General features: G+C 38.2%; 1 protein-coding gene across 2 annotated transcripts; it reads left to right on the top strand.

Moving 5' to 3' along the window:
- The first annotated feature begins 30127 nt into the window (after positions 1 to 30127).
- CTDP1 (CTD phosphatase subunit 1) lies at positions 30128 to 68388 on the top strand. 2 transcript variants are annotated; one of them, XM_081951906.1, is made up of 13 exons: positions 30128 to 30908; positions 35103 to 35186; positions 36078 to 36171; positions 37063 to 37191; positions 37691 to 37841; positions 49912 to 50002; positions 51070 to 51236; positions 52894 to 53967; positions 55136 to 55277; positions 56815 to 57039; positions 57906 to 58065; positions 59413 to 59585; positions 67807 to 68388. In XM_081951906.1, exons 1-13 carry the CDS (start codon positions 30226 to 30228, stop codon positions 67946 to 67948), a joined length of 3315 nt encoding a protein of 1104 aa, XP_081808032.1. In that variant the 5' UTR covers positions 30128 to 30225; the 3' UTR covers positions 67949 to 68388. The 2 variants fall into 2 exon arrangements, with proteins under 2 accessions (XP_081808032.1, XP_081808033.1); XM_081951907.1 differs by lacking the exon at positions 30128 to 30908 and adding an exon at positions 31564 to 31599.
- Positions 68389 to 72089: the final 3701 nt, after the last annotated feature.

Genomic DNA, 72089 nt, shown 5'->3' with positions numbered 1-72089 from the left:
CTAGAACTAATGCAGCAGTTGAAAGAGTTTTTTTCAATTGCCAATGATTTTTCGACAAGTGAGAAATCGAGATTGAATGTTGATACTCTAGCTGCAGCACTTGCCGTAAAATTCAATATGAAGGATATTTCTTGTTCAGATATTTCCAATATATTGTTAGAAGATGATACATTGACAAAAAATATTAATTCAATGGAAAAGTACTCATTTAAATAATAATTAACAGGCATGTAAGCATAATTACAATATAAAATGTTGCAAATGTTTTTATTATGCATATATCATATTTTAATGTATTATTGTTGCAATGAATAAAATATTTCTTTTATTTACGATATATTTTTTCCAATTTATTTGTCCTCCTTTTCATTGTAAAAAAGTTGATCACCTTAGCATTTTGGACAATACAACGTGTTTTGTCCTCCTTTTCATTGTAAAAAAGTTGGTCACCTTAACCTATGGGCAAACCGGAAGTTCGGGAACGGACTTCCGGTTTGCTCATAGGGCTGGTTTTAGCCCTCCGGAGCATTCAGGAGCTCTCAGGCGGCTTCCCTGAAGGCTCTGGAGGGCAAAAAATGACACTACAAGCAAACCAGAAGTGACTTCTGGGTTGCTTGAAGGGCTGGTTTTAGCCCTCCGGAGCTGTCAGGGAAGCCTCCTGAGGGCTAAAACCAGCCCTATGAGCAAACCGGAAGTCCGTTCCCGAACTTCCGGTTTGCCCATAGGGTCAGTTTTTCACACTCCAGAGGCTTCAGGGAAGCTCCTGAAGCCTCCAGAGGGTGAAAAATGGCCTCAAAAGAAGGCTGAAGTCAGCAGGCCAGCAGGAGCATAGGCACTGACCAGCTGACAGGGCAAGCCTAACATGCCCTGACAAATGGCTCCTCGTGCCCTACGAGCCGATTTTAGAACTTCCGGTTTGCCCATAGAGCTGGTTTTTCGTGTTCCAGAGGCTTCTGGAGCTTTCCAGAAGCCTCCGGAGGGCTTCCGGGGGGGGAGGCTGTTTTTGCCCTCCCCAGGCTCCTATAAAGCCTCTGGAGCCTGGGGAGGGCAAAAAAAGCACGCCAAAAATGGGGGGAGCGCTGGTCATGTGCGCATGCGCACTGGGGTCGTGCACAAAGCATTATGGGTGTGGCACGCCCACGCACAACCCCCCCTGCGCTCCCTCCGCTTTTGGCACGCGAGCCAAAAATGGTTCCCCATCACTGCACTGATCAAACTGGCTCCTATCAATAGAAGGCTCCGTGTTTGTTTTTTAAAATAGCTCGTGGATTATATTAACAGCCTAATCTGATACCACACGTATACTTTATTTATCTCTCTCCATATATATGTACACATGAGCCTATATACTGTATCACTTTATATGCAAATTACTTTTATTAATAGGCCATCAGTTGTTGGTGAAGAAGCTACATGGAAAACTTTTGTGTTTACTTTGTTCATTTTTCATTGAGACTTGCAAATTCTCCCTGCTAATAGCCCTTAAGACACAAAAGGCAATAAATCCACAGATAAAATCCATAACAGTTTGAAAAACAGATAATGGAGCCATGAATTAACAGCAAAAACAAAAGAAAAGCCACAGACCCTTGTAAAAAAAAAAACCCACAAAATCCACAAATGCAGTGGATAAAATGACTTAAAAATTACAGTATAAAGCGGAAATATATAGAAAATCCAAAGTCGTCGTGTGTCACAGAAAGTATAATGAAATAGACACGTGTTAATTTCCTTGGAAAGCATACATTCTATTATCACCGGTTGCTCTTGAAAAGGCTAATTTCTAAGCAGTCAACTATCATGTTGTATGAATATAAGCATGTTGTAAGACTGCTCCAGTGCTCAAGGTATTTATGCCAAGCAATCATTTTTGCTTCCTCAACACACAAAGTGGTAAAAGAGGAAGTAAAGGAGACGAATCATTTGTTCTGTAGCTTTTATCTGCCAGTGATCAGTGAAATAGGAAACTGTGTCATAGTTAACTCAGTATTTTTAAGGCACAACCTGAAATCCCCTAGATATTTTTGCTTTCCCATATCCCTCACTTTTATGCCAGGGGTTGGCAAATTACATCCAAGTTGCCACCTGTTTTTATACCGCCCACAAGCTAAAAATGAATAAGCATGTGGGTAATTGGCAGTTCGTTGGGCCTGAGCCTCAGATGAGCTCCCAGGGTGAGGGGCAGGACCAAGGGGCATGAGCCTTGGAGATCTCCTTGTTGGGCCAGCTCAGTCCAAGGACTAATGCAGCCCTTGGCCTACAGACTTTTCAGATGAACCAGTGGAAGCAGAGCAGGAGGCAAGGTCTGGCCCTTTACTAAAAATAAAAATGGCTGAATCTTAAGTTATGCTATCTCTTTCAGAACATCTGGTAGGCTACATATTTCTTTCTGATCATGGATGACATAGTCTACCACCTGAGATTCTAAACTGGCTGGTAACAATTGATTAAGCTTCAAAGAGTCCCTCCTAAATAGAAATAGAAATACCACTAGCCGCCCTTGCTAATCTTTGGAGTTTGCCACTGATGTGAGGCTGGCTGGTCCACCTGCCTCCCACCATCCCAAACTTAACATGGCCTGAAAGGATAACCTACAGCAGGCATGTCCAAAGTCCAGTCCGCAGGCCATTTGCGGCCCGGGGGGCAGTTTAATACGGCCCTTTAACAGCCCTCCCTGCTCTGTGTAAATGCAGCCTACAGGAATGCCAGCATTCCAAATACATATATCTCAGTGATGGCGAAACTTTTAGGCACCGAGTGCCCAAATTACACACGCACACAGGCTCAAACTGAAAGGTGTGCGTGCATGCACAAACATGTGTGAACATGCACAGGTGTGTGTATGCACACACGTATGCATGGACATGCGCACATGTGCAGCAGAGACCCAAAGACCATCTGGCTGGCGGGAGGCGGGGCATCCCAACACTGCCAGCATGGCAAGAGGTAAGACCTTTTTCTTTCGTGAGCTTCTGTTTCGTCATTTGCAAGGAAACAGAAGCTCACAAAAGAAACACCACGAATATCTGACCTGGGGTAACAGCGTGCATGCCAGCAGAGAGGGCTCTGAATGCCACCGCTGGCATGCGTGCCATAGGTTCACATCACGGGTATATCTTGTCTCAGAGAAACGAAAACAGGTAAATTAAACATGATTTCTACAGTATGGACAGTCTGACTTTGAATGCTGATGGATTTGGCGTTTAGGGATCAAGAATAGATATCTGTTTTGGAGATGAATTTTACTACTGTGTAAAACCTGACTTCAGAGTCTTGCAGGATTGAAAAATTAGTCTTTTGATTTAATTAACATATACATCCTTTTTTACCAGAAAGCTTCATGTATCTCTTTCTTTAAATAAAAGTATATTGCAAAAGGCAAGTGAAGTAAAAAAGAGAAATATTAAGAAGTTAGTTTTTTTCACTTTTTAATAATTAGGGCTGCTGTTTTTATAAATTAAAAAGAAATGTTCTTTCCCCGTCAGTTTTTTAAAAAGAAGTGTATTATAAACTTGTTTGGGGGAATTCTGGGAGTTGAAATCCACACATCTTAAAGTTGCCAATTTGAAAAAAACACTGTTTTACAGGCACTTCAACTCATTCCAATTCCTGAGTTAATGTGGCTAAATGTGCCTAAGAGAATATCAAGTCAGGGTCTGACTTCAAAAACTTTTGTTCTCAAGAATCATATTAGGTGATTTTATAATAAAACAACATATTCAGGTGTCACCTCCAATTCTTGGCTGTTTAATAAAGAAAGTTTTGTGGCTGCAAAATCAAATAATCTTTTGTTAAAGATGGAAAAGTTGTTTCTCATGTTTTCTTCCTGCAGATTAAAACTTAAGGGAGGAAACAGGGAGTTCTTCTTATCCCCCGTGTGCCATGGCCCAATTCCAAATAAAAATTACCTTTTTTGCTTTGAGGAATGGAAAATTACATAGATCCACCCACAGGCTTCTCTTATAATCTTCAATTAAATGTTTAGAGTCATTTAAAGTCACTACAGTATTACAGATAATTTCTCCTCTACTATATAGTGAACACTGATATACGGTATGTGCATATTTCCCACAAGAGATTGTTGTGGTTTGCTGGGCAATATTTTAAGATGAATTATTAGCCCATCCTATTAGCACAAAGAAAGTACAAATGTAGATTGCTACAATGCTTGTGGTTGTTGCAGCCATCTAGGTATTAGTCATAAATTGTCTGATAGTTATATATTGCCTGGGTTATAATAAACACAGCTGCCACACTTGTTGGCTGTGTTGTTTTAAAAAATAAGAAGGGCAGCAGAGCCAGCAAAACACACCTATTTTCCAGATAATAATAAAAATTAGAAATAGGAATACAAAACTGCAGCTATATTAACTATTAGTTTGCCATATGTAATAATTTCCTCGAGTGTATGATCATTATTGTTGAGAGCCAGCCTCTCAGAGTTGTTAAGATGAATGGTCATGCAAACCTTTTAAATAAATAAATTAAATCAAATAAATTATTTTAAGGATAATACTAGAGCTTATCAAACACTGCACTGTGGCACAGTGGTAAGAATGCAGTACTGCAGGCTACTTCGGCAGACTGTCGGCTGACTGCAATTTGGCAGTTCGAAACTTACTAGACTCAGCCTTCCATCCTTCCAAGGTGGATAAAATGATCCGGGAGGATCCAGATTGTTGGGGGCAATATGCTGACTCTGCAAACCGCTTAGAGAGGGCTGTAAAGCACTGTGAAGTGGTATATAAGTCTAAGTGCTAGTGCTGTTTAATGGTTTATTTCCTAGATTTCAAGTCCCTGTAGAATTATAGGGTCTAGCAAAAGTTTTCAAGGAAAATATTTGGCAAGCATCAAAAAAAAAAAAAAAAGAGAGAGAGAAGGAGAGATCTGATGTGATATCAGCCACAATATGATTGATTGATGGACTATGACAGTATTGCCTTTATCCAGCTGACATTACTTTGAGAAGAAAATCTGGAGCATCCTTAGAAGCAGTTTGGTCTAGGAATACTGAGGCTGATCAAAACATACTAACTGCTTGAATAAGATGTCTATATTTTTTTAAAGGTATTAAAACATGGGTATAAAATATATAAAATACAGACAATGTGCAGCACCAACATAAACATTTATTTTATGCTGTTGAAAACACCATGTTTTCTTAATTTCCAATAGAGATGGATCTGATTTACACAATCATCAAATTTGGGGCAGAAAATCATGTTGAATATGGAATTTTGGGTGTCCTGGGGCACTTATTAATTCAAAATGTACAAATTAAGCTTTGCTTTTCCTTTTATTCCAAACATAATAACTTCCTATGAGTGGGCAGGTGTAGTTTCCCTCTCTAATAGAGCAGCAATTCCTAAGCCTTTCTATTAAGGGGATACAGAATTGCGGAAAAATCTACCTACCTTCTTTGCCTGCTGCAATGCAGTGCCAATGGCCTATTTACAATTGATCATCCATGAACTAAGATTTTGATATTGATCTAGTTCTTGGTTTCTAGATCTGCTTGCTTGCCTCTCTGATTACTCTATATGCCAAGAAAGGATTCTGCAAATTATTTGCTGGGCACAGGTATTACTAGGTTCCAATAAATTTCAAATCCTGGTCTTATCAGGTGTAACTACTATACAGTATTTATTAGAAGCATCTTAACACTGCTGAAACAGAGTGAAGATATTTAATCCTTTGAAACAAGTCTTGGAATAAGAGACAGAAAAATGTTTTGCATTGAACTAGATTATTCTATTAGAAGAGGGATGTGTGACTTGGGGAAGGAGGATCCCCCTTGGTTGCTTTGCTGGGGTGAGCATGTAATTAAATTATCCTAATTAAAATATGGTTGATATGACTACTTCTATCAAGTTATCAAGTTAAAAATGTACAATTAAAAAAAGTTTTGGAAGAGTCCTGGTAATTTCCCTAAACTGCACAAAACTAAGATGGTACTATGAATTCATTTAAAACCTAAGACCAATGAATAAATCAGAATTCCTACCTAATTGTATTTTTGAGCCAAAATTAGCAGTTTGCCATATTGTTCCTGTTGTCTTCAAGAAGATATTTTGGATAAGTAAGATATACCATACAAAAAAATCCCCACACTCAAATGACACTGTGATATCACATTCCCTCATTTTTAGTTTTCTTGGAAAAATTAGCTTTTTTGCTGAATGTTACTTAATAAACATTTTGTAAAACCGCTTTGAGTTGCATAGGCTATTAAGCAATATACATTCTAATCTAAAACAATGTTTCTCAACCTTGGTAATTTTAAAATGCATGGACTTCAATCCCTAGAATTTCCCCAAACTGCATCCTGCCGAGGGAATTCTGGGAGTTGAAGTCCAGGCATCTTAAAGTTGCCAAGGTTGAGAAACATCGTTCTAAAACATTTTCTTTTATTTAGTTCAGAAACATCACAAGACTATTTTATTTTTGCAGCAAGAAACCCCTTAACCTAGCTATATATTTATATATAATTACAAACAAATATGTTTAAATATTGTAATGTATATGTAATATCAACATCAATACTCTTTTTCAATATAAAAACACTGTCTAGCACCTTCTTTTTTTAATCACTGCTTCAGCTGCATGTTTTTAAAACTGTGAATATAATTTCCAAACCAGGACTTTGGGGGACTTTCCTCCAATGGGTTCACAATATATCTCTTCGAAAGCCAGACATCATACAGTGCTTTTAAGGAGGAAATAGCATGTTTAAAAGTAGATACAAATAAACACGGCTGACCCAAACTTCCCTTTTTGTTAAACTCAGGGAAAAGCCCTTTTATAGTTGGAAGGAAAATATGCCTGAGTGCAGAATCAGTCCTGCTTATATGGTCTTTGACAAGGCAGACTCATATACAGAAGCAAAGTGGTGAAGAACCATGAGCAATTTCTCCCATTAATCATGGAGATGAACTTCTCGTTTCTTGTCAAGAAGAGAACATAGATTCTGAGATTTCAGACCTAAGCTGGCAAAACAGTATTTCCAGTGTGTGACTAGTTCAAAAACCTAATTTAGTTTCTTGTGTGTCGATGACAAATTCATCAAACAAATATACACTTATTCTTAGGCAGAAACATATACTATAATTCAGGATTTTAAAATGTTTTCTTAGACATAGCTATTCTTTATTGATTTTCTTCCTTTGAGTTATGTCTGATTCTGGGGGGCTGCCTGGGCAAGTCCCTGCAATTTCCTTGTCAAGGTTTTTTTAAAAGGTTTGCCTTTGCCTCTTACCTAGAGCTGAGAGAAAAAGAACTAGCCCAAGGTCACTCAGCTGGTTTGATCCCCAGATGGAACCCCAATTCATGGTCTGCTTGTTTCTAGCTTGATGCCTTAACTATTACACCAATCTGGTTGCCATTCTCCTTGCCACTACACCAAACTGGCTGTCAATCAAGCTCAGCAAGCACCAAGGACCTCTCATTTCAACCCTAACCTACAAATATTCTCCTTTATTGACGCTTATTCATTCTCTGATTAGGGGTCCTTGGTGCTCTCTGAACTTGCTTGTTTTCTTGCAGACATTTAATTCCCTAACTACTGTAGGTAACATCATCCGTGTCAGTGATTCTCTGATTACGACTGTATAAAATCTATAATCTGTGATCTATATTTGCAAAGATTTGTGTTTGTGCAAGGAGAGAGACAGTGCTTTAGTTCATTTTCTCCTTGGTAATTGCCCACAATTTAAACAAAAACACATTAAATTCAACATAAATACTTGCCTGCTAAAGTGAGTGGGAGCTGATTCACCGGAATCAATATATCATACCTTAGCTATGTTCAGAATTTCTAGTGCAATTGATAAAGGGGGGGGGGAAGCTGAATTAGAGCTGTTCACCTACAGATTGTTTATGTATCATTTATGCTACCACCTCCTTGCATTGACAATTTAGCCTCTTTTATTTCTCTGTACTTCATCTGGTGATGGGCACATATATACCGTAATCTCATTTTGGTTTATGAAAGAGTGTATTAACAACAAAGAATCATTGGATTAGCAGAACTAGTTAGGTTACTCTGCTGCTTCACTTCATATGGCCAGGGCATATAGTCCAACCAGAGGTGGGCATCATATAATGTAACAACCAGTTCACCCAACACCAGAAATATGAGTGTGTGCACGCATGCACCATCCCTGCACACTCACGGCTCCAAAACCACAGTAATATAGGATGAAATAGCACCAGGGTGTGCTGGTCAGGACTACCGGTTTGCCCAAACTGGTCCGAACCGGCATCCCACCACTGAATCCAACCTTTTCCTTCTTATGATTTCCATTTCCATTTCCAGCATTCTAATCTCCAATCACTATTAGCACATCTTGCTTGCATGTACTTTCAGTTCTATCTAGGAATGTGCAATCCCATCCAGATGAATCATAGAAGGGCTAAAGGTAGCGGGATGGGGAATGAAACCCGTAACTATTCACTAGAGTTGAATCTAAGTTGGTTCCTCCCCATCCAGGCCTTCATAGCTTTCAGCTGGAATGGGACAATTTGGCGCAGCCACCTCGCCGTGTCCAATTTACCACAGAAGTAAAAACCGGACACAATTGGGCTTTTACTCTTCCTTGTTTAAAAACCTGCTGCCTATTTACTAGAGCTGCTATATAAACTTGCTTCAATGTTCCTCATCCAGACATGTGTAAAACAGCAAACATTTCCTCATCTATATTCTTAATGGGAATATCTTATGCCGCACAAGAAACGGCATTCATTTTATGGATGACTAGCTCTTAGCCATGCTGATTCAGGCACTATTAGGATGTGATTTTGCCAGGGAACAAAGATTTAGAATACCCTCTGCTCAACAGCAGCAACAAAAATGCATCCCTCTTATCTATTGCTGTATGAGCTGATGTACGTATTGTGATATTCATTGGAATAAATATTGTTCCTCTGGAGACACCTAGGCATACCTGTGAAATCCCTGCATCCCTCACATTGCTTGAAAAAGCTGTTAACTTAATCAAAATTCTACCTAAACCACATTTCTCTATCTGTTTCTTCTTAAATGCTAATTGTTTGATATTATGGGGAAAAACCAAGAGCTTTGCAATCTTGTTTCTGCCCAATCACATTTATTTATGCATTTACTTACCTACTTACTTAATTCAATTGATTTGGAGGCCACTTCCTCATTCCACACAACTCTGGGTGCTCAAAACTAAAGAATAAGAAACAATATACTGGTACCTAGAAACAAAAAGACCACACAACCATCCAACCAACACTCAAATATCCCGCTGCCCCAAAGGCTGCAAGAATAGTCATATCATTATTGATGAACAGGTGATCAGAATGGCAGCTACCCAGACCTCTGGAGGGATATTATACTGGGGGTTAAGAACCATGGCAGAGAAGACAAGCTTCCTGACTCAAATTAGCTGAAACTGTTATGTTGTTGGTTTGCGCTCGGAGCTTGGTTTCTGGGCTACTGAGGTTGGTTTTTGGGCTACTGTGAGGTTGTGTAGGTGCAGCTATCTTTCAAGGGGACCCAAAACATGTCTATTATACCCAATATCCACCAGACAGACAAAAGCAACCAGGTGTGTGTGTGTGTGTGTGTGTGTGTGTGTGTGTGTGTCTTCACTAGGTTCATGTCTACTTATTTCCAAGCCTAGACAAGTTCATGCCAGTAACTGTTGAACTATCTACTGTTAAGGATTCAGGAATTATGTGTGATGTAGCCTTTCTTGTATTAGCATCTAATGAACATATGTATTGTGGCAAGATGCTTTGCTGATTGTTTGATTCATTTGCTAGAACATGTTAAATCTTCTAATGAAGTCTAGTTTTATTATTTCACAAGGATCCTTTCCCCAAGATTTATCAACTAGAGGATAGTGAGAGTGTCCTGGAGAATTAAATGTCTTCCCAATAGGTATTGTCATTTCTGCTGCCAGATTTATATCTAATTATTATTTTACATCAGGCTAAGCCTCTTCACTCAGACAGCATAGTGGTTGATAGTTTACGGTATGCATTGATAGTTTATGGTATACATTAGATTGGTACATGATCATTGTTTTGCTTATTGAAACATAAACATCAAGTATTTGACATAAAAAGAGGAGCACAATCATGGGGCATTTAGCTTTACATCAAAAATAATAGAAAAAACAATGCAGCCTTAAATTATTCGATATCTCCAGTAATTGTAGCACATTCATTTAAATAATTGAGAATAATTTTGATACATGTTATAGTCCTACTCAAATGCCAAAGCAGAAAATTCAAATCTTACACTGCCATCATGTGGAGAAAATAGAAACAACAGGCTAGTAGACAGTTGCAATCCACGGCAGAGAGACTACGATGGATCTAGAAAAAATATTAAAGTTCAGAGACATCACACTGACAACATTGATACATTCTGTCAATGCTATGGTTTCTATGTGTAGGATATGGCTATAAGAGCTCATCAGCAAAACTAAGCAAAGAAAAAATTAAACCATTAAATTGTGAAGTTGAAAATTACTGACAACTCCTCGGACCAAAAGAAGAACAAATATTTCAATGTTCCTCATTGAAACCACTAATAATGTTTCAGCTGAAATATTTTGAACATATAATTGTGAAGACTAAAGTCATTAGAGAAGACCTTTAACTTGGTAAACCAATAGGCAATAGAAAGAGAGTCTAATAGAAAATAAGGTTGTTAGATACCATCTCTGAGAATATGAGTATAAATTTACAAAAAAGAAACGCCTGCTAGGTTACAGCAGTGGTGGGCAACCCGCGGCTCGGGAGCCACATGCGGCTCTTTACACCCCTTAATGCGGCTCTTCTGTGTGCCGGGTGCCCGCTCCCCTCCCTCCTCTCGGGCTTCGGAGGGAAGCTTCTGCAAAAGCCCGGGCAAGTGACAACCAATTTTGGTCCTATGACTGCAGAATGCTGCAAAATGCCATAAATGCAGGCCAGTTGTTGAGTGTTTCAAATGTGATTGGAACACTCAACAAGGTGACCACAGTGTGTGTGTGTGTGTGTGTGAGAGTGAGAAAGACAGACAGAGAGAGGAACAGAGAGAGGGAGTGAGGGAGGGAATCAGAGAGAGACTGACAGACACACACACACAGACAGAGAGAGACAGAGAGGGGGAGGGAGGGAGAGAAAGATAGACAGACAGAGAGACACACACAGAGTGAGTGATTAAGTGAATGAGTGAGAGACAGACATACCCACATACACAGAGTGACAGAGAGAGAGGAAGGGAGGGGAGAGAGACAGAGGGAGAGACAGAGACAGACACACACACACACAGAGTGAGTGAGAGACAGACAGACACACACACACACAGAGTGACAGAGATGGGGGAGGGAGGGAGAGAGAGACAAAGAGCCAGAGAGAGAGAGAGAAAGAAAAAGAAAAAAAGAAAGAAAGTGGGAGAGAGAGATGAAATTAAAAACAACAACATACAAACCTGACTTACTCAAACTATCCAAGGAAATGCAAGGCCAATGTTCACATTAGTGGTGGTGACTTTGTCAGTCAATGTCAGGATGTAATTTTCTCTACATTGTAAGGCAAATTTTACGGAATTTAACGTTATCGATAAATAATATCGTTCTAAAGTTTTTGTTTTATTAGTTGTGTTATTTGTATCCTCCCGACCTATGTGGATACTTGCATGCAGAATATTCTCAATAAAAACTTATTGAAACTAAAAACAGTGTACCATCCTATGTATTTTCGGTTTTAAAAATGTGGCTCTCAAAGTAAATTTCAATCATGGTTTTGGCGAGATTTGGCTCAGTTGAAAAAAAAGGTTGCCCACCACTGGGTTACAGAATTGAAAGCATCCAAACAACCAAACCAAAGTTGCAGAAGAGATTCCGGAGGAATTTTACGGTCAAATTAAACAACATATATCTGCATTTTACATTAATGTAAACAACTTTGGATGATGGTCTGATCGGCAACTGTTTTGAATGGGGGATTAGCTCATTCAGCTAATGCCATGACAATGATAAAAAAATAACTCTCTCTAAAATCCTTATTTATCAAGTGAGAGAATCAGCTACAAGGGAGAGAAGGAGCTATTAGTGCCATCTATCAAAACCCACAGCGCTTCTTCTCTTGCAAAGATTTTGATAGGAGGGAAAGATTGTTTTGAAATCATATTGTGAGTTAACGTTGCATGATTCTAATCTGGATTCCCATCCTCTGGTGCTACTGCAAAATTATGTTTGTGTGGTTTTGTATTTCATGTTATAATTAGCAGATATTTATTATAAACCAGTTGGAATTCTCTAGAAAACTAACTAGCAGATTTTTTTTAACGCTGGCTGGCTCCTGTACAAAGGAGGAAGCCATCCAGAGAGTGCAGCCCTAGATTCAGGGCCATGAGTCCTCCACCCCAGAGGTGATCTTGCTGCTGAGCAGTGAGGCAAGGATGATTCTATGATAGGCTGCTGAAGCAGGGCAGGCCGATTAGGAAGTCCAGCTACCATGGAGGTGGCATTGAATGGTGAGAGCACTTGCACAATATGGCCAACATACCCCCCCACTGTGTTGCTTAAGGCTGGCCAGCAGAGGGGAGGGGAGGCAAAAAATACGATGAAGGACAGCTGGTGGTGGCAGCAACAGAGGGATGGCAGGAGATGAGAGGTGAAATACAGTGGCCTCTTCATGTCAGCCATGCTTTGCAAAGTGGCCAAAAGGACAGAGATGGTAGGAGATAGGAAAGTGGGGGGAATTGAAGCAGACACAATTTGTGCAGAGGCAGGAAAATATGACTGTGAGATGCTGCTGAAATTTTGATCCTATGACAGCAGGGACACTACGATAGTCATAAGAGAAAGAACCAATCATAAGTTCATTCTTTTCAGTCTTGTCGTAACTTTGAACAGTCACTGAACAAATGGACATAGCCCAAGGACTAGTTGTAATTTGTCCTGATAAAACTCACTATTGTAGGAAGTTAAAACCCAGCCCTCTTCTAGAAAAATGAAATATGCTGGGAAATATTGAAAAGGCAGAATATTATATTTCCCTGGATAAGAAATGGAGAAACATGTTTTAGGCAGGAAACAGACTCACTCTTAATAGGTTCTTTAATGGCTCATTAACCTTTGTCAATGAGCCATTAAAGCATGAGTTAGTCTACTCTACATAACAAAGGTAGGATTAGCCATCTACAGAAACTCACCACAAGGCACCTGGGAAAATTACATCAGCCAGCGAGGCAACCAAACTTGGACTCAAAACACAGCCTAAAGAGTTGCCCCTGCATGGCCCCATGTGAGTCTGACAACCAATCAGAATACAAGATCAAGATCAAAGGCCAGAGAGGGCATAAAGCCAGGAACTTTAAGCATCTCAGTCTCTTTTTCTTCTTCACCCAATATCTTAAAGCATGTGATCCCCTTTTCTGTTCAGGAGCTCAAGCCATGAGATCCTGTCCACCATTAAACTATCTTTCCAAGCAGCCTCCATGTTTCCAGTGCCTTTTTCCTCACTTGGAACTGAGCCCAGAAAGACATTTCTTCCAACACTATCACATGAGCTTTGACAAATAAGAATTTATGTCCTGAGATACATAAAATACTGAGAACTCAGTAGGTAGACAGAGTGTAAAACAAATGAATAAGGTGTTAAAACACAGCAACATTATAGAGAATATCCTGCTAAGGTGATGAAAAATAATGACGATAATACATGGTTGCAACTTATTTTCTTTATATAATACTGAGATAATGAGAACTCAAGATTATCTTAATTAAACAACTATTTAATAAGGGTTGAAGCTTCAGAGCCTAGGTACATAAAATGCTGAAATGAATGTTAACCCTTATTCTTCATCATTAGTCTAGTCTAGCCATTGTCTGTTCACTGCAGGATGAAGGCCTCTTCTGCACATTTCCAACCAGTAGAGTCTTGAGCTTTCCTTTGCCAATTGGGCCCACAATACTTGCTGATGACATCGCTCGATTCTGTTTTAGGTCTTTCATGGATGCGCAGGTCTTTCTATCTTGTCTTGCAATGCCGAGCATGTATCATTCCATGGCTCTTTGCACCACTCGTTGCTTTTGTATTGATTGTGAGGTTAGTGATCCCATTTCGCTGGCATATGTTATTCCCCTATCTTCATTTATCTGCATGTAACCAAGTAATTTTAAACTTGTGACTGGTTGATATCCAATGGGGGTTTACCAATTCCCTGTTTGTGCAGACATCTGGTAGCATTCTGCCTAACCATGACTGCAAACTAGAGAAAGAATTTGTCCTGATATTTTGGATTTTGTTGTGAGTTTTCTTCCTATCATATAACCAGGCCTTTATGTAGGCATACAGAATAGTCCTTTTTAGTGAATTAGGTACTTAGTAGAAGAAAGCAAGCAGCGTTTCTAGTTCCTGTAAAACCACAAGTGTTAAAATTCTGCCCGCCCTTTTTAATGTAGGCTTTCATCCTCCCTAACCCATTTAATCTTTGTGAAAAATGAAGCTTATGTTTTCATCAATCTGGTTTCCCTTTAAGAACAGATGTGGAGAGGCAAAGAAGTATTGGACAAAAATTATGATTGGAAGAGATGATACAACAACGTATTGAGCTGAAGCCAGAAACATTTCTGTTAGGAATTCTACCTGAAATTTATAATAAAGAGAATGTATATTTAATCATTCATGTATTAACCGCAGCTAGAATTGTATTTGCATCACATTGGAAAAGTGTAGATTCCTATTGTTGAGAAGGTGATAAGGAAAATATTAGAATGTGCAGAAATGAACAGATTACCATTAGCAATTAGGGAGAAAGAGCAAACTGAATATTATATGATTTGGGAAGTACCGGTATTTTACCAATGGTTGGATTAAAAAAAAAAGAATTTGGAAATGAAGAAAGCTAAAAAATAAGTAGATAATACACTTAGATGGATATATAAATAAGATGAAAACAGTTAGTATGTTTATGATGAGAATAATGGTGTTTAATGTTGATATATTATTACCAGAAGATATTAAGAAAAAAATTGAGAGTTCCATAACGTTTAAATGCTCAATATACTATAATGCTAAACTTAGGGAAATAATGCTAATATGAAAGTGAAAGATGTGGCAAAAGTGGAACGATGTTGCACAGAGATGTTTGTACCCAGACAACACACTGCATAAAGAAAGATGGAATGTTTACTTTTGTAACTCAAAAATAATAAAACTCTTTTTAAAAAAGAACAGATGTGTTTATTGATTCGTTTTCACCAGTGGTAGTCAACCTTTTTCTACCTACCGCCCACTAATGGATCTTTCTTGATGGAAAAATTTCCTTACTGCCCACCAGTTTTTGCGCAAGTGCGGAATATTTTTTAGAAAGGAGGGTGTTTTTTTTAAAAAAGAAATGTACATACATTTATCTTTTTATTTCTAAATAACCACGAGCATATTTCTTTTTTTCAGACATGGATTCTAAATTTGTTTCACAATTTAGCAACTACTTTTACTCTCACGTTTTGATCCTCACTCCACACAGTGCTTTTCCTTTTTATCTCCTTTTTTAAAATCTTCCTTATGTACAAAAGTAAGGCTGAGCTAGTTAGCCCACTTATTATTATTAGCCAACAACAATTCTCTCCTGCCTTTTCTTTCTCCTATTTTGCAACTGCTCTGCTCCGCTTCTGCCTGTCCCTGCTAACAGTTTCTACTCCTCCCCTTCCTCTTCCCACGTGTTTGCTTGTGCACGCACTTGCGCTCGCCTGCCCACTCGCACAAAAGGAGGTTTTAACCTCCGAAATCCCCACCACCCACCTGGAATCCCAAAACTCCCACTAGTGGGTGGTAGGGACCAGGTTGACCACCCATGGTTTACACATTTGTGTTCCATCTTATTTTTATAAATAACTCAAAGTGGCAAACAAACCTACCGTAATACTGCTTCTTCCTATTTTCCCCACAACAGCCCTGTGAGATAGGCTGGGCTGAGAGAGTGACTAGCCCAAAGTCATTCAGCCAGCTTTTGTTAGCTATTCCTATTTATTTATTGTTATTTATTTATCAAATTTAGAGACTACCCATCTCACTCTCAGGGCAACCCATACTCTTTTTTTGTTTCCATAGCTGCCCTGACCAAAATTGGTCTGGCTTTTTGCATTTACAGAAAGGCATTTTGCTGGGCCCAAAGGCCTTTTCCTAGCTCAAACTATAAAGCTTTCTCCTTTGTTGCACTCCACTCTACCCCTTCCCCTTCCTTTAACTTTACGTTGGTCCTTCCCTCCCCATTTCAGGCATCTTAAGCAAAATTCCAAACTGTTCATTTTCTTTTGATGCCAGTTATGATTTTATCTACCCTTTTGACTAGCTTTTTATCATTTTAGAATTCAATATTACATCATTTGTGCTCATACAAACCTACCAATCTTGAATGCATTGTGTGTGTTACACTCCTCTATTTTCCATTCTAGGTGGCTATATACAGCATATATGCAATTGACTTTTTTTCATGTTAAGACATCTTTTATGGCCAGTACATCAGTAAGCATGCGAAGAAGAGACTTCTTAAGGGTTTTTTACAGGGGCTTTTAAACCAAATTTTAAGGGGGGTTGATTTGGATGGCTCAGACAGGCTTGGGGGGGAGTCTGCCAGGGCACAGGCCAGAGCTAACTAATGGGCGCGGCTTGGGAGGGTAGGAAGGGTTGGGATTCCGGGGGAGACATTAAGCCATTCCATTGGGGGGTTCACCATCTCTACTGTTTGTGGGAGAGGCAGATATGGTGGGGGCCGAGGGCCAAATGATGTTCAGAGGACGTGGGTTTGCTGTTTAAGAGCGATCGCACGTTCTGACCCTCATCGCCCTTCTCGCACCCCCGGGTGCTCGGGATTACAGGACCCTGGTCTCCGGCTGGTGTCACTTAATGCCAGGTCCGTAGTACATAAGGCTCCCCTCATTTACGACCTCATACAAGAGGGTAGAGCGGACCTGGCGTGCATTACGGAGACCTGGTTGGGCCATGAGGGGTGTGTGCCCCTTAGCGAACTATGCCCACCAGGCTTCCGGGCGTTTCACCAGCCAAGAGCCCAGGGCAGGGGCGGTGGCGGGGGTGGCGGGGGTTATTAGGGAAAGTCTCAGACCTCAGGAGGTCACTGTGCCTCAGATAGGTGGGTGTGAGTCCCTCTTTGTGAAGTGGGGCCTTGGAGGTCAGGTGGGCCTTTTTGTTACGTACCTGTCTCCCTGCTACGTTTCATTGGCCCTGCCGGAGCTGCTGGATGTGTTAGCTGGATTGGTGGTTGATTTCCCCAGACTCATGGTCCTGGGGGATTTCAATCTGCCTTCCATTGGTGAGACATCCGAGTCAGCTCGGGAGTTCATGGCTTCCATGACAGCTATGGACCTAACTCAGTTAATTCAAGACCCCACCCATAATGGGGGACACACGCTCGACCTGATTTTTGTCTCTGGACAGCGGATGAATGATCTAGATTTAGGGGATATTTCTATTCAACCCTTGTCATGGTCTGATCATTTCCTCATCAGGCTTGACTTCCATACTGCTACTCCTCGCCGCAGGGAGGCGGAACCGACTAGATGGTTCCACCCCAGGCACCTGATGGACCCCGAAAGGTTCCTGATGGAGCTTGGGACTTTTCCTGAATCCCTTGCTCACAACTCGACCGAAGCCCTAGTGGAAGCCTGGGATAGGGCGGCCGCTGGGGCCTTGGATCGCGTTGTGCCTTTGCGGCCTCTGACCCGGTGTCGATCCCGGGTGGCTCCCTGGTTTACCGAGGAGCTCCGGGAGATGAAACGCTGGAAAAGACGCCTAGAGAGTGGCTGGAGGGCCAGCCAGTCCAAATCTGATCGAACACTAGTAAGAATTTATATTAAATCCTACTTAATGGCGCTAGAAGCGACAAAACGGCAACATTTTTCCGCTCTTATCGCATCCGCAGATAACCGCCCAGCCGCCCTGTTTAGGGTGACCCGCTCCTTACTTAACCAAGGAACTGGGGAAGACCCCTTGCAGGGTAGGGCTGAAGAATTTGTTCAGCATCTGCAGGATAAAATCGCTCAGATCCGGACAAGCTTGGACTCTGACTGGGTAGATTCGGGCGAGCCAACGGGGATGAATCTTGAAGAGACAATCTGGGATGGGTTTGACCCTGTGACCCCCAAAGGCAGGGACAGGATTATGGGGAGACTCAGTGCTGCCACTTGTGTGCTGGACCCGTGTCCCTCTTGGTTAGTTTCCCGGGAGGTGACACGAGGCTGGCTCCAGGCGATTACCAATGGTTCATTGAGAGAGGGGTTTGTTCCCACTGCCTTGAAGGAGGTGGTGGTGAGGCCCCTCCTTAAGAAGCCTTCCCTGGACCCAGCTTCTTTAGCCAACTATCGTCTGGTCTCCAACCTTCACTTTGTAGCAAAGGTTGTCGAGAGTGTGGTAGCACGTCAGCTTCCCCATGAAGCTGTCTACCTGGATCAGTTTCAGTCGGGTTTCAAGCCCGGGTACAGCACGGAGACGGCATTGGTCGCGTTGGTCAATGATCTCTGGCGGGCCCAGGACAGGGGCTGCTCCTCTGTCCTGGTCCTATTAGACCTCTCGGCGGCTTTTGATACCATCAACCATGGTATCCTACTGCGACGACTCAGGGGGGGCACCGTTTTACGGTGGTTCTCCTCCTACCTGTCGGATCGGTCGCAGTTTGTGTTGACTGGAGGGAAGAGATCGACCCCCAGGCGCGTCACTTGTGGGGTGCCCCAGGTGTCGGTTCTCTCACCCCTCCTGTTCAACATACATGAAACCGCTGGGCAAGATCATCCGTGGTTTTGGGGTACGGTATCATCAATATGCTGATGATACCCAACTTTTCATCTCTACCCCAAACCACCCAAACAATGCCCTCGACGTGATGTCCCGATACCTGGAGGCTGTGCGGATCTGGATGGGGAGGAACAGGCTCAAGCTCAATCCCTCCAAGACTAAGTGGCTGTGGTTTCCGTCATCCCAATTTGTACATCTTGTTCCATCTTTGACGATAGGGGGAGAAATTTTAGCCCCCTCAGAGAAGGCTCGCAATCTGGGAATCTTCCTGGATACGTGGCTTAGTTTAGAAGAATACCTGACGGCCGTGACCAGGGGGGGCTTTTACCAGGTTCACCTGGTACGCCAGTTGCGCCCCTTCTTGGATCGGGATGCTCTGTGCACAGTCACTCATGCCCTCGTCCTTTCTCACCTGGACTACTGCAATGCTCTCTACATGGGGCTGCCCTTGAAGAGCACCCAGAGGCTTCAGCTGGTCCAGAATGCGGCCGCGCGGGTTGTCATGGGGGTACCTAGGTGCTCCCATGTCACACCCCTTTTAGCAGGCCTGTACTGGTTGCCGGTTGTTTTCCGGGTGCGATTCAAGGTATTAATTATGACCTTTAAAGTGCTCCATGGCTTAGGCCCAGGGTACCTGCGAGACCACCTACTGCCACCAGTAGCCTCCCACCGTCCAGTACGATCCCACAGAGTTGGCCTCCTCAGGGTGCCGTCGGCCAAGCAGTGTTGGCTGGTGACCCCCAGGGGGAGAGCTTTCTCTGTGGGAGCGCCTTCCCTCTGGAATGAGCTGCCCCCGGAGCTTCGCATAATCCCTGACCTCCGGTCCTTCCGACGCACCCTAAAAAGTTGGCTTTTCCAGCAAGCCGGCCTGGCCTGTTAATTTTAACTCATTTTTAAATGTATTGTCCTATAAATTCGGGTTTTTTGGGGGGGATATGTATTTAATTTCTTTTTAACTTTTGGGATGTGTGTTCTTTAATGTTGTACGCCGCCCTGAGTCCTTTGGGAGAAGGGCGGCATATAAATCCAATTAAAAAAAACAAAAAAAGAGGGGGAGAAAAACTCTCACAACAATTTTACCATGCAAACTGTCTTAAAGTTTCTGCCTTATTCTTTTAATACTTTCTCATTCATTTGTAAAAACTTGTTCGGCCTTCCCTAACAGGTTGCCCCACAACTGCTAACCTTGCTAGACGACTCTATGGTGAAGAAACACCTCAGGGACCTACCTATTTTATTTTCAATTATTGTCTTGTGTCAAAGGTTGTGAAGAGTTACTCTGACACACCCATGGTTTTTGCCTCCTCATCCCTTGCCAAAGTGTATATACATACACACCAATCCTAGTAGTGCCATCTTGGCAGAATTGCTAATAAACAAGCCATTGTTGCTTCCTGCATCACTGTCATATAATATGAAGACATGTTTAATTATACATTCCATTCCTTGGGAGTTCATTTAATCTTTTAATGAAGTTGGTGATAAATCATTTCAATAATTTTCTGCTCCAGTTAGCCAATGTGTAAAGAACATTCAGTAATATGCTCTACTTGAAATTAAGGTTCCATCCAAGCAAAACATGATGTAGTTTTATGAAGAAATATCTGAGACTTTATGTTATTTTTTTTAAAGATCACTGCTAGATATGACTTAGCTATTACATAAAACAGACGGAATATTAAAATATTTTAAATTTAAAAATATATTTTCATAAAATATATAAAGGTTATGATTGTATAAACTTTCAATATAAGCAGAAAATTATCTCAAGTGCTTCAAAATCAGTGACGTGCAGTCAGGTGAGGCAAGTGAGGCACAGCCTAACCTCTCATCATCAGGGCAGCAAGTCATTTGATGGGAAACTTGCCTTTTGGGAGGAATGACCCAGCTTGGCTCCCGCTTTCGATCTGCCACCCAACGACCGAACGGAGAAGCAAAGAGGCAGGAGAGACAAAGCAGGAGCCAAGCCGAGTCATTCCTTCCAAGAGGCAAGTTTCCTATCGAATGACTCGCTGCCCTAGACTCGAAGGGGGGGGAGAGGCTTCCTCCGCTCCGTCTGCTCCCCATCTGCACTGCCCTCGCCCGACAAGCTGCCCTGGATTCCGCGCAGCTCTGGCAGGCGGTGCCGTGGCCGAATCCCAGGGCGGAGGGCAGCAGGTCGCAACTGAGCATGCCTGACTGTGGAATTCTGGGAGTTGAAGTCTACAAGTCTAAAAAATTGCTGCCTCACTAGCTACAAACCTCACCGCACGTCACTGTTCAAAATACTATAATACTGGAAGGAAAAATACTGAATGCTGATAGATAAGTATTTTAAGAGAGTGAAATAAAGCACTGCAGAGAATTGAAGTGAAGGTAGACGGGGCAATTCTGGAATATCTCCATTATTATTGGACTATGTTATATCTGGATTTTCCAGTTTCTATGCAACTTTTCTTTTTTTTTTAAATGATACATACTGCTATGGATCCAATATCAGTCATTTATAGATCTAAGAAAATGATAACGGTAGTAAAAGAATAAAGGAGGTAGCATTTTGATATCTTGCACTCCTTAGCACTTAACAGCTTCCTATGTGCATCTTGCAAGATTGGGGGGGGGATCCTTAAGGAGTACTATATATCTTATTAATAGTTATTTTATCAACTAGCTTTAACGTGCATATATCTTAAGAACTCTGGGGCGGAACATAAATATGATAAAATATAGGGTTTTTAAAACTTATATAAATTTAAGAATTGAGAAATGGCCTTTGCTATAGCAGCAGCATGGTCATGAAGAAAAGCAGATGGGCAATAAAAGTAGTTTTTACTTCATTTAGTTTTTCAGAGTCTTTAAACAGAATATTGACATGGCAAGTCTTCTTTAGCTAAAGGTTGAATTGTTTAAAGGATGTATTGTTTTATCAAACTGTAACATGCCTTACACAATAGCCTAGGAATGCTTTTGTGAATTGTTGAAAGAAATATCCTTCTGGGTTTGGCTCCAAGTGGGGAAAAAGACACTGGAGACATGGAGGCTGCTTGGAAAGATGGTTTAATGGTGGACAGGACCACATGGCTTGAGTCCTGAACAGAAAAGGTGATCACATGCTTCAATGTTGGTGGAGAAGAAGAGAAGGGTCAAGGAAGGGATCTTGCTAGGCTTTTTATAACCTGTTCAGTCCCACCTATGTTTCTGTTCCTGTGTAAGAAATGTATTCTGATTGGTTGCCAGAGGGCCATGCAGGGGCAACTCTCTAGGCTGCGTTTTGAATCCAGGTTTGGTTGAGTTTTCAGATGGCATGTGTTGAGTTGGGTAAAGGGCCAATATTATCATGCCTTAATCCCATCCCCCTGGATCTGAAGGGGAGAACTCTTTATTATGTAAAGGGACTGGCTTGGACATCTTAATGGCCCATTGACAAAGTGGGTGGGGGCAGGAAGCTGTAGGGAGCTATTCTCTTTTTAAAACATGTTTCTCCCTTTTCACATCCAGGGAAATATTCTGCCTTTTCAATATGTCCTAGGATATTTCATTTTTCTGGGAGAGGGATGGGTTTTAACTTCCTACAATCCCTCCTTTTTCAATTGGCACCCCAGATGGGACTCCAAGCTAGCCTAACCAATGGATATGGCCCAGGTAAGCCTCCCATGCAGGCATAGACCCCATTGAGTCTGTGGGTGGACTTTATCTGGTCCTTAGCCATTTGGATCTAGGTTTTAAAGGGGTTTTGAGTTTGAGCTCAAAGGCTGCCTGGAAAGAAGGTGAGTACCTCTAAATTTTAATTCTCTACATTTTAATTTTAAAGCATGGCAAAGCGTGGGAAATGTGTGTATGCCTGCATGTGTGTGAGTGATGAAATCTTTCTCCCAATCACAGCTGGATCTTGGTTCCTCTGTGTGTTTTACCAAGAGAGCCTGGAAAGTATTAGGCTCAGGCCAGAGCACAGGATCTTCTGTTAGGGAAAGGAGAGAGTGTGTGAAAATGGATGGAAAAGTGAATGAAAATTTGTTGTTGTTGTTGTTGCTTTTGTCCTGTAAAAGCAAAAAAGCAAAGGCCCATTGTGCGTAAAGAGAGAAGGTGGTGCTGTACTAAGTGCAGAGGGACAGAGGTCCTCCCTGGATCACCTTTTTGGATCCAGAAACTTAGCGGAATTCCCTATGAGGAAAGGGGCCGAATACTTCGTTGAGGGAATCAAAGTCCTTCCCGGAATTTTTTTTCTTCCGAAAACTTACGACGGGTCACCTGGCTAGGCCAAAGTGAGCCCTATATGTAAAGGCTCATGGGAAGCGTTAGCTCATGGGTGACAGAAATTTCCCTTGGAGATTTCCTTGAAGCTTGGGACGATAGGCACATGCCTGCCTATCTTAGTTGCCATGGAGAGCAAGGAAACTGTGTGGCAAATGGGCTTTGCTGAAAGATGATACAAGAAAATTAATTTGGCTACATAAAGTTACTTAAAAGAAAAGGGAAAATGTTGGGGCTTCTGTTTTTTTTTCTTGTCTGTCTCTTTCTCTGTCTTCTATGCAACCACGTGGTTTGTTAAGATTTGTGCCTTCCCTAATTTAACAGATTTGTGAAGGGAGGGGACCTTGTTCTCATGTCTTTCAGCCCTGGAAGATTATATTCTGCAAGGTGAGTAGATATTTTTTTGTTCCTTTTGGGGAGAGGAGGGGAGTGTTGCCTTGTGTGTGCATGTATGAGACGAAGGAAATTCCTACTAGAGGTTTGCCTTCGACCTGAGTAAAAACCCTCTGCACATCTATCTGGCCAACCTACTCTATTGGTCCTAAGGTAGAAACCTGGCCTCCAGGAGGCAGTTTTGATTTAGATTTTGTCAACAAATTTGCTGATTTTCTGGCCACTATCAGATGAACTGAAGAGGAGCTCTACTTGAGTTTCTTCTCCAATCTCCTTTGCTGCCCAGACATTAAGAAACCATGTGGGCTAACTCCCATACCCTCTTCTAAAATTTGTCTCCTTGTCACTTAAAAAAAGGGGGGGGAGCTTCCCAAAGTGACTGAGGAGTCCACAGTGATACATTAAAAGCTGTTGCAGCAATAATAGTTGTCTTTAAAAAAGAAAAGCTCAAGAGCCCCACCCAGATGCAAACGATGTGTTAATGAAAGTCTCCATACATCTTGGTCTTTAAAACTATGCCAGAGATTGCTGGGAGATTGAAGAGTTTGGATCTTTAAAAATTCAGCCAGCGCCTGCTGAGAGATCCAACCTAGAACCCTGGCCGAATGCAAACAATGTGTGAACAAATGTCTCTATACATCGTCTCTATATATCTTGATCTTTAAAAATATGCCAGCGCTTGCTGGGAGATCAAGATAGAAGAGTTTGGATCATTAAAAATTAGCCAGCATCTGCTGGCAGGTCCAAATTAAAAAGAGGACATGGAACACCCCAAGGAAGATACAGGTATTAACAATCTAGTGCTTAAGGAGATACAACAACGGCGTAACTTCGAGCAAAAGTAAGAAATTTAGCAGATAATAAACAAGTAAAGCCTGTCTGAATGGGAAGACCTAGCTAATTGGACTTGATTAATTTGATGTAATGTCTGTTAAAATTCTTAGGTGTGCATCTATACTAACAACATGTAGAATGGAATGGCATTGAAATGATTGTGATATGGTTGACCAGCTGGCAAAATAAGTAAGCTTCTCAGCTTGGGCTTGAAGCTATGGGAAAGGGGAGTGTAGTTAGGATTTAAACTGCTCTCTGAGTTTTCCCACTGCTTGGAGAATGAGCCACATGTTCCCCAAGGAAAGAAAATTGAAGATTTAAAGGGACAGAACCTCCCCCAGGCATGAAAGTGTTGTTCCATGGTATTTGTGCATGTGTGTGTGTAATCATTTCCAGACCTGGAGGGAAGTTGAGATCCCTTAATAATAGAAAATGGAGCTCATTGGCTTATGTACAACTCCCTGAAATAATTGTAATAACTGCTTTGCATGAAGAAAGAATTAAATGGGATTTTTGTATGAGAAATTAATTTACACAAGCAGTCTGATTGCAGTGCAAATGTGAGTATGTTGATGATAAAAGTTAGTGTGAATGTACTTTGATTCCCTTTCATATAAAGAAACAGTAAGCTGCAAGCTTGTTAAATGGTATGTATGCATGTGCGTTATCATTTCCAAACCTGAAGAGAGGGGGAGATCCTGTAATAAAAGAAAATGGAGTTCATTGGCTTGTGAAAAAGCTTCCTGAAATACCTATGATTGGTTGGCATGAGCAAGCATGAAGGTCTGATTGCAGTATGAATGTGAGTGTGTGTCCCCAATGCCTCAAGGGAGTGATAAGTGAAGGGATCCAGAGACCTGTGATTGCCTGCGTGTATTCCACCCACCCACCTCGCCTTCCTTCTGGGCCATTCTTTGGAGGGAAGCAGGAAAGGGAGGGAGTGTGAGTGTCTGCTCATTTTTACCATGAGTGTGTGTATGAGATGCCCCCAGTGATACCTGTGAATGCCTCTGTGCATCCCCCACTTCTTTCCCTCCCTCCTTCTGGGTCATTAAAGGCAGCTGCAGGTTTTTCTGCTCACTTTAACCACTTTTTTCTCTCTCTCTTCTGAGAAATTTGGGGTAAATGGGTGACCTGCTCCTACACCTTTACCTTTCACTGTTGTGGTCTTTTTCATCTGCATATAAAAGCTATGCAATTACATTTCCTTTTCTGCCTTGAATACAATTTTGATTTTTTTTTCTTCTGGAAATTTTTGAGGTTTAAAATGCTTAATTAAACCAATAAAAAGAAATGAGTTTGCGATATTTTGCTTACATTTGTAAATGTTTTGACATACTTAATGAGAATTTGTTTCCATCTGAATAGAATTTGATATTTTGGAGTGTTGACTCAAAGTACCTCTTTGTTTTATTGCTAGGTTTTTTTTTGAAGCTGTTCTTCCCTCCCTCTTTTACACTGGAGTGCATTTTTAAATGCTTTTGAGTCAAGGTGCTCTACCTTATGATATTTTGTTTGTCTGTTTGTTTGCAACACAAGTTGTTGTCCCTTTTGGAAATTTACTAATTTTACTGCAAAAGTGTTTCAATCATAGAGGCAGTGGGAATGTCATGTACCATGAAATTTACATTGTCTGCCTTCTGAAATAATGTTTGGATTTCCACACTTGGACAGAATGGGGGAAATTCCACAACATGAGACTAAAAATATGTCTGTAAAGAACTGTATACTTGGCCTCTCCTCTTCTTTACCTCAGAAACAAAGGACTGCTAGCTCAAACCATAACTCTCGAATTGGCTGCTGGTGATTGCGTCCTGATAAAACCTGACATGAGGAAAAAACTTAGCCAAGCCTGGGACAGACTCTACCAAGCCTGACTGATGACTCTTACCAGCAAGCCAAGCCTAATGCCATCCAGCAGACATGAAAGAAAGGATCCTGAGATGAAGAAGTAAAGACCAAAAGACTCTCTTCTATCCCCAGAAGACAACTGTAAAGACTATGGGGGAGGGTGGAAATTGATTGTAAAGTTTTCTTTCTTTGCTTCCTTCACAGAAATTCACAGTAAGGTTTTCTTTCTTGTCTCATTTATATTGTAATCAGTTTAATGTATTCATGTAAGAATTGTATTTGAGAATGGCTAGCACAGCAAGTTCTGAACACCTTAGATTTCTGTCTAGTGGGAGGGAAATTTTGTCCAAAATGTCTGTATTTTCTGTATTGTAGAAGCAGTTACAGAGAGAGGGGGGAGGGAGGGAGGGAGAGAGAGAGAGAGAGAGAGAGACATTCTCCATTCAGAATTAGATTAAAACTATCTCCTTGACTTACCTCCGCACAAAGCTTCTCCTAGGTTGATTTTTGCCCTGGCACAAAAGCCTAAGCAGTGATATACAATACAATACAATACAATACAATACAATACAATACAATACAATAGTAGAGTTGGAAGGGACCTTGGAGGTCTTCTAGTCCAACCCCCTGCCTAGGCAGGAAACCCTATACAGTTTCAGACAGATGGCTATCCAACATCTTCTTAAAGACTTCCAGTGTTGGGGCATTCACAACTTCTGGAGGCAAGCTGTTCCACTGATTAATTGTTCTAACTGTCAGGAAATTTCTCCTCAGTTCTAAGTTGCTTCTCTCCTTGATTAGTTTCCACCCATTGCTTCTTGTTCTACTCTCAGGTGCCTTGGAGAATAGTTTGACTTCTTCTTCTTTGTGGCAACCCCTGAGATATTGGAACACTGTTATCATGTCTCCACTAGTCCTTCTTTCTCTTAAGCTAAACATACCCAGTTCCTGTTCTTCATATGTTTTAGTCTCCAGTCCCCTAATCATCTTTGTTGCTCTTCTCTGTACTCTTTCTAGAGTCTCCACATCTTTTTTTACATCGTGGTGACCAGAACTGAATGCAGTATTCCAAGTGTGGCCTTACCAAGGCATTATAAAGTGGTATTAACACTTCACATGATCTTGATTCTATCCCTCTATTTATGCAGCCTAGAACTGTGTTGGCTTTTTTGGCAGCTGCTGCACACTTCTGGCTCATATTTAAATGGTTGTCCACTAGGACTCCAAGATCCCTTTCACAGTTACTACTACTGAGCAAGGTATGTGTATGTATATATCTCCTTGTTAATCCCATGGGGGAGGGTCAATTCCCTCAGGCAATTCTCCCACTTGAAGAGCTAGCAGAAAGAATCTTCAAAACCCAAACCCTGACTGTGACTCAAAAAAATGATGCTGCCCAGTTGCCAAGTAAAGCAGGATATGTTGCACTGGTGGTCTCATGAGTAGGAATCCCAGGGCTCATTGTGTGTAATTTTAAACAATTAGATAGCCTGGAGTGCACACTGGCTAAACTCAATTTGGCCTCACTAAAATAAGAGCTAGGGCAGGTTCAAGAACCATCCCTTGGAAATGGGCAGCCTGTAGTTATTTAAAAGGTAAAACCATGGCTGTGAAGAATTTTGGGACTTCTGCTTGCTTGAAACCTGTCTGTAAGCTCACAGAAAGTAATATCTGATATTAATTGGCATGGAAAATTGGATACTGTAAACTTCTCTCCAGAACTTGTGCCCCGTTGCTAGATCTTCATGGTTCAAAGCTCTCTGGGAGCCACTGAAGAGATCCTTCTGCTGTCTCTCTCAATGTCTTTCCATCAGGAAAAAAAATTAAGTCTCCTGGATCTGACCAATTTTAATCTTTTGTCAAAAATGTGTATTCCATGCACATGTTTAGGAAAAAAAGGAGGGATTGTAGGGAGTTAAAAACCATCCCTCTCCCAGAAAAATGAAATATCCTAGGACATATTGAAAAGGCAGAATATTTCCCTGGATGTGAAAAGGAAGAAACATGTTTTAAAGAGAGAATAGCTCCCTACAGCTTCCTGCCCCCACCCTCTTTGTAAATGGGCCATTAAGGTGTCCAAGCCAGTCCCTTTACATAATAAAGAGTTCTCCCCTTCAGCACCAGGGGGATGGGATTAAGGCATGATAATATTGGCCCTTTACCCAACTCAACACATGCCATCTGAAAACTCAACCAAACCTGGATTCAAAACGCAGCCTAGAGAGTTGCCCCTGCATGGCCCCATGGGATTCTGACAACCAATCAGAATACATTTCTTACACAGGAACAGGAAATAGAGGTGGGACTGAACAGGTTATAAAAAGCCTAGCAAGCCCCCTTCCTCGACCCTTCTCTTCTTCTCCACCAATATTGAGGCATGTGATCACCTTTTTCTGTTCAGAACTCAAGCCATGTGGTACTTTCCACCATTAAACCATCTTTCCAAGCAGCCTCTATGTCTCCAGTATCTTTTTCCCCACTTGGAGCCGAACTCAGAAGGGCATTTCTTTCAACAGAATAAAAGGAAATTGTTTCAATTAAATATGCAGCAGAATTTTCCTTAAGTGTGTGGTGCACAGCAACAATAATGATCCTGCTCAGAGGTCATATTTGAATAAATGTAATGGCTTTTGTGTTGCATAATAAAAATATGCAAAGAGCACTGTCAGTCAGATCAAATATATTTTGGGTATTAAGAGACAATTTGTCAGCCATAGCTTTCTCTACATCCCTCACACACACAATATTGAGGAATGACTGGGTTACATAATGCTATACTGTAATGCTGTATTCATTGAGGATGAAATAGCTATGAAATTTTTATAGCATATTTACCAACAGAAGGAATTAAAAAAAACTTTCCATAGATGGGGAAATGACAATTCTCCTCCAAATTGTTCTCCAGCTAATATTTTAAAGTCTGGAGATAATAAATTGATATTCAGACAAACGTGCATGGGTAACTTGATCCTCTAGTCTCCATTTAAAATTGTGTACAGATAGTCCTCAACCTAAGACCACAATTGAGCCCAAAATGTATGCTGCTAAGTGAGAAATTTGTTAAGCAAGTTTTGCCCCATTTTACAACTTTTCTTGCCACATTTGTTAAGTGAATCATTGCAGTTGTTAAATTAGTAACACAATTAAGTGAATCTGGATTCCCCATTAACTTTGTTTGTCAGGTCACAAAAGGGGATGACATGACCCCGGGACACTGCAAGTGTCATAAATGTGAGTCAGTTGTTAAATATCTGAATTTAAATCATTTGACCATGGAGATGCGCAATAGTGTAAGTGTGAAAAATAGTCATGTCACTTTTTTCAGTGCCTTTGTAACTTCAGTCACTAAACCGTTTTAAGTGGAGGACTATGTGTAATTGATGGCCATCACACTTGCCAGTGCCAAGTTCCACAAATTAATGATGGCCACTTCTTCATCAAACTCATCACTGTTGCTGTAACTATAATCACAAGCTAGATTTAATACGTTCCTCTGTAATAAGGTTTCTCTGGATGTAATGGATGGCTCCAAGTTCTAAAGTTGGAATAAGCAATATTATTTTTATCTACATTTTTCAGTAACTTTGGTTGCATTTTTGTACCGCTCACTTTAAAATATTGTTTTAAGTCATTCCAATACTCCCTGCGAAGTTGGGCAGGTATATTTCGGTTTCGGTCCCCTCCATATCAACAGTGTGGAAACGCCAAATGCTAAAGAGATCTCTGTTTCTTCTCCGAGAATTTGCAGAATTTTGGTAAAAAAAAAATTTGGGTAAAAAAAAATTAAATTATTTCCTATATATGTTTTTAAATGCAGAATTTACATCATGGTTTGAGGGCGCTGGATATGACTAACGTCTGAAGATGAATTGTTTAGCAACTTCGATAATCTTAAAACCCACCCAGCTATTGAGCGGCTTTTTCTTGACCAGTCTGGTGCGCATGCTCACACCCGCCAGAGAAATGCATGCTGGAACTTGTAGCTGCAGAAGGAAAAAAAACTTTGCAAGTTTTCGTCCCACAATTCCTCGAGGAGGCGAAAAACATGACACTCTGTTATGCAGTCCACGCGGAGGGGCTGGCAAGTACAGTAAGCGCGCACCTGCGTCACCGCGGAGACTAACAAGGCATAAAAGAAGGAAAATGGGCGTGGCTCAAGCGGCTACGTCAGAGTTGGGAACGAAACAAGAGCCTGTTCGGTTGAGCTTGCTCCACGACTTGCTCGAATTCAGCGTCTGTCCCTTTAAGCTTGTCGGGGCGCGAGAAAAGGCTGTCTCGCGCCTGCGCATCGGAATATTGACCTCGCGCTCGTTTGGCGCTGCTCGTGACTACTTCTTGTTGTTATTTTTTTTTTCTGAAGGTGGTAGTTTTGTGTGGGGGAGGGTAAAAGATAAACGTTTTGCGTTCGATTCTTCCAATTCAACCGATAGAGGCGCCGCCGTTGCCATAGCGACCTGCCCTTCGACGGGCCAGGCCTGGGACGAAGCCCCAGTGGCCGAGGCCATGGAGGAATCCGGGGCAACCGCCTCGGTCTGTGGAGACGCCGACGCCGCGGCCGCCGTTACGGACGCCGCGTCTGAAGTGATAGAAATCCTCGTTCCTGGCCCGCAGCCGCTCCGGCTGCTCGAATGGAAAGTAGCGACCGGAGCAGCAGTGAAAATCGGCTCGGTCTTGGCGGTCTGCGCGCCTATCCAGATCCCAGCACGGCCGGGCGCGTCGCCTATCGAGCCCGGCCTGCAACGGGCGACCGAGCGAAAGGTCAAAGCCGAGCGCCCGGGAATTGTACGAGAGCTGCGCGCCCAGCCGGGACAAGTCATTCCGCCGGGGTAAGGAAAGGATGACGATGACGGTCTGAGCGGGTGGGCCGATCCCTGAGGACGCCGCCTCTGATCCGCGGGACTCGGACCCCTCAAGTTTCGGGGTGGGTGGGTGGGTGCTTCCTGGAGAGATGGCGGCGGGGCTAGCTGACTCGCTCGCTCTGCTTGTTCCTCAAGCGCGGTGAAAGATGAGGAGCTTGCGGGAAGCGCGCGAGGGGCAGGCCGTCCCTTCCCCGCCCTCTAGCGCTGCGGCTCCGGTGACAGCCGAGGCCCCGCTCCTTTTTCTTTCTTCCCACCCCGGTCGCCATCCGACGGCGCCATCGTGAGGGGAGGCTTTTGCAGGCCTAGGTTGCCGGAGAACTGGCCGAGGCGACGGGTCCTCAGAAAAGCCTGCCAACCTGCCTCAGATAGCCTATATAAGCACCTGACGCTGCGTGAAGTGGGGGGGGGCGGGATTCTGCGGGCAGCGTAAGGAAAAACCGCAGTCTGCCTCTTATGAGAGGGCGCTGGATGAATTGGACTTTATTTTTATTCAGTCTCCTGGATTTCCCCCCTCCCCTTTTTTGGGGGGGAAGTGGGAGGAGTGACTAATTGAAAGCAAAGCCTAAGGATTCGGAAAGATGAAAGGAAAATCGAGGACTCAAACCCTGTCCCTTCATCGATTTTCTTTGTGTTTACATTTTGATTATAGGTGATGACTGTAAGCGTTCATTCAGTATCAGTTCTGTAACCGTTAATGGGGAGGTGATATAAGAAGCCAATAGAGACAGACACTAGATGATCATTAGCAGATAGTTTGAATTACCTAGGTCAGAAGAATGGATGGTTGCCATTAATTCTTAAACTTTTTCGTGACATCTTCGTGTGTGATCATCTCTGATGCCCTGGTAGATTTTAATAAGTTAATGTTTTATGTCCATCTGATTAAATCCAAAAACTTAGAAATAATTACACTGGCTAACTAGAGATTAGAAAATATTTCAGAGATTTTCAAATTTTAAGATGTGGAAGTTCTGTTTAAGTTGCACAACTGCTTTCTAGATCCATTGCTTTCAGATGAAGAGAACACTGAACAGTGTGAAATACCAATTATTATTTATTTCACTATATTTATTTGCAATGCCAAATAACCCTATTCTCAGAAAACTTTCAGAATAGCATCTATTACTCAGATCCATTCAGAGAGAAAAATGAAAGAATGCAGCTAGCAGATATATTGCAAATAAACAGTATTGCAAAAAACTGAATTTTTAAAAATTAAATTAAATTAAATTGATTTTAATTTATAACAACTTTTCAGTGAGAAGGCATTCCTTAATGGAAAAATTATCTTCAAAAGATGTTTCCAGTGCAGAGAATTCATTTAATTAAATATAACTTCATGAAAAATAATAATATTCATAAACCTTAGTGTATGGTTTGAAACTCTGTAAAACTCAAAATGTATATTTTTATTTATGTTTTGAATTACACCTAGAAAGAAATTAGAACATTTTCTAATCTGGGTGCCTTAACAACCCAGACCAAATCATCTGTCATAGATGACTAGATTAGAAACTAGTAAAGGAAGTATATCTCAATAATCTTAAAACAAAGATAAATATGTTACAAATGCACTTTCCTAAGGAAGGATTAAATTCGCATGCTGTTTTACATTGTATACTCATAATCAAAACTGGAATGAAAAGTATTCTTGAGTATAGTCATGTTGTTAATATGGAATATGGTTGCATCCAGAAGTTGCCAAATGTCTTTTGATTGATTACGGCTCCCTACCTATATTTAGTATAGCAATTTAAGTGGGTAATAATAGATAATTTGAGGTTGTGAAATCCAAGTTGCTCCAAACAGTAAAAAACTTTTCTTCTTTTTTGTACATTTGAAAGAGCAGGCAGATTGCTGCACAATAATAGCTTTCCCTGTTACCTTCGCCTTCCAGAATTACATATTAAATGCTTGATTCTTGATATTTTATGGACATACATGTGTGGTTTCCTTGGCTATTTTTAATGAAAGATATAGTAATTTTCTTGCTACCTATCTTACTATAAGATGTGTAAATTGCTAGTGCTTTTACATTTGTTTTAATTGAGGAAGGTGTTATTGATTGGAGTTAGGGACAGGTGTTTTTATAGGAACAGTTACAGCAGGACTCTTAATCAACCATGAGTTCTTCTTAAATCTTGTTTAATTTCACCTTATTCACTCTAGGTGTCATATTACTGAATTATACCATAGTATTGGCTCTGACTGTTACACCCAGATTAAATTAAATGCAATTGATAGTTGTATTGAATATGACTGGCATACTCTTGGATATTTACTTTCTTGCAGTTCCACTTAACGTTTAAAGAGACTATTCGTTTGTTTGAATATTTCAAGGTCTCAAAGTGGGGAGAGAATGGGCCTGTATTAGCAGCTCCATCCTTCCCATTCCATCCTTTATGCATTCAGCAGGAGATCTGAAGAAAAATGAAACAAAATGAAAAATGAACACATATTGGCTTCAGTAGAAACACAACTTTCTATGCAATCCAGATTATGAATAAAGCAAAGTTTTTGATCATACTAACACTGTACTCTTCTTTCAAACCAACAAATATAATTCCTTTTCACCTGAAACTATGGGAAAGGGTTTTTCCCATCGTTTTCAGATTGTAGTTTTTCTATTTGTTCTAGTAAAACAATTGAAAATGTTGTGGGTATTTTGCTTCCAGGGACATTTTTGTCAAGAATCTTTTATATATAAATATGAAGAGCCTACATCATGAAGAAATATAACATTGAAATATTTTTCTTTTTTTCTTTTCTTGGGATAATTAAGTAAACATCACATTAGAAGTGAATTTCAACTTTATTTAATAATATACATGATATTAATGATGTTGGATCAGGTGTCATCCACCCTTTCTACATTTGGAATTTTCCCCAGAATTTCTTTAAATCATTAAAGATTTCTAATTCAACCAGCGACCACTACATTAAAGTAATATATAAATTTGATAAATAATTAAATCCTCTCACAAGTTTAGCACAAACAATTCTCAGGATTTTGGTAGTTTTTACAAAAATATATTTTATTTAATGTTGGAAGTTATAAACAGAGTTTGGGGTGTTTTATATTTGTAATGTAAATGGTGTATTTGCAGACCAGCTATAATTTGACATTAAAATGCTATCTACAAAGATGTCATAAAAAAATAAATGCATTTGCCCTTAGAAGATTGTATGCAATAAAAATTCTGATAACAATTCATAAAAAAGAAAACAACCCTTGAAAACTTGTACGCTGAGGTGAGACTGTGTCATATTATTGTATAATATATGACCTATTTTCCCATTATATGTTTTGTATGTGGCACTTTAAAAACTTAATCAATTTTGTAACACTAGCTTGTAAAAAGAATTGTCACAGAGGGTTGTGGTAGTGTTGACTCAAGTGGTCTTGTGAGATAATCATATACTACTTTATTCATAGTTGTGCGCAAGTAATGTTTGCTTATTATGGAATCAGTAATGAAGTCCAGGCTGATGTTTATCTTATTCCAGTATCTCTTAATCGATGTTCATGAAACATCAGTATTCACCAGATATTTGAAGAAAATCTGCAAGCTGGCCCTAAGAATCTAAGATAGGTTTTGTGGATCTTGGATCCATATAATTTAGTACATCATCAAAGTGAAGGTTTAACCAACTTTTTCTTCAAGATATTTTTGTGACAGTGAATTTTTAATATTCACTTCAGCCAAGTTCATATACCAAAATAAGCTGAATATTACGAAGGCATGTTTAAAAATCTTCTAAATATTGATAATCAGTAATCACATATGCAACTGCATATGCCCTATTAAAATTTATTCTTATTATAGTCTTTATTTTGCCCATATAAAGACTATATTCAAAATATCTATATAAACCAAAGTAAAATAATAAGAATATTATTACTGAAGCTGTTCATAGTTGTTACTGATTCACAATCGGTCATAGAGGTCCCTTGTTTGAAAAATTATAGCTTGGTGGCTGAAAAATAAAAGAAATATTTCTTGTGTAAAATAAGATAGCATGTAAACATAAATAATATATATTATATATTTAGTGTCTTATTTACAGAGATTGTATATAATTTACACAACTTGGTTTTGATGGAAACTGAAATTTGATGGTTGGTTTTTTTCTTAAATCTGATTCTTTATTGCTTTTCAGGGGTGTACTGCTAAGGCTAGAAGCATGTAGCCATCCTGTTGTTATGAAAGGTTTATGTGCAGAATGTGGTCAAGATTTGACACAGTAAGTACTATTGTATGGAGCTGGATTTCTCTTAATTATATAGGACTAAAATTGAGGATTACAGAAACCTCGACTTACGACCAGAATTGAGCCCAAAATTTATGTTGCTAAGTGAGCTATTAAGTGAGTTTTGCCCTATTTTATGACCTTTCTTGCCACAGTTGTTAAATCAGTCACTGTAGTTGTTTGGTTAGTAATACAATTATTAAGTGAATCTGTTTTCTCCATTGACTTAGCTTGTTAGAAGGTTACAAAAGGTGATGCTATTAGATGGTATTTCTCCCGGTAGTACCTCAAGTCCCCCCTGAAGCATGTGGCATATGCAGTCTAAATCTTGATTTTTAATGAGATTGTCCAGAATAAATTTTAAAAGTTGTATCATATATAAAAAGAGCCAGAAATCCCATTTTGCAAAAGACCTTGTGTTTTTTGCCTACTCTCTGAATAAACCTTGAGTGCTTGAAGTATGCTGTTTCTCAGGTTCTCAAAGTATTTTTTTATGTTTTTTTAAAAAAATTGTCTTTATTGTTTTTATAAATAACTCAAGCTGGTGGACGTTCGTAATATTCCTTCCTCCTCCTATTTTCCCCACAACAGCCCTGTGAGGTGAGTTGCGCTGGGAGAGCGTGACTAGCCTAAAGTTACCCAACCTGATTTCATGCCTAAGGCAGGACTAGAACTCACAGTTTCTTGACTGGGGTGGGGGGGATGTTATGATGTTACCTGGCAATTAAGCACAGTGTTTACTTGTGCACACCAAAGACTATTTGACACATATAATGTGTGAGATGGTTGTGAAAATTCATAGCACAGTAAGTTGGTTAGCCCTTTACCTTTTGACAATTCATCAATTCGTTCAATATTCTTTGTTCTCTTTCCCTCAATTATTAGGTTACAAAGCAAGAATGGAAAACAAAACATGCCCGTTTTCACAGCAACTGTATCAATGGTTCATAGTGTCCCAGAATTGATGGTTAGCTCCGAGGCAAGTATACTGCTCCTCCTCTGTTTTGGGGAGAAGTCCAGAGTTTAGCAAATTTCATTAGATATTTCTTCATAATGCATATGGGGTCCACCTTAGCAAGTATTGGAATTTAAAGCAATTCAATTTCAGAAACCCTTTCATGAGCTATCTTTAAAAAATCAGCTTTTGATGATGGAACAGTTGCCTATTTTAAGTGTCAGTATTAAATAAGAAGATGGTATATAAATAATGTAAATTCCCAAAACAGGAAAATGGCCTTCTGCTGTATTATCTGTTACCCATGTTTATTATATGTATGTTTCCTTTTGAAGAAAAAAAAAATACACTAATTGTATTCTGATCCTCTCTTTTCTCATTGTACTTGGTGGGACATAATTGTGAGGCTTAACTTTGAGGTATTATATCTATACATTACTAGCATAATATACTAAATTTGGAATACAGTATACATCCCTGGCATATATTTTCAGGAATGGTAATAAAAACGCATGTTTAACTATATTCTGTAAAATATTTTTTTGCATTATACATAGTATTACCAGTTATTTATGCATCAATGGAATAACAAATAAGCAGAATTTAATTGTACACCACTCTTTCTTACAGTACAAAACAGTTATGTAGGAAAACATTCTATTCCACTTCTTCACATGCATCTGCTACTTACTGTGAATAAAAATAAAACCATATTGCTAGAAAATTTCAAAATTAAATGTTAGTATCTATTTTGAATAAATAGGTATGTTTTAATAGGCTTGAACCTGAAACACTGCTACTCTCAGAATTCCAGGTTCCTCATTAAAAAGGAAAAATAAATATAATTCTATTTCTCTTCTTTTGAGCCTATGGTGTTTGCATTTGCACTTAATATAATATATATATTTATTTTAGCAAGCTGAACAGTTGGGAAGAGAAGATCAGGAAAGGCTACGCCGAAATCGAAAACTGGTGCTAATGGTAGATTTGGATCAGACATTGATTCACACCACAGAGCAACACTGTCCACAGATGTCTAACAGAGTAAAGCAACTTTATTAATTACTAATCTCTATAATAAGTATAAAATCATTTTAAATAATATTTTAAAGTGAAACTGATTTGTATGAAGTAATTTTTTTAATGGTCATGATGGATGGATGGGCAGACAGACAGATAGATATGGCATATATAGGTAGATACAGAGAGTATATCAAAGTTTGACCCCATAGAAGATTTATTATATAAATTACATTAAAGTTGCCATTTTCTTCTAAACACTTTCTGACTCATTTGATGCATGACTATTGAACTTAGCATAGTAGTAGAATACTATAGTTTTCTATAGTAGTACAGTAATTTCTATTGGGGGGGGGCATCATACTGTGTCTATGGAGTCTGACTCTATCATATCCTAATTTCTTTGGAATGCAGCCATGGTTTTCTTTTGGAGCAAGCAGATTTTTCCTCATTATTCATATATGCTATTCATATATATGACATAATGTCTTAAGGTCTTACTGTGGATCTTTCTGTCCCTTAGGGAATATTTCATTATCAGTTAGGTCGAGGTGAACCTATGCTCCATACACGATTGCGGCCTCATTGTAAAGAATTCCTAGAAAAAATTGCCAAGTTGTATGAGCTGCATGTTTTCACATTTGGGAGCCGGCTTTATGCACATACTATTGCAGGTAAGTAGTATTCTGCATTAATAGATATTCCATAATTGTAAGGCTCTTTTTCAATAAATTTTCAAATCTATTTGCATCAAAGCCTTAATTATAATGCTTCTGAAACCTAAAAATATTAGTATTTCAGTTATGTACTCATTTTTAACAATCCTATGCAGGTAGCCCTTGCTTAATGATCCAATTGGGATCAAAGTTTCTGTCACTCAGCTATACAGTTGTTAGGCAAAACATCACATGGCTACATCACTTAGCAATAGCAATTCCAGTAGTCCAGGTTCTTGTCATTAGACTAGATCCTCATACTTCTCCTGCTCTGCTCTAATCACCTCCACTTCAACTCCCCCCACCACTAAAGCCCTCATACCTTTGCCTTTTTTTTGCCACATAGCATACTACTGCCATTATTTACTCCTGCAGCTCTCCACCGCCTCCCCCCCCCCCCATTTGAGCTTTACCATCTTCCATTATTGACGAGGTGCACCTGGTCAAGACAGCTGCTGGCCCTTTGTGAGGTCAGGAGGAGGAGGAGGAAGACGGTGAAACTAGGGATGACACAGGGGAAGCTGGAATAGACAGTGGAGCGCAAGGTGGCCAAACAGTATGCACTCCCAGGAGCCCCATCCATAACATAAATAAATAGGGCTAGAAATGTCAGCACTCTCCATTCCAGTGTTGTCATAGTGTCTTGTAACTATGATCCTACAGACTCCAAGACAAGGCAGAAGGACAGACTGAAAAAGTTTTCTTATCCATACTGTAAACCAATACGATTATAAGAAAAAGAATAGAATAGGCCATTTGTTGTTTTCTTAAACCAATATCCTGAATTAATTAGTAGAAAAAAGCAATCATGTTTCTTTTTTCTCCAGTCAATTTAGTATTATTGGATATGTTTACCCTTACAAATCCCATTTAGATCAGATAAGATATTGTGCCAAAAAAATTTAATGCTGTTATTAGCATAAAATAATCTTATGTTTATGTATAAATAGTATTGACAATTGACAGTAATATTATATTATTGTAAGCTCTGCCAATTGATTTGAAAACCATTCAGATAGTTTATTTATATACAAATCTACCTGGCTGATAATGAATAATGGATTCATTTAACGACTATGCCATTTCTTTAATGACCACATTAATTCACTTTATGACTGCCACATTCGCAAAAATGGGTTGTAAAATTGATTTGGTCAGGTAGTGACTCACTTTACAACCATCAGGACTTATGAGTATAATTGTCAGGCTCAGGTGTGGTTACAAGTCAAGGACTACCAGTATGTTTTATGTGCTTATGAAGCTTTTGCCCCTTTCCTTACCACCTTTCGTATCAAGCCTGCTGTCAGAGTTCCAAATATCATCCAAAATTAAATCAGAGTCCAAGGCAGAACTTTCCTCAAACTTCCAATTTATTAGAGAGATGTTGGCACATCTGTGGAAACCTGAATCTGACGTCCTGAGTTTCCCCACCCAGTTGAAAGTTCATGATCTTGCCCCCACACCCACAAGTCCATCACATGGTCCAATATTCTACTGCCACGCTGGCAGTTCCACTCATCCAGTTCCAGTCAGGCTCAGAAGTGCAGAGACAAAAGATGACCTTGGGTTTCTAGAAAGGAATTTTTTATTTTGAGAACAACACATTTTACTCTTTACTATTCCCCCTCCCAATTCCCCACTAATGAAAAAGCATAGTAAAATAATAGAGTGTGGCAGGCCAAAGATCCTAAAAGGAACCGGCTGCAGGCCTGACACCTATTATGTCTGTATGATTCTCTGCTAAATATGATACTACTTTTTAGAATCATAATGCTGTAAAGTTGAGAGAGGCCATTTGAAGCTTTGATTCATTCTCAATGCAGAGATCCACATTCAGCATCAGCAACAAATGGTTCACAAACACGTCCACTGAAGAAAGAAGTCTGCCATGTTTGTTAACTGGTTCCACTATGGAACTACTGTTAGTGGGGTTTTTTCCTAACATTCATTTGGGATCTGTCTAATAATGTAAATGCATTGTTCTTAGGCACATACCCAAAATGAAAGTTTTTTTTTTGTTTTTCCGATGACATAGTTTCATAAGAATGCTCTTGTGCATCTCTCTAATCTTCCTTCTCTTCAGGATAATTATATCCAGCTCATTCAATTTTTTCATAGGATTTAGTTATCGTTTTTCACCTTCTGTAATAGTTTTCCTACTTGGAATCTGTTTCAGTAAAGCCAGAAGTCGACTCAATGTTGAAGATGATTACTTTCTATGTCTTGTAACCTATGTATTTATTTTGATTCATTTGTGTCTTTCCTGACCACATCACACTAATCAGTTATTATTCTAAGATCTTTTTCATAAGTTCTGTTACCAAGCCAGGTATCTCCTATCTCAGTGATGGCGAACCTATGGCACTCGTGCCATAGGTGGCATGCGGAGCAATTTGTCAGGGCACGCATGGCGCTGCCCTGTCAGCTGGCCAGCGCGCATACACGCGCTGGCCAGCTGAGTTCACCCTTTTTTAAAGCCATTTTTCACCCTCCCCAGGCTCCAGAGACTTTATGGGAGCCTGGGGAGGGCGAAAAGATCCCCCCCCCCCGAAGACCCTCCGGAGGCTTCATGAGCTTCCCTGATGGTCCCTGAAGCCTTCGGAGGGTCGTTTTGACTGCTTTGGAGGCTTCAGAGAAGCCTCTTGAAGGTCCCTGAAGCCTCCGGGGGGCGAGGGAGGCTATTTTCGCCCTCCCCATGCTCCTATAAAGACTCTGGAGCCTGGGGAGGGCGAAAAAAGCATGCAAAAATGGGTGGGGTGCCTGTAGTGCACGCATGCGCACTGGGAGGTCACACATTGCATTATGGGTGCGGCACGCCTGGACACGACCCCCCTGCGCTCCCCCCACTTATGGCACATGAGCCAAAAAAGGTTCGCCATCGCTGTCCTAACTTGTTCTATGTGTTTAATTTTTTTTAACTTTTAAAAAATGTTTCTACCTCATTAAATTTCATTCTGTTAGTTTCAACATATTTTCTAACCTATCAAGATTCTTTTAAACTCTGTTTGCATATTATAAAAACATCCAATTTTGTGTTCTCTGCAATTTGATAAGCATTCTTTCAACTTCTTTACCCAAAAGCAAGAGGACTAGGATTGAGCTTTGTGGCATTTATCAGTTTTTTCAGTTTTATGAAGAGCCATTGATGAGCACTCTTTGAATCCAATTTTTGAGCCAACCAGATACCTACTTGTCCCACTATTTCAACCCACACATAATTGCCAAAGAGAGCGTCATGGGGCATTTTGTCAAATATTTTATACAAATAGTCCTCTGTTATTGATGATAACTGGGAATTTCCCTTGCTAAGTAATGTGTTTGTCAAACTCAGTGTCACATAACTGCACCATTTTGGCATGGCAGTTGCACTATATCCAATTGTCATTGTTAAATGCAATGTATGAATTACATACTGTTCTCATTTGCAACCTCCGGCCAGCTTCCCTGCTGACTTTGCTTATCAGGAGATGTCAGTGAAGGTCACAAATGGCAATCACGTGACTGTGGAACACTGCAAAGTTATAATCATGAGGCAGCTGCCAACCACCTGAATCACAATCTCCTGACTGGACAGACATTGACTATAACTTCAGAATCAGTTGTAAGTACCACTTGTTCAGCACCATTGTAACTTTGAATGGCTGTTGAACGAGTAGTCACTAAGTGAGGACCGCCTGGATTGAAATGAAGATACATTATATCTGTATGAGATAAGGTGTATCTGACAAGACTTGTTTGACAAAGCCTTGCAGGCTTTTATTAATTAAATACAGTATTATTAAGGCGCTTACAGATTGAGCTTTTTAGGATCTGCCTATGATCAATTTTAAATCTTCCCAAGTATATATGCTGGCATCTTTTACTCACTCACTCAACCATCCTCGCCCCTTTCTCATTCCTACTTCCAATGCTGTCTTTTTAGCTTAAAGCTTTAATTGAGGCTTTATTCTCATCAAGAGAAACAAATCTTCCACATTTTGCTATTATTCTAGATTATCCAGCCTCTCATACCATAGAACACTGATGGCTAACCTTTTGGTGCCGAGTGCCCAAAGCGCATGTGTGCATGAATGTGTGTGCGTGCATGCAACCCCAAAATAAATGCCCCACATATGCACTGTGCCCCACCCCACCCCACTGCGCATGCCTACTTGCCACCACCCCCCGTGCATGTGCCCCGCCCCACCTGCACCCCATTTTGGCTTCCAGGTTAGTGCTGGAGGCCTTCCAGGCCCCTAGTTGGGCGGGGGGGTGCACGCAACCCCCCAAAATGCAATGCACGCTCCCCTTGCACATGCGCCCTGCCCCCCGCACATGCAGGCATGACAGAGACCCGAAGACCAGCTGGCCGTCGGGAGCCGTGCACGGTGGAGCTGGGCTGGGGCAGCAGCTAGTGTGCCCACAGAGAGAGCTCTGCGTGCCATCTGTAGCACGCATGCCATAGGTTCGCCATCACGGCCATAGAACTTCTCAGTATATGTCCTTAAGGCTGCTGATGGTAATTGGATTAGTGTTTCAAGCCTTCAGATCTCCAGAGCTTCTAGAAAGGATCCATGGCTTTTGCTGACGCCTAGCCCCACTACTCTCATTCTCACTTGGGGCCTAGGGCCAGCAATTTGGCCTTCTCCAAGTGACCATTCAGTTTCTCCATTGTTCTCCCAGTTATCAGATACAGTACAAAATATCTGGTTAATAAGATCAAACAGAACAGAATAACAAGAGTTGGAAAGGACTAGATCTGAGTGGTACCCAATTATTCACCAGAAGTGTTCTGAAAAAGTACAATTTCACTAACTTCTGAAAGTTCTAGAATATGTCTGCCATTAGCTTTCAATAATGCTTCCTGGCTTCAATCCTTCTCTGTTCTTGAAATTTGGGTATTCCAGGCAGCTTCTGAGAAGATTTTGGCTTGACTGCTGGGGATAGTTTTAAAGATATCTATAGTGTAGTGTAACCCATTCTTTGAGCATTAGTAGGCCATCATTAGGTCTAATGAGCCTTCTGTGCATGTCACTTAATCAGGATGGATAATGTCTTGAAAAAAGTAATTTGATTAAAAACACTCTTCCAAACCATCAGCTGTTTACAACATCTGTGAAATCTATGGAGTTCATGGTTTTTGATCAATACTACCACAAAACGAGTAGTATCCCTCTATCCCAGAGGTGGGCAATTAATTTTCCTAGGGAGCTACTGAAAAACTGAAACTCTTATGGAAGGCCAAATCAATGTAACCCGATTTGATGTTCTCAAACTCCATCACAGATTGCATCAGGCAAAGGATGAGTACCACACAGATACAGAAAAATACTTTCTCTCATCGGGTGACTGAAGGAGGAAACAGTGATTGCACAGAGCCAGACCTGACTTGGCTTCTTCTCCTGCCCCCTACAGCACGCATATTTACATTTTATTTCTAATTTCCGATTGACAGGAACATTCAATGGACTGAATGCGAATGACAAAAATTAAAACAATTTTTAACTATTTTAAATAATTTAATTAAATAATTAAATATACCACTGCGAAGCGGTATATAAGTCTGCTATTGCTGTTGCTACTTAAAAGGCAAATGCTGTCTTGGCGTGTTTTAATGGGCATAGAGTCCAGATCAAAGGGCCACTATTTCATTCTACTCTGCCTGGTCCAAACCCCTCTTGGAATATTGTATTCAAAAAGAACAGTAACATACTGGAACAAATTTAAAGAAAACAGTGCAGGGTCTGGAAATCAAGCCCTATGAGAAACATTAAAGGATGTTGGTCATCTTTGGTCTTTAGAAGAGATGATTGAAGGGATATAATAGGCTTTAAAGACTTGTTATGTATAGGTGGAGTCAGCTTTTCTTTATTATCCCAGTGAGCAAGACCAGTCTAATAGTTGAAAGTTATAGGAATTAGATTCAGGATAGACATCAGGAAGAGCCTTCTGATGTACATATATAACTGTCAGTTTGTACAGCTGCCACATGAAGTGATGAGCTGTCCTTCCCCAGAGGTCTTCAAACAGGCTGGATAGTCATATGTTAGATGCATTGCTGGATCCTGCACTGAGTAAAAGTTTGAAATATATTCTTAAGGTTATTTCCAACTCTAATTTTGTGGTAATGTATAGCAGATCATACATAATTTAAGCTCTAGATGGCAGCATTTTGCAGCTAAATGTATGATTTTTTAAAAAATGTATTTAACAGGTGCTGTTTTAATTTTTAAAAGTACTTTTGTTCTACATTAAAATCAAATGGCTTTTTTCAGCTTTGACAAAAACATATTTTAAATCTGTGAAGTAATGTTTCTTAAATTTTACATATGTACCCAATGCTTAGAATTTGTCAGGAAAGAAATATTTCTGCTTTCAGTTTCATATCTTACAAAATTGCTGTTTGTAAGTAGCTATGGGAAATCATTTAATATATGAGTACTTGTATGGAACATATGCAATATATTTAATATAAATATAGAGACTTCGGTGAGTTATTAGAAAGCCCTTCTGAAGCATTATATTGAATGATCTTTAATAAAGGAACATCTAGAAAAGTTGATAAAGTCAATGATAGAAAATAGATGATTAAAGACAGATAACTAAAATATCTTCATAATAGTATGATGCCATAATAATCTAGAGGGCAGAGAAGGATATATTAAGGAAATGTCCTTGTTAAAAATATGTCTGTAAAAGGATGATATATTTGTAGCTCTCCATATATTATTAAATTAGTCTCCAGATTACTCATTATTGACTTTGCTGATTAGAATTGTTGAAAGTTGTAATTCACCATAATTAAGAGGATTACAATTTTCCCTCCTTTGCCATATGCTAACATGCTTAGACTAAACAATATCGATTAGAAGTCTAATAAAATAATTCTGCAAGCAACCATATATCTCAATAATCAGATGTTTCTTTTGGGATATGCAATTTTTTTGTCTTTCAGAAATACAAAGAAATATGTGCTGTGATATTTTTTAACCCCAGAAGAAGACAGTAGCAAAATAGTTCAGTAAAGCTAACAAGGACACTGTAGATTCAGTCACCAGGAGTTGAATTTCACTCTTTTTAAATTTTTTTTAAAAATATCTAAATATCTATAGGATATTGGGGGAGTGTTAGATTGCTTTTTGTTTGCTTATATAATGTCTGTTTTAATATTCCAAGGCTTAGTAGAATGTCATTTCTTTATATCATAAAGAACTAACAGAACTTTGTTTTAAAAATTACATTTGCACTACATTGTGTTGGATAAGATCCAGTCCGTTTCATCTATTCATCCCAATCACAGTTATTTTTGGATGCTTTAGATCAGTGGTTCTTAACCTTCCTAATGTCGCAACCCTTTAATACAGTTCTTCATGTTGTGGTGACCCCCAACCATAAAATTATTTTTGTTGCTACTCTATAACTATAATTTTGCTACTGTTATGAATCATAATATAAATATCTGATATGCAGGATGTATTTTTATTGTTATATATTGAACATAATTAAGCATAGTGATTAATCAAAAAAATAATATATAATTATATATTGTGAAATATTTATTTCTAATTACAAATCAATGAAATTTTGTCTGGGAAGTTTAAGAGCAGGCTCCCAGCTCTAAATGGAAAGAATGCCTTTCTTTTGAAAAGAAAAAAAGGAAAGAAGAAACAAAACAGCCACCAATTCTTCCTTTCTTTCTCTTTCTCTCTCTTTCTGTCTCTCTGTCTCTCTCTGTCTGTCTCTCTCTTTGTGTGTGGCTCTTTATCTCTCTCCTCCCTCCCCCATCGCTGTCTCACTGGGTGTCTCTGTCTCTCCCCTCCCTTCCTCTCTGTGTCTCTCTCTCCCTCCCTCCCCATCTCTGTCTCTCCCCTCCCTTCCTCTCTGTCTCTCTCTCCTCCCTCCCCCATCTCTGTCTCTCTGTATGTCTCTGTCTCTCCCCTCCTTTCCTCTCTCTGTCTCTCTGTAATTCTCTCTGTGTATCTCTGTCTCTCTCTCCTCCCTCCCCCATCTCTGACTGTGTGTCTCTGTCTCTCCCCTCCCTTCCTCTCTCTCTGTCCATCTGTCTCTCTCTCTATCACACTCCACACACACACACACACACACACACACACACACACTGTGGTCACCTCACCTCTTCTTTGGCTGCTGCACATGCTCACATGGCGTGCGCCGCCCTCTTCTCTCTTGACAGTTGCCTCATTTCCAATGGAGGGGGGGAATGCATGTGTTTTCCTCCCTCTGCATGGATTTCCCACTTCCTATTGGTCCCATTGTTGCTGGAGCCGCTTTTGCTGAATCTGGTGCGGCAGCGGGACTCTTCCCATGGCTGAGAGTTTCGCTGGCATCCGCTTCTTGCCATCGCCGCCGTGCCGTATTCAGCTAAAGCGACTCCAGCAGCAACGGGACATGCTTGGGGAAGGGAGAGCCGGAACTGACTACCCGGGATTGTGTTTCGGCTGCCGCTGTGAAAATGTCTGTTTTCCAGCTGCAGGAGGCAAAGAAAGAAGCCAGTCTTTGGAAAGAACCTCCCTCCCCCTCCATAGAGCCCATGCCGAAAGATAGGAGAGGGCGGGCTGGTTTGAATGTGGGCGAGCGGGCGGTTTGGGACCAGCACCTCCTTCGCTCATTCAGGCAGGCAGAGAAAGAAAGGAGGCTTGTGATAAAGCACCCCTGCCACCAAGGGCGAAGGGGAGCACCTTTGCCCTCGACTATTGCATGCTTCCTTTCTCCACCCGCCCAAACTAGCAAAGAAGGTGGGCCACTAAACCACCCGCTTACCCATATTCAAATCAGAGAAGAGGGAGCCACCCACCCCTGGTCTGTCTGACTCACTCACTCACTCACTTAATCACTCACTCTTAAAAGTACCTGGCAGTACCCTCGGAGGGCTTTGGAGAGCTTCGGAGGGCAGCTTCTGCAGAAGTCCGGGCGAGTCAGAACATGTTCCCGCCATTACAAAGTCTCTGAGGCTGTAATTGTATAGGGTGTAAGTGTGCACCTATGTTTTCCATGGCATGTAGCCATGGCGACGCTTTGCGCGGCCGGCAATGACTCCAGAGCCCATCCGTGGGGGATTTCGAGGAACGCAAGGGGGAGTCTAAAGTTTAGAATTCAAATAGTCTTAGCAACCTCTGTGAAAAGGTCGTTCGACCCCCAAAGGGGTCGCGACCCACAGATTGAGAACCACTGCTTTAGATTTCCATATGCATTTCATTTTCATGTTGTACATTGTTGCAGAATGAAGAGTATATTGTGTTTTTTTTTTTTGTTTTTTTTTTGATGTATGATCAGGGCAGGAGCTTGATAATTTTCTGATTTTATTGGTGACTTGAGCATGGAAAGAGACATTTTTACAGGGATTTTGATTTTTATGACTAGGCTGTTTCAAGTATTCTTTCGCTTATCCATTTATACATTCATTATGTTTTCAATATAGTGGATGTTGATCTGAACTCTACAAAGTTTTATTTTTCCATGCATAATATTTACATATAATATACATAAAACTATGGGAGAAGTTGTCCAGAGTTTGGGAATTGAGTGGCACTATTATGCCAATGTATAGCTTTTACTCTCTTTTTTATCAAAATCCAAGAATTTTCTAAATAAGACCCTATAATAATAGAATGGATAAGGATGAACAAGTTAGGGCTTGATCCAAATCATATAGGACTATTTCAGATAAGTCAACATGCAGATTAATAATAGACATTCAACTTGTGCTGAGTTGGATTATATCTATTTATTTAATATACATCCTACCTTTATCGTTTCTTTATAAACAACTCAGAGCAGCTAACACTTCATGTTGGTTTACCCACAAACATGAAGATCCGGGGAGACCAACAACATATTTGCTCACCAAATATGTTCATTTTCTGGAGACACTAAACATGATTGTTATGACGTGTCTAGAATACATATTACATGGATTGCACTCTACATGAGCTATTTTTGAAAAATATTTGGTGACACTACCTATTTCACTGAAGACTATTGACAACTGCCTGTTAAAGGGTATATGACTGCTCTAGTTGTTAAAGTACTTATTTTCTATAAATTGCAGATTGAGACTAAATATCTGAATACACGCATGCACACACACACACGCATGCACACATACATACACACAAAAACACACACACACATTATCCTTTATGAGGTAGCCAGGCATTAGGTTATTTAGGACTTTAATCCTGCCATCATTTAGATGCATTTTTATAAAAATGCAAGGAAACAATTTTCTGACTGTTTCTGTATTTATAATTCTTCATAAAGGAAGGCACAATTAAACTGACTGCCCTTTTGAGTATGTGGTTTCATATCAAATTATATAAGAGTACATTGTTTGATTGTCATGTTGTTCCTGTGCTTTAAATGTACTTAAATATTTAATTCATACAGACTAGGAAATTATAATTAAGTTCCAAAAAAGATGGCATTGGGAAATGAAATTTCTATTTATATTGCTGTTTCAGTAAGTCTTTCCTTGTCTGCAGGAGGTAATAGTTGTGAGAAAGCCTGTGTGTGTGTGTGTGTGTGTGTGTGTGTGTGTGTGTGTGTGTGTATGAGGAAGTTTTGGCTAAATGTAGGCTGTTAATCTAGTCAGAATTTGTTTCTTATGTTGGTACAGATATAGAATTATCCTATGTCCCGGATTTATTTATTGAAATGTATTTTATTTTAATATATTTATGTCCTTTTGTTTTCCAAGTTAAGTGGCTTGTTTCATCTGAGTAACTATGCATTTTCTAAAGTTTTATCTGGTGATTATTCTCTTTAGCTAATTTTTTCAATTCGTTATGCCTAGGTACTGCAGGGGTCTCACAACAGGGATGATTCTACATGAATTTGCTGAAATTCTTAAGCAAACGCGGGTGAGTTAAGGTTGAATTTCTATCCTTAACTCTCACATTTTCTTGCTTTTGTGGGTTTTAAGTTATTACTTTAAGATGCAGTTGTTTTGACCTACATGTATCAGCTTTAATAAATGACTAGTGATATCTGGAGGTGTTTTGCTAAAAGTCTTCTAACTTCTAGAAAATGCTATGTAATTGCCAATAGATACTAGATTGCCCTAAGTGCATTACTTCCTGAATCACCAGTCATGTTTGAACATGGAATTTAGACAATTATGGTCAAAACTTTAAAGTATTTTTTTAAATATCTGCTTTAAAAAAGCAAGTTTGTATTGATAATCTCTAGAATATAAGTATTATATAACCAGCCAAGCTGGGCATTGCCTATCTGATATATAATTTATCAGGTACTAAATATTTTACACTACTAGGCAAATGGCAAAACCAAGAGATGCATAAGATGATTTTTCCCAGATTGGAAATTCTGATAAAGCTTTGATAAAACTGATTTTTGTACACCACAAACTAGACAACACAAGTATGATTTTAAAAAACCAATACTATTACAAGGACAGCTATGTGGTATTTATACACAAGTGTTAGAAGTATAACTTAAACCTGCAACTGCAAGAAATTTCTATTGAAACTTTTTCCTTATCTTGCCCACTTTGCTTAAGCATTACAGCACATATTTAGTGCTTTGCCTAAAAGCACCAAAACATTTATCAACACTGAGACCTGCTGTTGATAAATGAGAGACATTGTTCAATCCTGAGACTTGCAATGAAAATGTATGAGTGATCAAGATGGAGTATCTTGTTAATATTAACAAAATGATATGATGCTAAAAACCAGACATTCTGGTTTAAATTTCAAGTAAGAACATATAAAATAATAGTCAAGCTTCAAAATATTTTGCCTAATATTATTTATTCCAGCATGTTCTAATGTATTATAAATTATATACTAATTCTTGAATTAGTGATGTTGATTTAATTTGCAATGTTATTAGTAGATAAACATATTTTTGAATTCAATAATACATTTTATTTATATAGGAGAACCCAGATGAATATGTATGTGTGCGTAATTTGTAGTAATCTAGAAGACAAACACATAGTATACAAATCCCTGCAGAAAATGTATTAATACTGAAAAAATTAATTTCAGGCTTTTTTTCCCTTTAAAAGCATTTTTGGACTCTGAAAAGAAGCTTTTTTCCCATCGAATATTGTCAAGGGACGAATGTATTGATCCATATTCAAAAACTGGCAACCTTAGGTATGTATTGTGAGTAAACTTATGGAATAAATATGCAAAGTATATTGGTGGAAATAGCAGATAAAAATCAATTAAATATTACAAGTATTTCCTGTATTCTCAACTTACATTTCACTTACATGCACAAGTATTTCTGTCAACTTGGACTGAAAAGAAAGATTTGTATTAGCTAAATTGAATGCTATGTTTGTACCTGTAAATGTTAGAAAAATCATTTGCCCTAAGCTTTATTTTGTGTATTTCTTTCTAAGTTATACTTTGGAAACAAAAAATGAGTACTAATTTACATGAATGTTTAAAACATTGCTATTTCATTTTGGATTTTTTATTGTATTTTTAATAATTTATTATGTTAAATATATTGTTAGGCACAAGAAATCCAGGACCAAGCCTGTGCAAATGAATATAAGTTTATTCCATGCTAGCTCTCTAGAAAAATCTGAACTACTAACAGTCAAGGCTAACTGGAGATAGATAAGAGTCAGTGGAATTGAAAGAGGGATGGACTTAGATTTCTTGTGTCCTGAAGGGACTCCATACTGATGATGCACCAGACCCCTCCCTTGGGCTCCGCCAGTCATCCACATAGATCATGAGAATAATTCTGGTTTTGTTTGTTATGTTTTGATTTTTTTAACTCATTTATTAAAAATTAGTAGTGCATAACAAAAATTAAAATCTTACTAACATCTGTGCATTTTATTTAGACTATCAGGATCTTGCCATTGCTTTTTCTCAACTGTATTGCATTTACTTTGTTTTTTGTTAACTCTGATTTTTTCTCTTGCTGCCCCTTCCTCAGTAATTAAGCTAAAGTATCCACTAAGCAAAATCATATCTGTTTTTATCTACATCTGAGATGAATTTCTTCTGTACCGTTACTGGTTGCTTTAGCCAACAGAAGATCATTCTTGACCAGTTGGTGGTAGAACTGAATGTCAGATGAACCTAAAAAGTAAATGTTTGCTTGTATGTTTCTGTCAACTTGTCATACCCTATTAGTAATTATTTTAGAGTTACTTAAAAGTAGATAACCAAAATAAAATAATTTTGTTCTCTGGTTGTAGGAACTTATTTCCTTGTGGAGATTCCATGGTTTGCATTATTGATGACAGAGAAGATGTTTGGAAATTTGCCCCTAATTTGATCACTGTGAAGAAATACGTATATTTTCAGGGTATAGGTGATATTAATGCACCACCTGGCTCAAGGGAAGCTCAAACAAGAAAGAAAGGTACTGTAACTGTCTAATATACACAACGGCGGGAAACTATGTACTAATTTTCAATATTTGCATCATACAAAGTAAATTGCCATCATCTTTGTTTAAGCAAACTATTATCTAATCTAAGACAGCATTGGAAAACCAACAGAACCAGTTTTTTCTATTAAACATTTAGCAGATATTTATAATCACTTTTAAAAATGATTACAAGATGGCTAGTAATAGATATATAAAGATGGTTTTTATTGCATGGGAAGTCATCAAATGCTAATAAGGCAACTTACTTACACTTATCAACTATTTTTAAAGTTGCCTTCTTGTAAGGAAAAATATGCATCAATATTTTAATTATACTGGCGCTTTTTCAACAATATTAGGATAGATTTTGAACAAAAAATAAATTTATATAGTAAGAAAGAAATGAAGTATTTTTCTGTGGTATGGTTTCAGCCTGGAGTCTTTTGTCCTCCTACTTTCAAGAAAAGTGAGAGAAAGAAAGTTGTTGTAAAAATACATAATAACTTGTCTACCATCTAATCCGTAACCAGCCAATTAATCTAACTCAAACAGGTTCAAATTAGGCACCACAACTTAAAAAGGAATTAATAGCCACCATAAGTGCTTCTCTGAGTAGCTCATACATTGTGTTGAACTATAATTTATCCATAATTAATTGACAGTGATTTGCCTTATAGATTACAGTAAGATATAAACTGTGATTTATAAACCACAGTGGTTGGATTTATATTGTCCTTAGCCACATAAAAGCCCAGTGAACACAATGCAGTGTTTGAATCCAGCCAGTGACAGCAGAACTAAATATGCCTTATTAAAAATTGAACTTAATTAAAGCAGACTGGTAAATAACAGCAGATAGAGCCAATTGCATACTTCTTATGTATGTCCCCACTTGTGCTGTTGTATATTCATAAGCGCTTTTTACATGATGGCTGAAAAATAAGGATGTAGTGTTTTCCCTGCTTGGAATTACATGCCCAGAATGTTCTCTACTCCTTATCTTTTATGAAAAGTAAGGCAAAAGAGAATTAGTCCAGTCTATAGGTGACATTTATGAAAATGGACATTTAAATATGTAGAAACAGAAGTATACAATTATATTTTTTTCAATCAACTGTGTCACTATGCTGAAGCACATCCCAATTTTGGTGTTATATTATAATAGAATTCACACTATCCAGCTGGTATACTTCAGTTAAGAAAATGATACAAATGGAATAATCTTCTTGATCTCTTGTACTCAGGGAGATAATACATACTAATTGTATGAATTTTAAATAGAGATATAATCTTGTAGCTGAAGATGAAATAATGTGCTTTTCACTATTTTGTGTAGCCAAAAGTATTTAAAGTAGATTATTGTTTTTAACCCTGAACCAATTAAATCCCTGTGCAACATAAAAATATAATTGGCTCAGCTTCCTTCCCTCCCCATGGATAGGGGCAGGGAAGGGGGAATGTCATTAACTAATTTCCATGGGATTTTTTTTTTTTTTGGTATTCCTTATGTGATTATTAAAGAAATCATGCAGGCCCATGCTTTTGCCTTAAATAAAGATGTATTTAATTGGATAATTTATATTAGTTGGTTTTTCTACACCTGTGTAAGCTGAATTTGAATTTAATTCATATTGCATTTTTAATTTAGTAAATCATTCCTCAAAATCACTGGATGCATCTGATCCAGCAGCAGTAATAAAAGATTCTGAAGAAATAAAGAACACTGAAAATGTGGAAGAACAGAGCAATGGCATTAAGAAATCTACGAAAGAAGTAAATGGCAATAATTCTGTCAGCAGTGAGAATTCACCATGGGATTTGAATTCTAACAATAAAGGAACAACAGACTCTGTGTGTGATTCTGATCAGATAACAAATGTTCCTAATACAAATAATCAGATGAGTGCCAAGGAATCTTGTGTACCTTCAGATCATGAAAACAGGACGGTTACAGGCAAACAGCAGATTCAAGACAAAACATCCAATTACTTGGACTTTGAGTTGTCTAGCGATAGTGAAAGTGATAGTGGCCTGGAAGCTAAAAAATCTTTATCCTCTTCTGCCTCAGATAGTGAAAATGAAGGGAAAAGAAGCTGGAAAAAATCAAAGCATTCTGTGCAGGAAGAAAAGGGTGTACATCTGCTGGAAAATGATACAAATGTAGAAAATGATGGACAGTTGAACCATTCTGGAGACTCTGCATCTTCACTTACTGTCAATACCCATCCCAAAGCTTTGGATTTGGAAACGCATGAGGAAATTGAACAAGATAGCCTTTATAGTCTAGGAAATGGTTGTGTAGACAAGAAGGAAGCTGAAACAGAATCTCAAAATAGTGAACAATCTGGTATAACTGTGGGAGAATCTTTAGATCAAAGTATGGAGGAAGAGGAAGATGATGACACAGATCATGATGACCATTTAATATATCTCGAAGAGATTCTTGTCAGAGTGCATACAGATTATTATTCCAAGTATGATAAATATGTCAGAAAAGAAGCTGATGAACTTCCAGATATACGAAAAATAGTGCCAGAACTGAAACAAAAAGTATTGTCAGATGTTACCATATTATTTAGTGGATTGTACCCTACAAATTTTCCTATTGAAAAAACGCGGGAGCATTATCATGCTATTGCACTTGGAGCTAAGATTACAAAAAATCTTGTATTGAATGAAGATGACCCCAATAAGCCAACCCACCTTATTGCAGCCAGAGCAGGTAAATAGAAAATAAAATTACTTTGAATTTGAAGAATGAGTCTCCCCTGGGTAGCTGTCATGCTTTTCCGTTGTTGTACTAATTAGATCCTTCAGTAAAATTACATAACTACCGTATTTTTTGGTTTATAAGACGCACCGGAGTATAAGGCGCACCAAGGTTTTGAAGAGGCAAAAAAAGGTAGGTAGGTAGATAGAGGGATAAAGAGGGAGAGAAAGAGAGAAATACAGTAGGTAGATAGGGAGAGAGAGACAGAAGTTAGGTAGGTAGGTAGATAAAGGGATAGAGAGAGAAATAGAGTGTGTGTGTCGGTAGATAGAGGGATAGAGAGGGAGAAATAGAGAGAGAGAGAGAAATACAGTAGATAGGGAGAGAGAGAATAGGTAGGTTGGTAGGTAGAGAGAGTGAGTAGTTAGAAGTTAGCGAGAGAGAAATAGAAATACAGTGGGTAGGTAGGTAGAGAGAGTGAGTAGTTAGGTAGGTAGAGGGATAGAGGGAGAAATAGAGAGAGAGAAATACAGTAGATAGGTAGGGAGAGAGAGAATAGGTAGGTTGGTAGGTAGAGAGAGTCGGTAGATAGGTAGGTAGATGTATAGGGAAAATAGAGAGAGAAATATAGTAGATAGGTAGAGAAAGAGAGTAGATAGGTTGGTAGAGGGATAGAAAGAAATAGAGAAATGCAGTAGATAGGTAGGGAGAGAGTAAGTAGATAGGTAGATAAAGGGATAGAGAGAGAAATGGAGAGTGCATCGGTAGGTAGGTAGAGGTATAGAGAGAGAGAAATAGAAAGAAAGAGAGAGAGAAATACAGTAGATATGTAGGGAGAGGGAGAGAGTGGGTAGGTTGGTAGGTAGAGGGATAGAGAGAAATACAGTAGATAGGAATAGAGAGAGAGTTGGTAGGTAGATAAAGGGAAAGAGAGAGAGAAATACACTAGGTAGAGAGAGAGAAATAGATAACTAAAGTACGACAAAAACTTATTGAAGCAGGTTATAGGATGAATCTCAGAAAGTTATGAACATTGAAACTGACTTGAAATCAGTAATGTTTATATACATTGCCTTAACTCTACTAAATTTAGTGGGACTTGGGTATGTATAAAATGTAGCTAGAATTGACATCACAAACATTTTATTTCCCAAACACTCACAATTGGTTGTTTAAATAGGCACAGAAAAAGTCAGACAAGCTCAGAACTGTAAAAATCTTCATATTGTAAATCCAGATTGGTTATGGTGCTGCTTGGAACGATGGGACAAAGTAGAGGAACAACTATTTCCTTTGAAGGAGGATTACTTCAAAACACAAAGGTAAAAAGTAATAATTGATTATATGGAGATTCTGTGGTTATGTGCGACTTGCTTGTGTATAAAAATTAATGTCCTGCCTTCAGAAATAAAGATATTGGAGAAAAATCTCTAAAGCTTGTAAGGGAATGTGAGAATGACATTGAAGAAAGGAAACAATCAGACAAGAGGGGCAGCAGTCTACAGTAGAAATTCAAGAAACCTAGAAAAGACTAGTCCAAATGGATCAAGCAGTTAAAAGTGGCAGTGGAAAGTTTATATTTTCAGATTTGCAAGATTGATGTTAACCCTCCCAGACAGGAAACATGACTAGATAAACTAAACTACTTTATTGAAGGCTACATTAATAGAATCTTGACTTAAATATATGGGGGATTCTTAGAGAAAACATGATAGCGATTCATTTCAGTCTGGATTCAAGGTAAGTGAAATTATCTTGGTTAGGTAGATGAGTATGGTAGGCCAGGAAAGGAGTGTAGCCCTTCTGGACATATTTGCTCTGAGCCTTTGATAGCATCTTCCATGGTATCCTTCTGTAATGCCTCTGGAAGTTTGGAGTAGGGATATTGTTTTGCAGTAATGCCCCTTCCAGAAATAGCTTCTATTGGTATGGAAAAGAATCTGAAATCCTCCATCATAGGATGCTGCAAGACACTGTTCTTTTATTCCTCTTATGTAACCCGTTCACAAGCCAATAAAGAACAAGTTGCTATAAGGAGAGGCAATGTTGGGGATGTGGACATTCTAAAAGTCATTTATTGCAAGATCAGTTGGACTTGAAGAATAGACCTTACTGAGTTGACATATGTTCCTCAGCCTTAGAAGGAAACCCCTTTCAAGTGAGAGAATGGTTGGGAAATTGAGACAATGGGAGTCAAAGGACTTACGCAGTTTCTGGGAATGGATTATTTTTAATGGAAACTTACTTTAATGGAATCTCAGGCAAATCTGTCTAGAATGGTTACAAATAGTCCTCAATTTACAACTACAGTTGAGCTAAAATCTACAATAGATTTTGTTTGATGCATTCTGATTAAAATCCAATAAATAATATTGAACTCTTATAGAAACGGCTGTTGTTTTTAGTTATTCTGCAAATACAGAAAACTTTGTACAAAATGAGAACATTTTATATGCAAATTTCTGTATCGGTTATGGATGTAGTCAGCCAATACAGTTTATAATATGGCAGTTAAAGAAGTAGTAAACATTAGCTGAGTTTCTTTTTTTGTGTACTTTTTGTCTTTCCTTGTTTTGAATAACTTATTTTTTCAATTCGGTGTCTTTTCTGAAATTAACCATACATTATATAAGTGTGTTTTCACAGTTGGTGTTTTAAAAACTTGAGATGAAAGTGAAATAATTATCCATTTTGTTTTTATAGTGCTTTCACATTGGTTCTTATACATATTTATACTCTCAAAATCAATTACTCTATTAAAATGCAGATGATTTTCAGTTTATACTTTATATATCATTTTCACGGAAAGAAACAGGAAAAGCTGATTGCTAACAGTGTTTTAAATATTTAATCTAACAGAGAAAACAGTCCTGCCATGTTTCCAGATATCCCTTTCCAGACTGCTCTTTTTCATCCAACTCCCATTCATCCAAAGTGTCAGCCTGGGCCTGAAGTTCGACTTTATGATCCCAATACTGGAAAACTAATTAGGAAAGGATCTCAGAATTCCAACCAGTCTCCGTATATTCAAGCACCAGCTCCTCCTCTCACTTTACCAGTCCATGGGGAGCATTCTTTATTCAGGTACATAAAGATATGACTTTCCTCTTTTTTATTACATTAACATGGAAAGAAATAATTCATATATTTGTATAATTTATTCTTTCAAGAAGCACTTTATTAGAAAACTGGAAAGCTGAATGTCCATTTTTAATACTTAATAAGGTATTTGCAATACCTGTATAAATAATTAAAATTTCTAATTTCTGTACATCTTGTTTTCAGTTTAAAGTATGCAATTATGACTCTGAATCTGTTACATAGGATAATATAATTTCTTACTCTTTTCTGTAATTGTGAGAAAGGAAATCATAAAACTTGTGGAGAAGTACAGATAAGCATTGTGATATTTTGCAGTCTGATGGGTATTTGTGACATAATAGATGTTATTTTAAAGGTATGAGAGCTATGGCAACAGTTAATTAAAAACTTTGATGTACTTTGCTAAACTGACTTGTTTTATATTTTTAATTTTAGTAGCAAAACCTCACACTTCTAAACACAGTTTCTATTTTGATAATATTACCTGATAGAATATGAATCAGTATCTGTCCAAATAAAATTATAAGTACGCAAAGCACTTTTAAAATAGACACATACTTTGAAGTCCTTTGTTCTGAATTCTCTTTTTGTTTTTATAAGTTCTTTCAGTGGTGGAGAGTTTCCTATACTTTTACCTTGACACTGGCAAGAGAGGAGATGGGAGGGCATTCTAATTGATGCTTCCTTTAGAATTCTTTGAACTATGACAGGGAATTCCAAATTGAGCAACATGATTAATATATTTTTCCACTGTACAAATTTTGAAATGGTTGTCTATATCATGCCAAAATTGGCATTTCGTTCAGTTCCAGTCATAACACATTTAATAAGGAGGTCTGAATTTTCAGAGCTGTTCAACCACATCAACAGCTTTTTGACGAAGAAGAGATTCCAGCAAGTGAAAATGAGGAGCCTGGTCCATCCAGGAGGAAGCGCCAGCCAAGTATGTCTGAGACTATGCCACTCTATACTATGTGCAAGGAGGATTTAGAAAGTATGGATAAAGAGGTAAGCTAAAATAACTGTTCATTAAGATTAAAAAATATTAATAATGTGTAAACAGGCCAAAATTTTGGCTAGGTACAGTTACCTTGGAATTCCTTTTATTAACATGTCCCATGATGAGGAAATGACAGTTAAGCTCAAAGATAACTTTTGTTTCCATTTATTTAATAGTAGTAACAACCACAACAACAATAATAATATATTTATTATGTTTATCCACTTAAATGAATTACAACATTTTTTGGTTGTTTTCTTAGCAGAAATTATTCCAAACAATGGAAATTTTGAAATTTAGACAAGTGTCTTTTCCATTGTAAATGAGGGTGTAAAAGACATATAGCAATTGCTGATTTTGTAAATGAGAGCTCATGAATATCAAACTATTATTTAAATTAAAAAATACATATTATAAGCAGCTCTGCATCAAATATGTGGAACGCCAGTTGTAATATCTAAATACAAATTTTAGTCTCAGTAGATCAATCCTACATCCAGATACCTTGTGATATTCTAAAATTTATATTAGAGTAGTTTTAGGTAAAGTCAAGGCCAATAATGTCAAATTTATGGATTCTCCAGAACTTTTCAATAAGGTATAAATAATAAGCCGTATAAAAAAAGTTATAAATTAAAAAGAAAAATGGAAACAAACTATGACTCTGTGAAGTGAAATGTGAAAATAACATATAGATGGTAGTGATTCAAATGCTGAGATGTTTTATATCTTGTACTAATCCGAATGATTCATTCCCCATTTTTGGAAATATAAAATCCATCTTTCTGATTCCAGAGCCTTTAGGAGTACAATGCAGAAGATTTTCTTTTAGAATTTTCTTAGTTTCATATCTCAAACTTCATCAAGCGATGTAGAAAAAGTGGATATGATTCTTTCTTTAGTTTCCAAATACACATTGTTCTTTTCTGTCCCATGCTAACAATCTTTATCCCATGTGAGGTTTTTGAGATGTTCTCTTCCATTATTACTTATTGAAAAATCACACATAAACAAGACCATTAGTATTTTTCCTTTGCCTACCTCTGTCATAGAAAAGTTTTTATACTTTTTATTTAATTAAAGCTTTAAATGAAAAAAAAAATCATGTACTGCTTTGCATTGAAATTATCAATTAATTGCTAATATTGTTGAATTAATTTAAGCTTTACATTATGCCACCTTGTTTAGAGGAGAGGAGAGTTAAAAATAATAAATACGTTTTAAATCAAATGTGCAAATGTCACATTTTGAATATCCAAATTGAAAAGACATCATTTAAAATGTGTTATTTAAATTAGCATTCTCATTTTTTTTCTGATTTTTTTTTCCCACTCCCAACTAATATTGCGTCACAGGTTGATGATATTTTAGGAGAAGGTAGTGATGACAGTGACAGTGAAAAAAAGAAAACAGAAGAAGAAAAGCAAGAACCACATACTACTACAAAAGAGACTCTAAATATAAAAGTGGAAGAAAGACCAGTATCAACATCATCAAGTGAAAGAAGTTTGACAGGCAGTATACCCAGGTATTTATTAACATTCTTAAATAAATCCTTCAACATCAGTTGCTGCGTTTTAAACACAGAAAGCAACAAGCTAAATGGTTGCCAGTAGTTCATTAAAGCCATCGGTATTTGTCTGCCTGTGTATATGGAATGTATATATGAAAAAACATGCAGTCATCGACATAACTATTTGTTTAGTGATGGTTCAAAGTTACAGTGGTACAGAAAAAAGTGACTTGCAACTGGTCCTCACAATTACAGGCGTCACAGCATCCCCATGATCAAAAAATCAGAATTCAGGCATTTGACAACTGGAATGTATCTGTGATACATACACTGTCCTTGTGTCACATGATCACCATCTGCAATTTTCCTAGCAGGCTTCTGAAAAGGAAAGTCAATGGGCGAAGCCAGATTTGCTTAACATCCATTGGGGTGAATCACCTAACAATTGAAGCCAAAAAAAAGTCATAAAATTGGACATGACTCACTTAATAACTGCCTCACTTAGCAAAGCTAATTCTTATCCCAATTGTGGTCATAGGCTGAGGACTACCTGTATATTCTTCTTAATATATTTTTGAAGGTAAGCTATCTGAAATATGAGCAGGTTATTAGGGAATTCCTAAAATATTAGTCTGCTTTCCCATTCTTCTTGAAATCCTGTACCCCTTTAAATGTTTATTACAAAATACCCTTTAGAACAATCGGGGGTTAACCAAACTTGTTTCATTAAATTAATGTTAAGACTAAACATACTTTCATGATACACTTTACTATTGTAATTTAATAATTAATGTTGTCTGATTCTGATGGACATCACTAACCATGCTTTTGATTGGTTAGCATTTTCTTCAAAGACCTGTTTCCTAACATTATGTTTCCAAACTATTTAAGATTTAGCTTCATTATAAGTATTGTTTTATTCTCCAGTGAATTGTATTTAGTCCAATCATCAGTGTGTTTTCCATCAGGGGTCTCTCTCTGGGAACGTAAATAGAATCATTAGATTGCAAAAGTGTCTTCACCACTGCAAAAGGATTAGTATTCTTAGCATGGCTACACATTGGTGTGCATAATGAGAGATTGAAGTCTGATAAAAACAGAACATTGCCTCATTAAAACATAATGTAAATTTTCCATACAACACGATTGAGGAACAGTTCCTTAAGTACTATCTCTGCTGGCAGCAAGTGATGCATTAAAAAGAGCTTTGTCAAAGACATGGGTGAAAAAGGAAGACACATAGGGTTATCTTCTCTCTTCTGTATCAATGAGCTTTCCTTGAACCTACTACTGGATGTATCTATTTTTATTTATTTTATTTTACTTGATATCCTTTAGAGCAGGCATGTCCAAAGTGCGGCCCGGGGGCCAAATGTGGCCCTTTTTCAAATTTCAAGCGGCCCGCAGCCTTTTCTCCCCACTGGAGTCATTTGTTTAGTCTTTCATAAAATACCGTATTTTTTGAAGTATAAAGATGCATCTTTTTCCACTCAAAAAAGAGGCTAAAAATCTGGGTGCATCTTATACACTGAATACAGCATTTTTTGCCTCCCAAAACTCTGCCCCCTTCACCAAAATGGCTGCGCATAGCCTTTAGGAGGTTTTCAGAGTGCTCCTGGGGGCTGTGGAGGGCATAAATGAGCAAAAAACGGGTCATTTTTTGCTCAACTTTGCCCCCCCCCCTAGCCCCCAGGAGCACTCTAGAAGCCTCTTAAAGGCTATTCATGCCCTTTAAAAAAAAAGGCCCATTTTCGTGAAAAATGGGCCATTTTTGGGAGAGTGCAAAAACTTTTTTTTTAATTTGCCTCTTCAAAATCTTGGTGCGTCTTATACTCCGAAAAATACGGTAGTTAATTCGCATTTAATGTTAAGGGTTCAAAGAATGTCAGGCTGAATGATCGGCCCCACACATTTTCACCTCACCAAATCTGGCCCTCCTTGCAAAAAGTTTGGACACCCCTGCTTTAGAGGCTACCCAATTCCAGATGATTCAATAAAGCATCTTGCTGGTGTTAAACCACCATTCTTCCCTCAGGCCTGAGAGAACAGCCAGAATTTTACTGACTTTCCAAAGGACATTAGGGAATAAGCTGTATAGAACCTGGGCTGGGATGCTGTCCTAGAGAGCAAGTGCTACAACTGAGAACATACATGTTTTCCAGCAGAACAATTTATTAACTTCATCAAATTTGCTATCAGTTCACTTTTCTTTCTATTGCTTGAAAGTTTTGATAGATCTAAGAAAATGATGGAACACTAGCTTGTAAATGATACTGATATAATTTACTGACCATCAGGCTTCAGAGTCTGAAATGTTATCGCTAATAAAAAGTACTCTTAAATTGCTGTTCTACAATATAATAAATCCTATAATTACATAACATGTCAAAAGATTAAATGAAAACCGCATTATTACAGACATTTTTATAGAAATCATAGAATCAGATACTTGTTAATGGGGAGTAGGAGGGCTGTTAGTCTCCAGAGAAGGGTCTAAGCTTAGACAGAGAGCCATATAGGTTAATGTTACCCAGTAACAATATAAGCTTTTAATGGTCAAAATTCTGGTGCTATGCTTCTAAATTTATTATATAGACTCTGATGATTTTATGAATCCATCAAGTTATACATACTACATATTATATTACTAAAGCAATATGAACCTAGATTGATAAAAGTAAAGATAAAAAGTTATATATGATGATGACTATTTCTTTTATTCTGTCTCATCCCAGATCTATAAATAATACCAGTGCATTTTTTTCAAAGTATTGCTGATAACTGATGGATAACATTGAATTTTAGTGTGCACTTCTGTTTAATCATGTTTTTCCTAAGAAAGGAGTTGATGCTTCCCAATTCCTTTCTTCTATTTTTTGATAATTTTGATTTTAAAAAATTGAAGCAGAAAGATAAAACTAATACCTACTAATAAAGTAAGAAAAGAAAAAGAAAGAAATCAAAGAGGAAAAAAGCTAAAAGCAATAAAGGAAGAAAAAGGAAAACAGAAAAGAAAGAAAAAATACAAAATGGCTTCTGATCTGCTTTACAGCAATTATAAGTACAAATTTAAATTTAACTCTTATTCTTTGATTACAACATAACTATCTTAAGTTATAACATAACTTTCATAAATACGTTTTTTCTGTTTTATGCGAAAAGCCTATAAGGGGTTTCCAATCAGCAATAAACAAAGGAGTCAATTTAGGCATCTCAGCAATTTAACATCATTTCACCAAATATTCCTTCATTGTGATTAGCACCAAATCTTATTTTGTTAGTACAATATAATAATCGCACTGCAGTTACATAAAATAACAAAATTCATGATTTTTCCCAAACTGTATATCCATCAATTGCAAAAGTAAAAAAAAAAGTGTCTCAATTGTGTATTAATCTTTAAAATCCTCTGAATCAGTGTATGTATCTTAATCCCAATTTTTTTTTTGCTTGTTTACATATCCATGTAAAGCATGATAAAATGTCCTTATGCTGCAACATAAATTTGAAGTGCCTTCATGCATTCTAGACAATTATTCTGGTGATACATACCAATAATACATCATTTTACAATGTTTATAGATGTCATTTCCATTATTAGTTTTATTGGCAGGAATTCTGTATTGGGTGCTTACCTATTGCCTATTAACTGGATGAAATAGTTTGTTCAAGCATTCATTAGGTTTTGATCCAACAATCCCAATCGCCTCCAGTTTTGTATTAATAAAGAAATAGATTCCAGCAGTTCATTATTTCCAGCTGTGTCTTCTTTCGAAAAAGTGATCACCACCAGCTCTTCCATGATAATTTGGCTAAGTTGCCACTATTTCTTGCAAAACCTGACCTTGAAGAGGTATCAAATTTTATTCATCGGAGGCAAACATGACAGCTTGTTTAGAAGTAGAGAGCAATGAATTATCATGAGATAATACCAGACAAAGCCCAGAAGCAGGAGTAGATACAAATTTGCCAATACAAAACTAATTTGATATTCTCTTTCAGAGAATATTTCAGTAAAACCAATTCTAGGGGTTCCATAAAGATAGATGAAGATTTTTTTTTCAGAAGTTGCTTGCATTATATGAAAAGCACAATGCAAATTATCTGAAGTATATTCAAGGAAAGAATTTTCAATCAATTGCCAGGTTATATTTCACTCCAGTGTACTATCTAATTGGCACAGAAGTTTTTTGGATTAATTATATTTCCAGAAACTATAAAGTGATAGAAGATGCCAGTAAGCATGTATTAAGATAATCCTGGGATGTTGACAGAAAATGTGCTATTGTGAGGAGCTTGCAGAAAAACCTTAAATAAAATATTCTCAGAGGTCGTCAGCGCTAGAGCGCTTATTGCTATTTAGGAAACCAGATCAGAATCAGTTTTTTAATTTATATTTAGAGCAACAGTTAATTCACAGTAATTAAAATCAAATTTAAATCAGGGGAGATGGATAAGTGAATTTTGGAAATAATTAATTTCCAAAAGGTATATTTCAAAGAGGCTATTCTTTAAAAGTATGGCATTAAAAATCTGGCTATGTTCAAGGATTTTTGGAACTGCTGGCTTAAAAGATATCTAAAAGTCATTTTATCAAGCACTTTGGATTATAACTGGAACAAATATATGGGAGAACTTCCTTTAACAGTCATGTCAAGTTATTTTTACTATCAACGTTGTATATGAGCAATGTATACTATTCCCATGGCTCCGCCATCCTCTGCTTTTCTTTGCTGTGACTAAAATAGAGATGGAGTTTAACACTGAATTTATTCTTTTTTAAAAAAGGGAATATAGACATGTGAAAAAGTACACCCTATGCAAAGTTTTTTTTCTTTTTTAAACATGTCAGCAAATCAATGTTATCTTCATTCAAATAGTATATTAATATAAAGATGCAATTCAATAAAAAGCTAATTCATATAAAGATGATGTAATTCAATAAAAAGTAATCATTTACTTAACTAAACTATGCCATTTCCTTCTCTGGAAAATTGAAGTTCACTCTTGTTTCACCTGATATTGCCCCTTTGGCAGAAACAACCTCATTGTTATATATAAGGTCCACTTCTGGTTGACTCTGAATCTGATTACTGTTGGTGTCATCCTGAAGCACCCTATGGTATCAGGAATAATTTATTATAGATTCTGTGTTGACCAAGTCCCAGGTCCTGATGCAGCAAAGCAGACCCAAACCATAACATTTTCACCTGTGCGCTTTACACATAGTATAGTTTGTCCTAGTGAAATTCTGTCTTTGGTTTTCGCCAAACAGAATTTCTGCTACTATGGCCCAATAATGCTTCATCTGTACAGAGCACATATTTCCAGAAATTCTTTGGCTAGGTGTTTTTGTGCAAACTTTAATCTTGCTCTGGTTTGAAGGGTAACTTTTCCAGGCAGCCAAGGATCCCCCCTGGCATATTTCCCATGTAGATCTATTTTATGCAGCCTCTTTCTAATGGTAGACTCATGATCTTCTGGATAGTGGAATGATTGGTGTCCAGTCTTTTTAAACCCCTTTCCAAAATCATATGCATCTCTAACCTTCTTTCTTAAAGCGTCAGAGCTCTTTTGATCTAAGAATGTGGTATCAGACACTTCCACAACAAGAGTAAATCAAATTAAATGATCAAGGTTCAGACAGGTTCCACCTTAAAGCAGGGGTGTCAAACTCACGGCCCGCAGACCGGGTACGTCATGTGCTGGCTCTGTCCCCATCCGGTTTAGCAAAAGGGGGAAAAGTCCCGGTACTTTTCCCCCTTTTACTGCCATGACGACACGAGTTTGACACCCCTGTCCTACAGCTTTTCTAATGAAGCAAATGATCTGGTGCACCAGATTCTAAGTTGGAGTATTGGGAGTGGTGAAAAATGTAAACGTTTGCACTTAATTAAAATTAAGTTTATACTTAATTTTTCTACACACAAAATTCATTTTTTTTTCATTCAAATCACACAATGGACTACAAAATGTAAATGGTGCATCATGTTCATCATATTCCTATTTATCAATATTAATATTTAAATAAATATTAAATTGAATAAAAAAAATACAAGGTTTCACTTACTGTTCAAAGTTATGACAGTGCTGAAAAAATAAGATACTCACACTGATGTATGCAGTGTCCCACAATCATGTGATCACCATTACAATCAGCATTCACTGTTCTGTGCCTGACCTGTATTTTTCCCGTCCTTGCAGAGTGGAGAGATTGGAGAGGAAGGATTACAGGAGAATAAGCACCACTACATTCCTTTTGATGTGTATTCCTCATGTGTCCCTCTTGTAATCCCTTCTTCATCAATGCTTTAATTCATTATAATTCAATGTAATTGTAATCCAAACAGAGCTGCAGGTTCCAATTGTGATCAGTAAATGAGGACTTCCTGTAAAAATACTGTTTCACATTTATTTATTTATTTGTAAAATTTATTGGCCATTCATCTTACTCCAGGGTAACCTTGGGTGGTTTACAATCTTAAAAAGAGAAAAACTATACAAAATCTAAAGGACATAAATAAAACGCATCTAAATCTATATTACACAGTAAATACAGTTAGGATACATAATCTTACTTTTTTATTGTTGCATTCACATTCAACCTTTTTAAGAGTTCAAGGTGAAATACATGGGCATTTCCTTTTGTTTTATCCCGACAGCAGTAAAATCTTTGTGAGGAATTAGGCCATGGTTTCAAATCTATGTTGGTTGTTGACTGGGAATTTGAACCTCTGCTTTCAAGCCCAACTTGTTAATCACTAATCTATATATGCCTATTCGCAAATTTGTAGAAATAGAATGTATGTGTCTTGATGCAGATTACATATTCATATAGATATGATTTAATCAGGTGTTTTTGTTGAAAAACCTAATAGAAAAATAAACTTAAGACTATCATAGTGCCTCTGTCTGATCTTGTGACCATGGATTTTTAGCAGAAATATACAGGTGAAATGCATGGTGATAATATGTCAAATTCTAATTGTTCTCTTTGAGGAGAAGATTAGTGAGGATTTTTATCTGGTATGCACACCCGAGCCATCTAAAATTACTGTCCTTACCCAAGCTATTGTTTGTCTTATTAAAATATTTTAAGGTGAATCTTGGGGAAGTGTGGAGGGAGATGAGTGTTCCAAAACAGAAATCCAAGTATTCAGAAAATCTTAGTCTGTATTTTAAATTTTTAGGGGTGGGTTTTTAGGTTGTTTTTAATTTTTATCACTTTGTACAGCCTATTGTTTAATTCGATTTTATGGGAATTTAAGGGTATTTATTTTTGTATACGGTTTTTTTTATTGAGATGTCTGTACACCGCCCCGAGTCCCTTCGGGGAGAGGGGGCGGTCTATAAATCTAATAAAACTTAAACTTAGTGCATTTTTACTTTCTTACACTTTCTAACCACACTGTTGACCTTGTCTTAAAATATAATTCATGTTTTGGAGACAATTTCATCAGAATCAGTACTGTGTAATATTGAAATCAAATGCTTGATGTTATAAAGCATAAAAAGCTTGTATACTTGTGTAAAAAAAGAAATTCTGATTTTAAAATGAGCATAAATGGTCTATAGCAAGAATTTTCATGCCACAGAAGTGGTTTGTTTATTTGCTTGTCTGTTTATAATTCTCGGAATCCTGATAGGCAAACCTCTTGTGATAAAAAATTAGCTGCATTCAGCTGAACTTTTGTTTTTTCTTTCTTTCTTTCTTTCTTTGGCGCTTAGTCCCTCACAGAATCCTGCCAAATTATCAGCAAAATGTTGAACAAATCAAACAAAGACAGATACTTGCTCGTACAGTCATTCTATGATGGAGATAAGCAGTTCCTATATATGATAAATAAAATATATTTATTTCCAGGCACTTTAATCTTCCTAAGCAAGGCAGGCAGAAACCTATATTGGACATATTCATTTTACCTACTTCTTGTTTGGGATTTCAGGGGAAGGTCTTGTATTCAGCATTCAGAGGCCTATTGCTGCAGTAACACAGAATCTCTAATAGCACTGGACTTGGCTTAGTTCAGAGGGGTGCAAACTTGGGAACTTTAAGACTTGTGGACTTCAACTCCCAGAATTCCCCAGCCAGCCTGGCTGGCTGGGGAATTCTGGGAGTTGAAGTCCACAAGTCTTAAAGTTCCCAAGTTTGGACACCCCTGGCTTAGTTGATCAAAATTCTTATAGATAATAGTTGGGTTTTAATCACAATTATTGTCTCTGTCCATACCTGCAGGGGTCACAAGCGAAAGCTAGCTGACGATGATGCTGCCAGTGAATCAAGTAAAGGATCGAGCAATGAAGATGAGGAAGGTAGCAGCTCAGAGGCAGATGAAATGGCGGCAGCATTGGAAGCCGAACTGAATGATTTTATGTAACTGAATGTATGCGGAAGTGAGCTTATTTGAGCTTTTTTCAACCACTCAAGATTTGAATGGGCAGGTATTACCCATCACCTCCAAAAAAGGTGTATATTTTGCAAATCGCATAGGAGGTGTAATGCATTATTTTGCAAGGTCTGAAATAGATGTTTTTAAGATACTTACTAAAAGAATGTATACTTTTTTTTTAAAGGAAAAGTATTAAAGAGGGATTCAGTGTGATATGCCAAAGACATAAGTTCTGCAAAACCTTCTTATAGTACAATGGTGCAAAATTTTGAACTGAAAGGTTTTTTTTTTAATTGTCATGATGGCTTTGGGAACCAAGCTTCAAAAGAAAAGATCTGAGGAATGTATTGCATGATTGAGCTAAACGGATAGATGAGATGATTTCCTTCATTGTGAAATGTTATGGAATAAAAAAGGTTTTTTTTTTTTTTAAAAGGAACATTTTATATTTGTATAGAAACTGAGAAGGCTTTATGCAAGCTTTATGAATTCTGCACTTCATGTACCCACCGCTTGCTTCTAAAAGAAATGTAATAATTGACTTTCATGTTTTGTTACTTTATGGATTAGTTGTATTCTTTAAGATTCCATTTAAATTTTAACCTCTATAATTGCAGTTTAAACACGGACTATTCTGTGTATTACTGTACTGCCATTTAAAAGATCTTTTATTTTCTGCTGTATTTGAAGGGAATGGCTGCAAGCTAATTCTAGATAGTATTTTATTTCTTTGAAAGAAGAGATGTAAAGTTTTTTGTACATTCTATTTCATATTTGATCTACAAAACAGATTCTTTTCATTTAATAAAAGACATTTTATAAGCTGTGGTTTCAAGTCATGAATTGAAATGTTAATTTCCTAAGATGTATCTTTTCCAAGATTAGATATAATGAATTCTTAACTTTATTTTGAAAGAAATCAAAGCATGTATGATAGAATTTTTTTCATGCTTGCTATCTAATCTATTGTATTAGCTTAGCTATATTAGTTCAGTCATAAGAGTTCTTAATGTGTTTGAATAAACGCTTTATTTTGAGTCATTACTTTTCAAGAAGCACTTGTTTAGAGGAGGGTTTTTTAAATAAAACTAAAACAATAAATATCTTTGAATTATATGATTAGGAATTAATTTATAATTTAATTGTGCTTTCAAACAAGTATTTTACCTAAGTGGAATATTTTCAATCCACAATCTTGCATCCAGATAAATTTCAGTTGAACCTGTCTGTTATATCTCCTTAAATAATACCATACACTTGATGTTCTGTCCAAGAGAAAGGAAAGAAAGATCTAACGTAATATAGTTACTTAATATGTATTAGTAAAAAGCTCTTTTTAAAGTATCTGGTTGAATAGATTGATATAAAATGTGCTAATCACTATAAAGTAAATGCATTTTGTTGGCAAGGCAACTACGCATGCTGCTTAGTAGTAAAATTGATCTTGATTTTAAATGAGCTAAAATTTCTTCCTTTAGTTGTAGTTAAAAAGTGGGATGTCAGCACCAATGTTATAATTACTGCTACAGTGTCCTAAAATTTTCTTTATGAACTGATAAATGACACTATTCACTAGGAGCAAAAGAATAACAGAATAATAGAGTTGGAAGGGACTTTGGAGGTCATCTAGTCCAGCCCCCAGTTTTAAATGTTTGTATTTGCTTTGCCACATAACATGTAATATCTATGGAAACCTTTCTTGCTTAAATTTGCTTAAACTTTTTTTTACATATATGCTGTTAGTTTTGCCATTGTTGTATATTTCCTATTTGTTGCTAATCAGATATTGCTGGTACTGCATTTTTACCTTTTCATTATTTTAAATAAGAAGAACAGCTATGGCTTTCAAGCTCAGAAAAGGCAGTACTGGTGTGGAGGCAGCCTTGTAGGGCATCTTGTCCAGGGCATTCCCAATCTTACAGATACACTGGTTCAAAAAATATTTAAAGCCACAAGTGTTCCGCTCCTCTCTTATTCACTCATACATATTACCGTCTTTTCTGCACATTTCTATATGCTATGCAAATTCAAAAAAAGCTTAAGCAATATGTAAAATTAGAGAGGGGTCAACTTTACTCCAAAGGAAAGAAAAAAGTATGTTTGGCATATGATTAATCAGTGTTCCACACTAATATTTTTATCAATGCTAAGACAAAAGTTTTAATGAAGAAACTGCTACAATTTTTGTTGGGGTTAAAACAGCAGCCATAAAAAAATTACTTCAAATTCTTCTTCCCTTCCTATTCTTGCATTTGGATCCATGCCATTTCTTTAAGCACAGACATTCTGCTTGTATGTATATATCTGCACTATATGGTCATTCAATTCACTTGAATTATTGTTCTGGAAAATGTGTTTGATTGTCAGCTGAGGAGAAATATAGCTACCCACGCCCTAGTGCTTATGCAACTAAATTACTTACCTCAACAAATTCATTTTTTAAAAACTCCTCTGTACTTCAAGTATTATTTCAGGCTGAAAATTACACCATTTAAAGGAACTTGAAACCATCCCTCAAATGACATGTGATAAAAAGTAGCAAAACTAACATGGAGTTGAAATTCTTCTTTCCAAACATGACACAAACTCTTCTCAAATACTTCTCGTGCTTCAAAGTGACAGCCACAGGGGCACAATTTAACTCACCCCCTCCCTTTTTACATATATGCACAATGCACATAAAAAGGGTGGGGTTTCTATTGCTGGCACTGCCACCTTCTTGGCATTTTTGCCCTTCCGCCTGAAGAAGCAGTTTGTGTTAAAAGTATGTGTAAATCCTTACGCCTAGCTGCATCATCCTTTGAAGATAGTAAAAATAATTGTGTTGTTTTATGCTGCACAGCCTGTGGGCTGACGTGTGATTTGAGCAGGTAGCGGTCCACCGCTTATTGGGAACCAGTCCACGTGAGTGGTGGACGAGTGTGCGAAGCTTTATTTGCACATGCGCAGGATTAGGTTGCACACACCACCATCCCCAGCCAGTCAGAGAAGCCAAAAAAAATGGAGATCCTTGGTTTAGAGAAAGGAAGCATGGCTGTAATACCAGATGAAGACCTTGCACACTTTAATCGTGGTGAGATCATTGTTCAATATCCATGTACTATAGCTTATGTTTACTTGGAAGGTTGCCAGAGATGAAGCTACTCTAGTCTGAAAAGTTTTCTTATACTGAAACAAATGGCTGTGGATGCTTTGGGGTGTCTATTGGATACAATCAGAAAAGTCAAAATTGTGGTTGTGATGGTGCAGTTGAAGCCTCATCTGGTTTTTAATGTTCCTAACTCTAACCCATTACTTAAAGGAGAAGCTCAGGAGAAAATCAAGCAATAATTATTTGTGAATAATTAGGTGAAAATAGGTGTATGTTGAAACAACTTGCAGAGGGCAACACAGCTCAGCTGATCAGCTTATGTTGGGGCCGCTGATGGTCCTATTGAGTGGGGCTTCATTGCATGATCACAGATCTCATCTTGACTATTGATGCTTCTCTGTGGGCACCCTTGGTTTTGTGGCAGGGAAGAACTATTAGGAAAGGAAGCTACACTGTTCCATGGTTCGGGTGGACACTCTCATATCTCCTTACATGGCCCCTGAATCTGCCCAAGCACCCGTGGTGATAGAGAGAACCAGGAACAGAACGCACCATACATACAGTACATATCTGGAAGAGGAATTACTCTTCTGTGAGGAAGTGTGTACACTCTCAGTTACCAATCAGAGAGTTGTGAAAATAACAATCCTCCCTGATCCATTAATCAGCAGCCAGACTTTAGGTAACGGGTACCCTCACCAGTTAAAATTGTGACACTTGAGAAGATAAGTAAAAGGGAACATGGTACCTCTTTATATATTTGCTTGTTTGCTACTTACATCTTATTTAATTTTAAAGTATAGAAAGCTTTATAGAGCCAAAATGCCATGCACATTTGCTATTTGAAGCAGATCAGCAGTTAGATGTGAGACCAGTGGTAAGCAAGCATCAGGGCATTTCTGCAAGAAAGATAGGAAAAGGCAAAATCAGGCATATCAGTCTGTGCCCTCCCCAATGACACATGGAACCTCCCACATTTGAAAGCTGATTGCTCACCTCTTCATCTAAACATGCTTTTTAGCTGTGGATGCATTGGAG

Source organism: Natrix helvetica (assembly GCF_964273705.1).
Source record: "Natrix helvetica genome assembly, chromosome: 4".
NCBI lineage: Eukaryota > Metazoa > Chordata > Lepidosauria > Squamata > Natricidae > Natrix > Natrix helvetica.
This window is presented reverse-complemented; position numbering and strand designations above follow the sequence as displayed.

Bases quoted from the DNA above. Each gene is read 5' to 3' on its own strand.
- CTDP1 (XM_081951906.1), top strand. From the start codon at position 30,226: ATGGGCGTGGCTCAAGCGGCTACGTCAGAGTTGGGAACGAAACAAGAG. The intron at 36,172-37,062 runs GCAAGTATACTG...TATTTATTTTAG, and splicing joins AATTGATGGTTAGCTCCGAG to CAAGCTGAACAGTTGGGAAG. The intron at 57,040-57,905 runs GTACATAAAGAT...CTGAATTTTCAG, and splicing joins GGGGAGCATTCTTTATTCAG to AGCTGTTCAACCACATCAAC.